Below are 57,768 nucleotides of genomic sequence, written 5' to 3'. Positions count from 1 at the left end.
ACATATTTTGTTGATTTGACAGATAAAAGTCATTGCTTTTAACGGAGAGATTGCTTTGGGTTAATTTTTCAAAGCCTTTGCAAAAAAAAAATTTTTTTTTTTTAAAATTTTAAAGTTTTTGGTTTTAACGACATCTCAGAGTAGAGTTTGGTAGGGAGGAGAGACCGTGGGATGAGGAGAGGAGGCGTGGGCTCATTTTCAATAAAATTTTCCTCCTTTACTTCAAAAGTGTTGCTTTCTTCCCCTCTCTTCCTCTTTTCCTCATTGTATCATCACTCTCTAGGATGATACAGGATGCTTCTATAGGCTTCCTTCCATAGCAAGGATGACTATATTAGTTGCCTAGAGAATGATAGAATTTTCCAGGTGAAAATACTGAAGCTAGCTAATAACAGATTTAGGGCTAGGACTGTCATGTGTGTGTGTGCGTGCGTGCAAAATTTTACTGTATTTTAAAAATTTATGTAGTCAATATAATATATGCCTATTACAAAAAATACAGATTACAGATGTTTGTTTTTTCCATACACTTTTACATCATCATACTGTGTGTATATGATTTTGAATACTGTTAAATTTCCAATTTCTCTGTAACCAAAATCTCAACAAGCATCCTGTTTAATGTCTGTATAGAATTGCATCATATAAACATACCATGATTCACTTAAGTATTTCCCTAATGTTACACATTTACCCATTTGCCTTGTTTTCATTTTTAAATTTTTTTTCAAGAGAGATGGAGGGTGGGGAATGGGAAGAGAAAGACTCAAGCAGATGCCACATTCAGCACACACAACTGGATGTAGGGCTTGATCTCATCACCATGAGATCATGATTTAAGCCAAAATCAAGAATCAGATACTTGGACTGAGCCATCCAGGTGCCCCTACCTCATTTCCATTTTTTAAATCATTTTAAGTAATGCTATGTTAGTATATCTCCACAATAATCTTTGACTATGTTTCTGATTATTTCTTTAGGATATGAACATTTTAAAAGCTTTGATAATCTGTTGACAGAGTCTTTTCAGGAAAGATTCTCCTAGCATATGCTTTAAACCAGTAATGTATGAAGAAATAATTAGGGTTCTTATCAATACACTAGCTTTATCAAAATTTTTCTTTTCTTTTTTCCATCATGCTATTCTGCCCTTAAGCTTACCTTAAAGAAAGGAAAGAGAGAGCTGGTGGATGGGGAGAAAAAACAGCTAAAATACAAACAGGATATACAATAATGATGGTTATACTTTCTAAAAGTGATAATTGGTTTTTAATTTTCCATTAGTCTCCATCTTTAAAGGGAAGCTCTTAGATTATATGAATGGAGTATCATGTTTTATTTTTTAAAGCCTTAGTATCATTCCAAAAGTCACACTCAAGTAGTTTATTTTCAACAAATGTCTCTATATTACTAGAATTGGGAAAATCTATTTAAGCATAAATAACAATTCAATGTAATTCCATAGCACAGAATTTTCAGAATATGATCTCATTTTAGCTATTTAGACACATTGAGAAGTAAACCAAATATTTTTTTCATTTGCTTACAGAATCTGTTGGAAAAAACTAAGCTTAACGGAAGTTAAAGTTCAGGTTCTCTCAGTATATTATTAAAGAAATCAATCAAGGAAGCCATTAGACTGAGATGGCTCTAAAACCTTGGTAGCCTATGGAAGCAAACCAAAACCTAAGCCAGAGTCAATTCCTGTAAATGTCTAAGAACAACCAATCACAAATAGCTAAGTAGATTTTCCCAAATAATGCAAATGTTTAAACTATAGTCAAATAATTTCTTGCTTTGCTTCTTCATTTTCTCTGTAAAAACCTTAGCTCCTCTCAGTGGAGGACTCAATCACTTTCGGTTTGGTGCTGCCCAATTTGAATAAATTTTTGCTCAAATAAACCAAAAATTGTTGATATCTCAATTTATCTTTGTAACAATATGAAAACACTATATTAACAGAATATTTTAAACATATCAGTAAAATGGATAGTTGATGTTTGTAGTGTCACACTAAACAGAAGTTTTTAAAATGTAAAGTGGAACATAAAGAAAATTAAGTCATTCATGAAGAAGCAGTATACTTTTATTCCTTTGAATGCCCAGAAAGAAAGTAGACAGGATTTGGAATTGTCAAGGTGATATTATTTTAGACTTTTAGTTTGATCTTCTATACCAAAAGCATTTGGAGTCAGAAACATTCTGAAATAGTAAACAGGGGAGTGTCAAGCCATTGGCTGTTCATCCTTTAAGACTCAGGTAACCTGAAGCTTTTAAACGTTCTGAGGTCAAAATAATCACGCTATTTTTTGGGCTTCTGAAGAATTTTGTAAGTTGGTATTTAATTTAATGATATTGCAGCATTATGCTATAGCTTATTTTTAGGTGTTTCCTCCATTGTGTTAGTACAGTGGATTCCCACTTTTATGCAGTATCTTTATATCCCGGGCTCCTTAGTCTTGGCAACAGGCTCTCAATACCTGTTTAACAAGTAATGAACAAACGTGTATATAGGTGTGAAGGATTCCAGAAGACCAATCTGTCAAGTATCAGCATCACATGAACAAGCTCCATTTATTTTCCACCCAACGGTTGGATTAAATTACCATTCATTTTTGTCCAAGTCGTATAAAGTATTATTACCCTGTGTAATAGGCTAGAGTCATTTTTCCCAGAAAGAAAATAGATTTGGGGGCCTAGAAAATGACGCCCACGAGAATAAAACACTTAGCCCGGGCTTCCAGGCTTTGTCTTTTCGCGCAGGGCTCTCCTCTCTGTCCCTCCACATTCTCAACAAGAGCGCTCAAGTCTGCGAAAGGGAAGCCGCGCGCAGGCTGGGCGTTTGCGCGTCGCTGCAACTAGAGGCGGCCGTGCGGGGCTGAGCTCCGCCCGCAGGGAACGCGCGTGGCAGGGAAGGTTGCAGGCGGGCTACGTATCCTGCGCACGCGCGTGCGGCCAATCCGCCCCAGCGGGCGTCTAGGGGCGGGGCATGCGCGGCCGGTTCCCGTTGCGGTCGGATGGGGAACTGGGCCTCAGGGTTCCCTGCTGTTGCCGCAGTGCCGCGTGCCGCCCCTTCTCACGCGCGGAATGTTGCTTCTGGCGCTGGGCAGCTCGTGGGAGGCCGGACTTCGGCTTGGCGGGAAGAGGACGGTGCTGTGGGCGGCCGCCGCTCTTCGAGGCTTTAGGGCGGCCGCCTCGCGGGTGGTCCCCTGTAGCGGCTCCTCGGGGCTGGTTGGCTGCAGAAGCGCGTGGCTGCGGGGAGCTTCTGCGGGGAGCCCGGTTCTCGGGCGGCGGGTGCGAACGCAGGTCGGCCTTCGGAAGGCGTGCGGACTCAGTGAGGGTGCGGGGTGGAGGGAGCGTCGGGCACGGGGACTCTGGTGCGGAAGGAGCCCTCTGCGGGGCGCGCAGAGGCTGCCTTCCTCGGCCTCCGCCGCCTCGGCCTCAGGCCTGGGGTCCCGGGGTTTATGGCACCCACGAGTCTAGGAGTGTCCGTTCGAAAGTGGTCATTTTCTGGGCGGTTCCAAGTCATTCACAGCTCGTTGCAAACCCAGCGGGTTTCCGATGACTCTAAACTATTTTGTCTTCTACCTCTGAGCGGAAGGAAGCTCGGAAGGGTTAATTTGCAACGAAATTAGATGCCCCACCTGGTGATCGAACTAAAAGAACTCAACCTGACTTTGAAGTCTGTTCTGTTTTCTATTAGATGAGGCTACTTTAAGGAATTCTTTTGCTCCCTGGAAAAGGGGATGGAGACGTTAATCTTCACATTTTAATCTAGTACATTGCCTCCTAGTCTTGCTCTATAAAATACCAGAATTAGCAAACATGGTTGAAACTTGGAAGAAATGCCCAACATGGGAATTGGAATCTAATTACATTTCAGCATAAAGGGATTAGGCATACCTTTTGCATTTTGAAGGGTGTGTACTGTGAAATTCATTTTTAGACGTTCAGGGACCTCTTGTTCCTGTGAAATTTGATGAAGATTTCAAGAAATATTTTCTTAAGAGGAAGGGATGCAATGAACAGGGAGCGTTACTCTTTCTTTTCAAATACTAGCTATAGTATAAACATTTTAGAGATCCTAAAAATGGTCTGGACTTGAAACAGTTTGCATTTGCGGTATTTTATTTATATTAATATCATTTTTTGGAAAAGCCAATGCGTTTAAAATTTTGACAATGGAGCAAGAGTGATATTTTCCTTAGCCACAGGATGAAGAAATTATTCTGCTAAAATTTTGTACTTGTTCAAGTCCACGCTTATCAAAAAAGCCTTGAGTTGGGATGCAGACCTAGGTTTTCAAACTTTAACTCATCAGGTGACTGTGACTGTAGTTAAGGACAGCTATTTTTCTAGTTTGATTTCTTCAGCTCTGTAGATTATTTGGGGGTATTCCTTAAATCACCTTATGTGACAAGTTCTCTTTTACTCTTCATTATAATTTAAAAAAAACATAAAAGTTGGTCTAAAATGCACTTTGTTATGTACTCACATTATAACGGTCTCTGTTTCAATAGGTACCACTTTGTTGGGAAGGATGCATTCGATGCTTACATACACAGCTTGAAAAATCCGAAGATGGAAGGCTGATTTATACTGGGAATCTGGCACGAACAGTATTTGGTGGGTAACCAAAAATGAGGGTAATTTCCTTTTTTACCCCTGTTTTAGTTGTAAAAAATGTTCTTGGGATATGTTATTTCTTATTTTAACATCTCTTAATTGCAAGATATGAGGAAAAATTAGGTTATATATTTTTTCTTGTGGCATGTTGAGACCTTTGCATTTTTAGGAGAGTTTAAACAGATTTTTAAGACTGTTATGACTTTGTGATCTTATGGCTGGGTACTAAAGCATCCATCCTTTGGTCACTTCCCAAGATGTGTAACAACAAAATAGAATAAGAAATGTATATTTGTGTAATGTTTGAATATGGAGAGAAAAAAAATATGGAAGTATACCCCCTAAGTAGTTATTTTGGGAGGGTACATATTTACTTTATATATTTTTAAATTTGGCAGTTAAAATAAGCATATAATACTTTTATAATTAAAAAATATATTTCTTTTATGTTTTTTGAGTCACCTTAGCATTTTCAAGAAACATCTTTATTTAGTGCCCTTTCTAGGTAGTGTAGAGTACTGGAGAATACAAAGACAGTCTGTTATTATTATTATTATTATTAAAGATTTTTATTTATTTGCTTGAGAGAGGAAGTACAGAGGGAGGGAGAGAAAGAGACCCCCTACTGAGCAGCAAACCCACTACCCGTGCCAGGCTCTATGCCAGGACCCTGGGATCATTACCCTAGCTGAAGGCAGACGCTTAACCAACTGAGCCACCCCAGCGCCCAAGACAATGTATTAAATAGTTACAAATTTAAAACTCTTTCCTTAGCTCTTAATTTGGTATTTAGTCTGGAATAATTTATTAGGGAGGTCAGAAGAACTTGGGAATGTGTTTTGTTCAAGTTCCTGAGGTTGTATTTCATTTCAGTAATCTTAAAGTATAGCCTGAATATCGGAAGGATTACTTTATAGCCAAGTCAGCCACAAGATTTCAGCACTGCAGTTGCATTCCTGTTTTTGATTATGCTGGTGTCACTCACAATCTAAAATGTACTCTGGAAATCTGTGTGTTCTAAAATGTGTGGTATCAAAGTAGACTGCTTGGAATACAGTTTTAGCTATTTATAACTTTGGCATTAAGAACTGATTATAATTGGGGTGCCTGGGTGGCTCGGTGGGTTAAAGCCTCTGCCTTCGGCTCAGGTCATGATCCCAGGGTCCTGTCGAGTCCCGCATCGGGCTCTCTGCTCAGCAGGGAGCCTGCTTACTCCTCTCTCTCTGCCTGCCTATCTGCCTACTTCTTTTTTCTTTTTTTTTTTTTAAAGATTTTATTTATTTATTTGAGAGAGAGACAGTGAGAGAGAACATGAGTGGTGAGAAGGTCAGAGGGAGAAGCAGACTCCCCATGGAGCTGGGAGCCCGATGCGGGACTCGATCCCAGGAGCCGAAGATAGTTGCTCAACCAACTGAGCCACCCAGGCGCCCAGTCTCTGCCTACTTTTGATCCCTATCTGTCAAATAAATAAATAAATAAAATCTTTAAAAAAAAAAAAAAAGAACTGATTATAATCACTGTTTTTAAAAAAGATTTTATTTATTTTATTTGACAGGGATCACAAGTAGGCAGAGAGGCAGGCAGAGAGAGAGAGAGAGAGGAGGAAGCAGGCTCCCTGCTGAGCAGAGAGCCCGATGTGGGGCTCGATCCCAGGACCCTGGGATCATAACCTGAGCCCAGGGTGGAGGCTTTAACCCACTGAGCCAGCCAGGCGCCCCTGATTATAATCACTATTGAGAGGAGTTCTGAAGTTACTGAAAAATCCATTTTGGGTGATTAGAAATTTCTTCTGGAATCAGTACATGAATAGGCCATTGAGCCTGTGTCATATCTCTGGCCTGGGATACCTGGATTTATACTACTGAGAGGTGTTAACAGTGATACCCATGATAGCCTTCCTTCTGAACAGACATGGTTCCTTCAAATTCAGGGAAGGCTTTTTAATTTATTTTCTATTTCCATTTAACTCCATTCTGTAAAGAAGAGAATATAAATAGGGATTAATTTTGGTGTGGGTAGGATGTTATATTTATAGAGGAGCATAGCTATCTATGGTATTTAAAGTTCTAGAATTATAACTTGTATAGGAATCTAATGTTTGAGTTCTTTCAATGTTATGGTAATAGAAACTCACTCTATCCTTTTCAGAGATTGCTATTTTTTCTATGTGGAAACTGAGGGAGAAACATTTTTTCTATATAAAACTGAGCAAGAGACTTTGGGATAGAGGTTCCATTCTTGAAGATTCTTTAAACTGCCAAATGGAGCCTCATTTAAAGACCTCTTTTTTTTTTTTTTTTTTTTAAAGATTTTATTTATTTATTTATTTATTTATTTTTTAAAGATTTATTTATTTATTTGACAGAGAGAGATTACAAGTAGGCAGAGAGGCAGGCAGAGAGAGAGAGGAGGAAGCAGGCTCCCTGCTGAGCAGAGAGCCCGATGCGGGACTCGATCCCAGGACCCTGAGATCATGACCTGAGCCGAAGGCAGAGGCTTAACCAACTGAGCCACCCAGGCGCCCAAAGATTTTATTTATTTGACGGAGTTTGAGAGAGAGAGAGAGAGAGAGAGAGAGTACAAGCAAGGGGAGAAGCAGGCTCCAGGACCTGAGATCAAGACCTGAGCTGAAGGCAGATGCTTAATGACTGAGCCACCCAGGCACCCCTCGTTTAAAGACATTTGAAGGGTCTTTTAGTTGGTAGTTCTTGCTAATTCATCAATAAATAATTACTGATGTCATAGTAGTCTTACTGTAGGAAGAGTAGAACTTGAACATCAAGAAGTGTGTAAAAAGGGCCTCTCAGGCATGGAAGTAGTATGAGCAAAGACATGAAGATGGGAGAGCCCAGAATATGTTTAGAAATTAGTAAGTACTTCAGTCCAGGCAAAATAAAGTGTACATGTGTATTGTTTCTTTGGGCTCTTATAATACATTACCACAAACTTGGTGACTTAAGTTTTGTCCCCACAGTTCTGAAAGCTAGAATTCTGAAATCAGGGTGTTGATAAAGGCCATGCTGTCTCTGAAGGCTCTAGGGAAGAATTCCTTGCCTCTTCCAGCTTCTGGTGGCTCCCAGCAGTCCTTTGTGTTCCTTGGCTTATGGATGCATAACTGCATAATTCCAGTTCTTGCTTCCAAATTCAGACAGCTCTCTCTGTGTCTGCCCTGTTCTGTCCTTACAAGGGTATTCTCATTGGATTTATGGCCCACCCTATTCCAGGATGATCTCATCTCATTTTTTACTGTCTGCATAGACCCTATTTCCAAATGAAGGAAGTCACATTTGGAGGTTCTGGGTGGACATGAATTTTGGGGTACCCTCTTCAACCCTGCATAGTGTGACAAAGTCATGGAGGAAAAAAGGTAGTTGGAAGGAGTAAGGAGGCTTTTATATAGGCATCTTGGTCCCCATTGTATTCCTGTTGTATTGTATGTGTACTGGTGTCATAGCAACTACCTGTGGGAGGAAGGAAGGAATTATTTTTAAATTACTAATAAGATTATTAAGCCTTCAACCAATAGCAATGAAGAAGAGTGTTGTTAGACTTCTGGTTTTTGGCAGTTTTGGTGAAAAATATCTCACTATGCTTTTAATTTCACGTACTTAGGATCGAAGTTTATTAACATTTCATCTGTTTAAGGGCCATGTGCATTTTTGATTCAGTGAGCTGTCTGCTTATATTTCTTGCATGTGTGTGTATAGGGTTTTAATCTTTTTCTTATATACTAGAAACCTTCTATATGTTGGGGATATTAATCCTCTACAATAGAGGTTGCAGATATTTTTCTCATTTGTCTCTACTTTGTTTATGTCCATGTACATTTATAATGTAATCAGATTTACCTGTCTTTCTCCTGGATTGCTTCTGTGTTTTGAGTCATAATTTTTTTTTTTTAAATATTTTTATTTATTTATTTGACAGAGAGAGACACAATGAGAGAGGGAACACAAGCAGGGGAGTGGGAGAGGGAGAAGCAGGCTTTCTGCTGAGCAAGGAGCCTGATGTAGGGCTTGATTCCAGGACTCGGATCATGACGTGAGCGGAAAGCAGATGGTAACAAGTGAGCCACCCAGGTGCCCCTTGAATCATAATTAGAGAAGTTTTCCCATTCTCAGATTATAAAGGACTTCATGGATGTTTTCTTATATATCTATGATTTTATTTTTTACATTTAAACCTCAGGATTATTTGGAATTTTCCTAGTAGATGCTATAAGGGATGGATTGAATTTTATTTTTTTCTATGTAGCTATCCAGTTGTCCAACACCACTTCGGCCCACATATTTGAGATTTTTTTTTTCAAGGTTTTATTTATTTATTAGAGAAAGTGCATGTGGAGGAGTGGAAGGAGAGGGACAGGCGGACTCCAAGCTGAGCACAGAGCCCTGTGCTGGGCTCAGTCTTACCACCCTGATACTGTGACCTGAGCCAAAATAAAGATTCAGACACTGAACTGACTGAACCATCCAGGTGCCCCGAGACTGTATCTTTATACTACATTTTCATATGCAGTTAGGTTTATTTCTAGATTTCCTATTTTGTTCTATTGATCTATTTATTTGTGCACCAGCACCACACCATTTTAATTATAGTCTTAGTTTCAGTATCTGATTCCTCCCCCACCTTTCTTTTCTTTTTTTGTTTTTCCAAATTAAGTTTATAATCAACTTGTCTAGGATCTCAACTTGTCTGTTTTCTAACCAGATGGTGTTTTTGTTGGGATCATGTTAAATTATACAATCAAACTAAGAAATTTACATTTTAAGTCTTTTATTTAGTGTGGTAAAATATACATAACATAAAATTGATCATTTTAACCATTTTTAAATATGCATTTCAGAAGTCATTGATTTTTAATCTTTTTAATATGACAGGTAAAAAATATCCCACTATTTGAATTTGAATGTCTTTCTTGGTAAAGAAGTTGAATATATTCATTTCCCACATATTTATTAACCACTGGTGGTGTGTTTTTTGGTAATTTGCTGTTTTAATCCTGGGCACTTAGTCTAATAATGTTAGTCTCATATTTATTTAAACATTTAATGTTAGGTATGTGGAAGTGCTTGTTAATAGAGAGTTTTATTTAATAATCTGCTAACTGAATTAACATTTATAGTATTCATAAGGATCTTTGAGTAGTATTAAATTTTTATTGGGGAACTGAGGTGGAGACCAGTTAACCCTAAAGCAGGTTTCCTACCTGGAGAGGCAGTGTGGTGTATTGGCGAAAGACCTGGACACTAGAGTCAAATTGCCTGGGTTTGAATCCCAATACTGCCTGCTTCTAGGTAGCTTTGTGACCTGGAGCAAGTGCTTTATTTTTCTCATGTTGTAAATGGGAGTGAGGATGATAATTACACATCTATTTCATAGTGCCTTTTTGAAGATGTCATGAATAAAGTACCTAAAATATGTAAAGTACTTAAAACAGCTTGGAAAATAATAATCTTTATATATGTGTTTTGATTTTGTTGTTTTGATGATATAAGAAGAAAGGTAGAAGAATTAAAGTGGATAGATTGATGCTTTTATAAAATCTATAAATATTAATGTTATCCCTTTTTTTTTCTCCTGTGTAGGTGTGAAATGTTTTTCTTATTCTACAAGTGTCATCAGCCTTGCATTACTACCATACATTTTTGCACAAAACAATATTATATTTGGAAGTCTACCTTTGCAGATATTATTTTATGGCATCATAGGTAGCTTTACAGTGATCACTCCAACACTGCTTCACTTTATTACAAAAGGCTATGTTGTTCGGTTGTACCATGAAGCTACAACAGACACTTACAAAGCCATTACTTACAACGTTGTGCTTTTAGAAACAAGTACCGTGTTTCACCAGAATGACGTGAAGATTCCAGACAGCACACATGTGTTTACCACATTTTATGCTAAAACGAAATCGCTGTTAGTTAATCCAAGGCTCTTTCCAAACCCTGAAGATTATAACCATCTAATGGGTTATGACAAACCATTTACTTTTGATATGGAAGAAGACAGTGAGAAGAAATAGGTTAAAGATGAGAAATGAGTCTATTGTTTTTTACATTTGTGCTTAAATGTGATTTATGTTCCAGTGTATATTAATAAAGTTGCCTTTACTTTTGTTTTCTGTTAGTGATTGAAAATAATTTGAAACTGTATCGAACAACTTTTAATTTTTACGGAATTATATTCCTATATAATTATGCTATGTTTGAAAAATGAATCATGTAATATTCTACCACTTGTGTTTTTAAAAAAGTAAAAATATATTTTCATGCTGGCTTATGCATAGATAATTTTTTTTAAAAGATTTTATTTATTTATTTAACAGAGATCACAAGTAGGCAGAGAGGCAGGCAGAGAGAGAGAGAGGGGAGGAAGCAGGCTCCCTGCTGAGCAGAGAGCCCGATGTGGGGCTCGATCCCAGGACCCTGAGATCATGACCTGAGCCGAAGGCAGAGGCTTAACCCATTGAGCCACCCAGGCACCCCTGCATGGATACTTTTATATAGTGTGGTTGTCTCTAGTCTGGGGATCAATGTCAGACACAAATGGGAGAGTTCTTTTTCCTTTACGTTTGGATTTTTCTAGGTGTATAGATACTAATTTCGCATGCATTAAAAACTTTTAAAAAATTTTAAAATTATGGGAAGCAGTGTTACTTTCACTTTGGTTCTAGCACAGGTTTTTGCTTATTTTTTCAGGCATAGTTGCCCATAATAGGAATCTCTGTCCAGTAGAGTGTGGTAGCTACAGGAGAAATGGTGACCCAAGTAGTGATGTCTTTGGTGGCACTCTTCTCCTTTGGTGTATCCTATCAGAGTTGGAAAATCATAGGTACTAAATAGATGTACAGTAGCTTTTATAAAGTCATAATCTCTATGCTAATTTTATAAAGTATTGGCATTTTCAGATTTTTAAAACTGTAAAATGAAAATTAGTTCTTGTGAAGGATTTTCAGCAAGGAGCAAAAGGCCCTAAGTCATGCTCTTAGATCAGTAGATAACTTTTTAAGTGCCCAGTGTGTGCCAGATACTGTGCTAGTTGTCAAAGTCATAGTTAAGAACAAAACACCCGGGGTGCTTGGTGGCTTAGTTGATTAGGCCTCTGCTTTCAGCTCAGGTCATGATCCCAGGCCCTAGGGATTGAGCCCCGTGTCAGGCTCCCTGCTCAGAGGGGAGCTTGCTTCTCCCTCTCCCTTTACCCTACCCCCTGCTCATTCTCTCTCTCTCTCTCTCTCTCATTCTTACTCCATTTCAAAATCTTGAAAGAAAAAAGAACAAAACACTCAATCTCTGTGGAGCTGCCTAATGTCTTCTATTGTCTGTCATGATGGTAATCCTAATCTTTATGGCTTACCTGTGTATGAGGAAGGTTGATGGGGAAGCACCAGAAACCTCATACGTTCATAGACAAAGATCAGGTCTGCAGCTGCTAGAAACTTATAGGAGAGTGTAACATAGAAAAGTACTCCCCTTTCTGAGGTCTAGAGCCTGCCCTCTGGTAAGATCAGCCAGCTTGTGATCTAGCAGAAGGCAGGCTCTAGGTCTCAGGAAGATGAACAAGTTGGTGCCTCCCTATCTTCTGTTTGGGCCTCTGCCTGCCTGTTCCTCTGTCCTGTCACCTAGATATATACCTGTTGCTATCTTGGCAGTTAATGTATCTTCCTATAAAATTCTCCACGATAAAATGTTGATCAAATATTAGTAGAGGCAAGGAAAAAAAAACACACTTAGTTCCATTCCTAGAAGAAAAAACAGCATTACTAATAACTTAATGTTTTCTCCAGTTTCTTCATAAATTGTTCTGAGTGTACCGTTACCTCTTTAAGTGTCCTGTATTCTTATAACCATTCTATCACCTGAGGAGTGGAGTGAAAAACCTGTTTGTATTAGTATCAGAATAATTCAGAAGACAACTTGGTTGTTCAGGGAAAAGAAAAAAAAGCTTAAAACACTAAGTGAGAAAGAGGACTTCTCAAGTGCATGGTCTGGAGCCACACCGGAAGAAGACAAGGAACAGTATGTGTAGAATATGATTCATCACTGAAATAATCAGAAACAATTCAGGCCAACGTGAGGAGGAAAAGTTTACACACACCTCTCTATGCCACTTTACTACATTCACCACAAGTGGAGTAAAATCTTGGAGAGGCTGGGGGAGGTGAGGAGTCCCACTATCTACAGGAAGGGCATTGAGTTGGTTTTGAGTCTCAAAAGGCAGGGTGATCCTGGTTTAACATTGGGGTTGTATCAAGTAATATGCCTGTTGATAATAAAATGTCTTGTAATCCCTTTTCTAAACATCAGTTTCATTATTCTGAAAGACTTAAGCTTTTAGAAGCAAAAGTAAAGTGGCCATTAGGTCTCAAAGATAGCCTTAGCTTGGACACAATTCTAGAGATGGTATTCTGATTTTTTCAGGTAATTTTGTTGTTGACTTCCCTTTCGTTGAGTATTTCAGTCATTCAAAGTTAGAAGAGTATAACGAATCAACATAACTGTCATTCAGATTCAACATTTACCAATTTGTTGTCAATGTTGTTTGACTTCCATCCCAACCACTTGCCCTCTACTTTTATTTGGAAGCAAAACCCAGTCATTGTAACATCTCTTTCTTGAATATTTTTTAACTCTACCAGATAAAGATGTAAAAACTATAATACCATTATAATACCCAAATTACTCCCCTCTTTCCAAGTCACTCCCGACTCCCCAAAGTTATCAAATATCCAGTTTGTTCAAATGCCAATTTCCTCCCCACATTTTGTTTGGATTAAGATCTTAGTAAAGTTCATGCCTTATTCACACCAATTTATTAAATGGCTTTCAAGACTCATCTAATCTATGGACCCCTCCATTTCTTTCACTTTGTTTTTTTCTCCCTTGTAAATTACCTGTTAAGAAACAGAGTCCTTTGTCCTTTACATCTTTTCGTGGTCTAGATTTTCTGATTGTATCCCTGAGGTGTACATTAACATGTTTCTCTGTCTTCTGTATCTCCTATAAATTGGTGGTATGACTTGAGATTTCATCAGATCGAGATTTGATTATTTTGGATAATTCATAGATGATGTTGCCTTTTTTTTTTAAGATTTTTTTAAAAATTTGACACAGATCACAAATAAGCAGAGAGGCAGGCAGAGGGAGAAGGGGAAGCAGGTTCCCTACTGAGCAGAGAGCCCTATGCAGGGCTCCATCCCAGGACCCTAAGATCATGACCTGAGCTGAAGGCAGAGGCTTAACCCACTAAACCACCCAGGCGCTGATGATGTTGCTTTTATTAACTATTGTTGCATTAACAAATTGCCCCCCCCCAAATTTAGAGTTTTGTTTTTTTTTTTTTTTTAATTTTTAAGACTTCTTATTTAAGAGAGTATGTGTGTGTGAGCGAACAGGGGAAAGGGCAGAGGGAGAGGCAAAGAGGCAAACTCCCCACTGAGCAGGGATCCTGATGCGGGGCTGGATCCTAGGATCCTGAGATCATGAGCCCAAATCCTAGAGTTGGATGCTCAACAGTCTGAGCCACTTAGGTGTTTGAAAAACTAGAGGCTTAAAATGTAATACTGCATGGTGCCTGTTGGTCCAGTATCTGGGAGTGGCTTAGGTGAATGCTTCTGGGTCAGGTTCTGTCGTGAGGTTGGAGTCAAGCTCTCAGCTGGTGCTGCTGTCATCTGAAGGCTGAACTGGGGCAGGAGGGATTGTTTCCAAGGTGGCTCACTCGCATGACTGACAAATTGGTGCTGGCTTTTGGTAGGAGGCCTCAGTTTCTCACCACGTGGTTCTCTCTTTAGGGCTACTTGCTGCCCCCAGAGCAACTGATCCGGAAGAGTAGAGTGGAAGCTGCAAGGATGTGTATGATCTACCTTGAAATTTGCAAACTTTTATTATGCAATATTTTATTAGTTACAGAATCAGCTTCATTCATTGGTGGAGGAGATTACACAGGGATTTGAATACTAAGAAGGATCATTGGGAGCCATCTTGGAAGTGGGCTACCCCAGTGTTCATTCATCAGGAAGTTCACAAATCCTTTCTGTCTCTCACTCTTTTGTGAAGTTAGCAACCATTGATGCTTGGTGTCCAAGCTCAGTAATTCATTAGGTGTTGCAAAATGGTTATATTCTATTTTTCCTTTTTTCATTTATTAGCTGAATACTACTAAAAACAGAGAAAAGAGTAAAAGGAAGCAAGGGAAAATTGTCCCAAATCTACTCTCTGGTTACCAGTATTTCAGTTTCATTAAATCAGGATAAATGTTTGATTCTTTCCCTTTGTTTATCAGTTTTCAAAAGAGTTGACTTCCTAGCATCATCTAATGATTAATTATACTTTTAAAAAATTATGAGCTCAGGGCACCTGGGTTGGTCAGTTGGTTGAGCATCTGACTCTGGGTTTTTGGCTCAGGTTCTGATCTCAGCATTGTGAGATCAAGCCCCACGTTGGGCTCTACATTCAGTGCAGAGTCTGCTGGAGATTCTCTCTCTTCTCCCTCTGTCCCTCCCCTCTGCTCATGCTTGCTCTCTCTCTTTCTCTCAAATAAGTAAAATCTTTTAAAAAATTATGAGCTCTTAGTTTTAAATACATTTGGTGTATTTCAGTTCATTGTAGTTACTATCTTAATGTTTGTATAGTCTATAGGTAGGTTGAATAATGGTCCCCCAAGATGTTCATGTCTGAAAACTGAATATTACATTATATGGCAAAAGGGATTTAATAGATAGATCTTGGGGAGATTACCCTGGATTATCCAAATGGTTCTAGTGTAATCACAGGGTTCTTATAAGAAGGAAGCAGGAGGTCAGAGGAGGTGATGTGAAGATGGAAGCAGGGATGGGAATGCTAAACTTTGAAGATGGAGGAATACATGGGTTCAGCTCTCCAAGATGAGAAAGTAAGGAAATAGGCTGTTCCGCCAGAGTCTCCAGAAGGAACCAACTCTGCTGACATCTTGATCTTGGTCCAGTGAAACTGATTTCAGACTTTTGACCCCCCAGAACTGTAAGAGAACACATTTGTGTCGTTTTAAGCCACCAAGTCAGTAGTTAGTCATTACAGCAGCAGTAGGAACCCCATCTTTGGTCAGTGGGGTCTGTCTTCATATTGGTTATCTAATATGCTAAGATGTTCCGAGCTCCATCTTGTGCATTTCCTGCCCTATATCTGGAATCAGCAATCTCTTCAGAGTCTTTGTTTCTTTTAGTGGGAAATGGTATTTTTGAGACCAGTAGTGGCATTCATAGTTTTTTTTCTTGTTTCCCCCCCCACTTTTTAATGTAGTAAAAAATAAAATAAAAAATTCACCATCTTAACCAATTTAAAGCACAAGTTTAGTAATGTTAACTATAGTTCCACTGATGTGCAACATACCTCTAGAACTTCTCATCTTCCAATCCTGAAGCTCAGTATCCATTAACAACTTCCATTTCCCATCTTCCCTCAGATTTTTGCCTTTCTAAAAATGAGAAAGTAGCATAGTTCTTTAGTGGAAACTTTTACTAGCATATGATTATTTTCCTCTGAACCTGTAGACTTTTAGGCCCTGACTCCATGCTATTTTTATTTTTGGCTACTAATCCCTAACTATGTCCTACAAAGGATTTTATGTAGCGAAGTATCTAAACAATGAGCTATTTTTATAGAACAGTGAGAATTTTGAAATACATGCTACATCAAAATAATGACCATTTCATCATCAGGGCCCACAATATTTCCTGGAGCTGTACTTTGCTTAAGTCAGTGCATTCTGAAGCCTGCTGTGGTCCCCACCCAAAGTACAGAACTATAGCTAATATCCCATGTCTGCAGTCTCATTTAGTCTGGCTCAGTCTTGTGGCAGTACCTGCTGTAGAACAGAATAATTTGCATCAGACTATTCAGTTCAGATCTATAGGTCCAGTTCTCTGGGCCATGAGAAATTGTAGTACCAAAAATTGTATAAAAAAAATTATGAAAAAAAAATAGCAACACAGATGGAAAAGGAGTAGCTGTCTCTTGGGATTCCAAAGGAGACCTACAGACTGGTTTTGTTACTATTGACCAGGAAGTACCTTGTTTTGTTTTGTAAGCTCTGTGTTCTCATTTGCATTACGTGTTCTCAAAGAGTATATTCTAAATCATTTTCCTTTCTCCCCTTGCCGGAAGTGCTCGAATATTAAACACATACACTCAAAAGAGGAAACTCAGGAACTCAGAAATCATGTGACCGGTGACTAAGTTAAACCTTTTCTGCTTACTGAAAGGAAAGAGTCTGATGATTAGTTGCTGATCCCCCTTGTATTTGTAGTTTTGGAGATACTGAATCATGTTCTCATTTATGCTTTTTTCCACTCTGTTTTCTTCCATATTCGCTGAACCTGGGGAGCAACGCTGGGTCTGCAACTCCTCTGATATCTCTGTTTGGTATACCTATTGTGGTAAGTAAAACAGCAGCAAGAGGTTCAGGGTAGGTTTTCCTAAGAGCTTTGCACTGCTGTAGGGGGGAACTCAGGAAATGACAGTGTGTTCCAGCTGCTGCTGCGGGCAGCAAAGGTGATGGCTGGTTGCTGTCCTGTGTGGATTTTCTCGATCCTTCACAGACCTCACAAGTCTCTAACCTGTGCTGTACTTGCCCTCCAAGGGCTTCTCGTGTTCTCTATTGTCTGCTCTCTCCACCTCGAGCTCAGTGTCAGATTCTTCCCAGTTTTGGCAGAACTCTTTGCTTCTGAGCTTTTGCCTCAGCCCCAAGACTTACTGGTTCTTCTTGAGAAGGTAGACCAGTCCTAGCTGCCTTTTGGAATTGATTATTGCTCTGGTATGTGTCTTTTTTTTTTTTTTTTTCCTTCAGCACAGCAGTGGGCATATAACAGGTGTTTCATAAGTGTTGGAGGCTATGACTTTTGAGGAGCCTGGGAAATACCTCTCTAATAGGATGTTAGCCTGGTTCTGTCAGTTTTTAGCTGTGTGACCTTGAGCAGAAAGTACTTAGCCTCTTTGTGTCCCAGTTTTTTTGTCTGTAAAATGAAAGTGATTTTATAAGTTTTACCTATTTATTTAAAGAAAGTGGGGGTGGAGGGGCAGCGGGAGAGAGTGAGAGAGAATCTCAAGCATGCTCCATGGCCAGCATGGAGCTGAGGCAGGCCTTGATCTCATGACCCTGAGATAATGAGCCAAAATTAAGGGTCGGACACTTGGACTGAGCCACCCAGGTGCCCCTGAAAGTGATTTTAAGGCTATTTTACAAGGGTTGTTGTAGGTTGTCCTTAGCATGTAGCCGCATAGAAACAACAGTATTGACGAGATCAGCCATACCCTAATACTATTAACTAGCTCTGTCACTGTTTTTCGGTTTTCCTCCCTATTTCTCTACAAATGTCTGCAATCTGAAAGCACAGCTTCAGGGCTAGACTGCAGTTTTGATTTGGTATTTTCCAGTGGTTTGCTCGGCATGGGTTGACTGGTCTTTTCGACCCATTAGTAATATCAGGAAGGTTTGATGCTTCCAAAAATGCTAGCTCCTTGAGATTCTGTTAGGAAAAAGGATTGATGGTGTAATACTCGGGGGAGATTTATAAATGTACTTTGAGTTCTGAGAAGTTCTGTAAGAAAGAAACCTATTTAATCCTCCGATTTTCAATTTTATTTTATTTTATTCTTTGAGTGTGTGTTGGCTATCTTGAGAAACACATTCTGGAAAATGCTAATAGAAAGTTACTTCCAAGGAATTAGCGTAATTTCCAGGTCTGAGAACAAGAGTTAGCTGCGTGACCTATCTTACCTTCATGGTTTTTTGCTGTGTGTGGATTGTACTGAATTCCCTTGCAACTAATCTCTGAAATTTTCCCATCCTAAAAGGTCAGTATACCTCTCCCCCACCAGAAAGCCCCCCTAGTCCACTCTGCTGCCTAGTCTCTCCTTTCCTTTGGCTTCTATGTACCACACATTGATTATATCACCTTCTATTTAAAAGAAACAAAAGCTGTTATTTTAAAGTAATCTTTACACCCAACATGGGGCTTGAATTTACAATCTCGAGATCAAGAGTCACATGCTAGGGCACCTGGGTGGCTCAGTCAGTTGAGTGTCGGACTTTTGATATTGGCTCAGGTCATGATCTCATTGGTGATAGCCTCAAGCCCCACATCTGGGTTCTGCACTCAGCGGAAGTCTGTTTGAAGGTTCTCTCCCTCTGCCCTACCCACGCATGCACTGTCTCTCTCAAATAAATAAATAAAGAGAGAGAGAGAGAGAGAGAGAGAGAGAAAGTCACGTGCTCAACTGACTGAGCCAGCCAGGTGCCTCAATTATGTTACCTTCTCTGTGCCATGTTTCACATGGCCTTTATTTGTATTACACTTCCTGTTATTATTCAAGCTTTTAATCTTTTAGTAATAATAATCGATTTGTCTTTTGATTTTTGATGGAGGACCTTAAGCTTTTCTGTCTAATGCTGAGAAGTCCTGTCGTCCTTTGCTGCTGCCCTACTGCTCTGGGGACTGAGGGGAGCAAGCAGAGTACACAGCTACAGCACAACCCTGCTTGGGGCCATGGCCACGGCCTTATCATTATCTTCCTTCCCTACCTTACAGAATCTATCTGGTGAGTCCAACATGCATGTGTGGGAAGCTCCGATTCCTGTAGGTATTCCTGTGAGGAGAGTGGTAACAACACTTGATTGAGTCTTTCTGTGAGGATGATTTCCATTCGATGATTCCATTTGATTTCCATTTGATCATTCCATTGGATGATTTCCATTTCCATTTCCATTTGTGAAGCTGTGGGGTATTAATAGTGGATTGGTTTGCTAGGACTCCCACAATAAAACACCAAAGACTGGGTGACTTGACAGAAATTTATTTCTCACAGTTCTGAGAGCTGGAAGTCCAAGACCAAGGGTAAGCAGATTTGTTTCCTTCTTGCTTGCAGATGGCTGCTTTCTTGCCATGCCATGTCATTATTTGGTCTTTTTTCTGTGTGCACTTATGCCTGGCACTCCCTGTGTGTCTAAATCTCCTCTTCTTATAGGGACACCAATCATGTTGGTGTGGGACTTTACCGTAGCAGGTTCTTTTGAACTTAATCTCTTGTTTAAAGACCTAATCTCCTCATATAGTCACACTGTAAGGGACTGGGAGGTTAGAATTTCAACATATGAATTTGGTGGGGGGGGGGACACACAATCCAGCTTATAATATATAGAAATGGCAAGAATAAGCTTTGTGTTCCTCAACTTTGGAAAAGGCAGAAAATGTGGGTGTGTGTGTCAGTCCATAAGACCCTGGACACATACCCTCTGGTCATCAGACTCAGGTTAGGTTCTAGACTTTTTTATTTTTATTTTTATTTTTTTTGCTATAGGTAGTCCAGAAACCCAAGAATTAATAGATCATTTAATTAAACCAATATTCACTGAGCATCCAGCATGTCTATTCTAAGCACTGAGGACATTATACAGCAGTGAACAATAAAGACAAAGTCCCTGCCCTAGTGAAGGCTTTTTTTTTTTTTTTTAAGATTTTATTTATTTATTTATTTGAAAGAAAGAGAAAGAGGATGAATGGAAGGAGGTATAGAAGGAGAAGAACAAGCAAATTCTGTCCTGAACACGGAGCAGGACATGGGGCTTGATCCTGTGACTACCGGAGGTCACTACCGGAGCCTAATCAAGAGTCTGATGCTTAACTGACTGAGCCACCAAGATGCCTCCTTTCCTTATCAGTAAAATAAAATATTCAGCATGTTAGATGGTGGTAATTTCTCTGAGAAAAAAGTAGAGCAGGAGAGGGGACAGAGAGCAGAAATGGGGAAAGGGGTTGCATTATAAAGTGGAGTGACCAATAAAAGCATCCCTGGGAAGATGACATTTAGTAAAGACCTGGATAGTTGAGGGAGTGGGCCGTGCAAAGGCTGATGTGGGACATGTCCGGTGTGTTGGAAGGATAGTAAGGAGGCCAGTGTGGCTGCAATGGAGTGGGGGGGGAGGGGGAAAGCAGTAGAAGATGAGGTCATAGAGGATATGGGGAGGAGATGAGGGCCATGTAGGTCAGGGGGATGGCTCATCTTTTACTGCGAACAAAGATTGGTCTGGCTCTTGTGCTGATGATAATCCATAGGGGGGCACATATGGGAGCAAGAGATGTGTTGGAAGGCTGTTGCATAATACTCTAGGTGAGAGAGATAATGGTGACTTGGACCAAAGGAGGTGTGGTGGAGGTGATGAGAAGGGGTCAAATTCTGGAAAGAATCTGAAGGTGGAGCTGACAGGACCAGCTAACTGGGTGTGAGCTTGCAGCACGGCCCTCCCAGCTAAGCAGGTATATCCCCATATCTTGTGTATCTCTACACCCCCCTCCCACCCCCGCCCCGAGTGGGCCAGCCCTTTCCCTGGCCTTGAGTTGTTCTTCTTCTGTTCTCTAACTCAAAATATCCTTGTCTGTTTCATGCCAACCTTTTGTGGTCCATCAAACGTCCTACAGAGCATGTCAAGTCAGCTGAATTTAATTCAGTTTAACAAGCTTTATTTAATAGGCACTGAGTTTAATTATTATGCTAAGGAATACTGAGAATGTCAAGTTGATGTGCGATATAGCTGGAACATCAAGGAGCTTCTGGGTTTTGTCTCATGTGTAGTAGGAGGAGTAACTGTAACATGAGGATTCATTCATTTATTCTATGAGCTCAGCATGCCCCCTGGGAAGCCCAGTAGCTATTTGGAGTTAGAACTCCTGACTTAGGGCAAGCTGAGCCTCCTTCTTCCTATCTATCCCATTGCATCCTCCATCTAATTCCTTAGGCCCCCAACCAGGGGTATCCTTTATTTCTTTTCCTTATTCCTCCCATTCAGCATGTTGCTGAGTCCCATTCTCACTATCTCCAGAGTATGTTCTCAAGCTAATTACTTTTCACTGTCCTCTGCTCACCACTCATACCCCCATCTCTCCTCTGGACTGATGATGACAAGGGCATTCCTGTCAAAAGGGACCACATATTTATGTATCAGAAATTCCATTAAAGAAGCAAAACGAAGGGCCGTGAAGGTTCAACTCCAGCTAATATTTCCTCCCTAGACCTCCAAGAATACTTAATGCCAGCACTCCGAGGGACACTGGTTCGTTTCCAGTGCCAACTGCAGTTGCAATTGCAGTTAAGAAAGATTCTGAGGCAGAGCTCAGTGGGAGAAAGTCCTATGATGGATTAACAACGCTGACCTTTATGGTTGCAGTGGAAATCGGAGCCTCTTGTACTGTGCACTTGTTAAAACAGGTCACCACTTTCTGTAACAACCCAAATAGAGGATTTTGTCACATACTTGGTGACTTTATTTTATTTTATATTTTTTTAAAAGATATAAAAAAATGTATTTGACAGGCAGAGAGAGAGGGGGAAGCAGGCTCCCTGCTGAGCAGAGAGCCTGATGCAGGGCTCAATCCAGGACCCTGGGATCATGACCTGAGCCAAGCGAAGGCGGAGGCTTATTTATTTATTTATTTATTTATTTGACAGACAGAGAGCACAAGTAGGCAGAGAGGCAGGCAGAGAGAGAGGAGGAAGCAGGCTCCCCGCTGAGCAGAGAGCCCGATGCGGGGCTTGATCCCAGGACCCTGGGATCATGACCTGAGCCGAAGGCAGAGGGTTTAACCCACTGAGCCACCCAGGCGCCCCTACATGGTGACTTTAAAGTAATGAAGCTACCCTCTAGTAGGTCCTTGTAAATAATAAAGTTATATTCCATACAATGCTATGTGATGTTTTGATTCTTACATCTAATTATTTTTTGTATGTTGGTCTTGTCTTCCCAGAAAAATCATAGACCTCCTGATGTAAAGACTAAACCTCAGATCTCTGTTCTCCACTCTCTAACACCCTGCCCCCTGCCCACCCTGCTCTGATGCCTGGCCCAACACTGAGCACCCACAGGAGCTCTCTAAACATTTGTCTGATTGAATTGAGTTGTTGATGTTGTCATCATAATCAGACAATTTCAGAAACTGGGAAACTTAATTGGAAGGAGAGAATTACCCTTAGTAACACAACTCTGGTGATTCACTACTTTAAACTTGTTCTCAGCTTCTGCTCCAGAGTCTTTGGTCGGCTTACTCAGGATTTTCTATAAGGATACGGCTGGGAAAGAAGGTGCACATTATACTATGCTTGGTAATGCATATGAAAGGGCCCACATTTCAATACCCTAACAACCTTTTTCTTCCTAAGAAAGGTAATAATGGGTATTATTTATGCAAATCTTTTAAAATATAGGTGAAAATGAAGACATAATGTACCCTAGGCTTGTCACAATTCAGTTGACCACTGTCAATATTCTAATTTTGGTGAATATCCTTTTGGATATATAAAGGCGTATATTAAAAACCATAAAATACCAGAATCATACTGTATATAAGACTAGCTTGTTTGCCTTAGAATAATGTTCATAGGATTCATCCATGTTGTAGCATATTGCAAAATTTCCTTCTTTCTCTTAATACTGAATAGTATTTCACTGTATGTATAGGCCAAATTTTATTCATTCATTAATTCATTTATTTAAATATTTAATTTATTTATTTGACAGAGCGCACGTGCACAAGGAGGGGGAGAGGCAGGCAGAGGGAGAGAGATAATCAGTCTCCCCGTGGAGCAGGAAGCCCAACGTGGGGCTCTATCTCAGGACCCTAGTGGTTTAACCAACTGAGCCACCCAGGTGCCCCCAAAATAAAATCTTAAAAAAAAAAAAAAAGAAATAGTGTTTGTATGCAAGGAAAATTTTACTTCTTCCTCTCCAATTTGGAAGCTTTTCATTTATTTTTGTGGCCTAATTGATCTGAAGGAGAGATGGAGTCTGTTATCTAAGGAACGAGACTGAGACAAAGTGAAAGTTATGCAAAGCCTTATTCTCTGCCAAGCATTAGAAGTCAGAGACCAGCCAGGGCCGCCTCTGAAGAGAGCAACCCCGTCCCAACCTCACAGGCTGGTTTTATAGAGCATAACCGCAGACCTCAAGGTATGTGGCTTCTATTGTTAGGGCATTTCCTCCCGGAACCGATACCCGGAACCAATACCAGGAACTACTGGGATGTTTGGAACTGCTGGGGAGTGCTGGGGCATTTAGAGCTGCTGGGGTGTTTAATTCCCGGGATGAAGTCTGTGGATGTAAACAACAATATGGCTACCTAGGCAATATGGAGTCATTCTAACTAAGCAGGCCCTAATAGTTAAACAGGTTTCAACATTAAATTGGCCCTAACACTGACTAGGTCTTTGGGTGCTATGTAAGGAGGTCTTGCTTTCTTTCTAATCTTAGAGAAAAAACTTTCAGTTTTTTACCATTGAGTGTAACATTAGCTATGGACATTCGTATATGGTTTTTATTATTTTGAGGCCATTTCTTCTAATCCTAGTTTGTCAAGAGTTTTTATCACAAAAATGTATAAATCTTGTCAAATGCATTTTCCGTATCTGTTGAGATAATCATGTGATTTTTATCCTTCATTCTATGGAATTTTGCATCTATATTTATTAGAGATATTGGCCTATAGATGTCTTTCCTTGTGGTGTCTTTTTCTGGTTTTTAGTGTCAGGGTAATGCTGGGCTCATAAAATAAGTTTGGAAATGGTCCCTTTCAAGTTTTTTGAAAGATTTTGAGGATTGGTATTAATTCTTAATTTAAATGTTTGGTTGTAGAATTTACCTGTTGAGGCCGTCTGGTCCTAGGCTTATTTATTTTTTGGGGGGGATTTTTAAATTACTTATTCAATCTCTTTATTAGTTATAGGTCTGTTCAGACTTTCTAAATTGTCATTCCTTTGGGTATTACTCTTGGGAAACTTGGGGCTCTGGATACTGAACCACCCTCTTGCTTCTTGAGTGAAGCTGGTGGCTAGGGGATCTTTTCCTGATTATGCTGTGCCAGATGCAGAGTTTCAGGTAAAAGGATATCCCCTGCTAACTTTGATGAGTCTGATTTCACATTCTCCTGGGATAGAGGAAGCTTTCAATTAGTTTCTGATTATTCCAAAGGGAATTTGTCCATGAGTTGTTGCTGAATTGGTATGTTTGTGAGGAGAATGGGGGTCTTGGACTCCTTGCTCTGCCGTTTTGTTAATGTCACTCCTCCAGTGAGGGAGATATTTTTAACTATCCTCAATTTTTCTCATTACATGATTTTAATGGCATCTTTCGGAGAATGATATTCAGAATACTCTATTTACTAGAAATGATTTATAATAATTCATTGACATTGTCTTTATTCTTCCATTTAGATGACATGAAAGCCCCTATTTCAATAGAGGTGAAACCTTGTATAACACTGAAGGGAAGCAAGGGATATTTGCATCTTTCCTACATTCCAAGTAAGTTCAATGTTTTGTTTTTGTAATTCAACAGAAAGGTTCAAGAAGTATGAATGATAAATGTGTTCCAAATGTAATGTATTAGTTTTCTCTTTTAATGTAACACATTACAATTTTAGTGGCTTAAAATGGTACACATCTGTTATCTTGCCATCTTTGTGTGTCAGTAGTCTAGGCATGGCTTAGTTGTGTCTGCTTCAGGAGGTTTCATTTAAGGTATCAGCCAAGACTGGAGTCTCTTCTGAATGTTCAAGTAGGGAAGAATCCACTCCTAACTCATGTGGTTGTTGACAGTATTCCGTTCCTGTCTGGCTGCTGGACAGCACTCAGTTCCTTGCCACGAGGGCCTTTTCAACATGGCTTCTTGTTTCATCAAAGCCAGCAGGAGGGACAAGCTAACAAGATAGAAGCCACCATCTTATGTAGGCTACCTTTGCTGTACACTATTTGTTAGAAGCAAGCCAGTAGGCTAGCTCACACTCATGGGGGAGGGAATTCCATATGGCATGGGGAAAAAAATGGAAATAACTCAAGACTTCCAATAATCTGATAGGTATATCCTTTGTCAATCATTAACTATTCAGCTCATAAGTAAAGTTGGGTTTCCGCTAACCAAAGATCTGCATATGAGCAAGCCATAACTTTTTAAATTTTTTTAAAATAAAGACTTTTCTAGAAAAAACTATGAAGATGATGGTATGAAAGAAGGTAATTTTTTGGTTTGTTTTGCATTGTATCTTGTTTTTCCTGTCTTTGATTTTACTTGTAATCATCAGCTTAGTAAAAATGAATTTGGGTAATGGTGATGGCATCAGGATGGATGAGTGTCTGTGAAAACGTACAAAATGTCCTTCCTCTCCTAGTCAGCTCTCTTGCCTGTAACTCCTAGGAAACTTCAGTTCTAGTCATCACCATTATCATTTTTGTTTTCATCATCACCAACATCATTCACATCCTAACTTATATTTGGAGCTTATACTTATAAAGTGCTTTCTCATAAATAAACTTGAACACCCCCCCCCCATTTTAGTTCTTCAGTTTACAAGACAAAAGACAGCTGAGAACCCAGAAATATAGACAATAAACTTATGTTTTAATTTTTCTGAATCTAATTGTTTAAACTGTATTTTGAAACTGTCTTCATTTAAAAATACTTAAAAAGGCATATTATATTTCAGGTATTGTGATAGATCTTGTGAATTTATTGATAAATAAGATGTTCCCTTGACCTTCAAAAATAAGTGCAATAGGAGAGAGATCTATAGATAATATGGTAAGATAAATGAAATGATATCATTAAGGCTTAGTGGTAGCTCAGAGGAAAGAATAATCAGCTATGTTCATTCCACTTTGTGGCCAAAGGTGAAAGAAATACTCTTTTTCTTGGCTAAAGTTCTGTAATTTTTTCCTCTTTTCTCAGGTTTTGTTTTCTATTTTATGTTTTGGACTTTATCTGCCCCCATGTTTGGCAGGAGTGATTATTTACATAACAACTGGCCTCATTTTCAAGTGAACCTCTTGCCCTTACACACAGGGAGTAGAATGTATCCTTCTAGGCTGAAGTAATAATACAATACAGTGTACTTGGGGTTCTCTGAAAAGCAGATACTAAAAAAGGAATTAGACATGCAAAAGATTCATTGGGGGAAGTGCTGGAAAGATTTAAGTAAAGAGGAAGCCAGAGTAGGCAAGGAGAGAATTCAGGGTAACCTGCAGGTCTGATACCTTTGAAATGAAAGAGGAAAGGAAGGAGTATTTGGTAAGATGGTCATCAGACCAAAATGAATCCCTGAGATACTCTGAGACAGTCAGTGGAGAGCCTTAGAGCAAAGATTGCCTGTCACATCACAAGTGTCCTATGGCAGGCAGGGGTAGTTTGGCTATCGTGTCCTTGTGGAGTTCAGTTATTATTGGAGCATCCTTGGTCATTATAGAAGCATTATAGGAGTTTGGCTTCTGGATGATTTTGGAGATAGATTTGAAGGTGCAGCAGCTAAAGGCTATCTGCCAACTGCCTTTCCTTCTCCCAGCATTTCTTTGAAGGGAGGTTTGAGTACCTCACTAATGTGACCACCACAAATACCTTAATCATTCACTAAATACTACATTTATATACCATTGTATTAATTCAGTAACAAAAGAATTTAGTCATATTTTATTTTTTAAATTTTTAAAAATTTTATCTATTTTATTTTAAGTAGAAATGAGATTAAGTTTTATTTTGGATAATTTTCAAACATTGTTCCTATAAGTTTCATAATAGTTCTTTTTTATTTTATTAACATATAATGCATTATTTGCTTCAGGGATATCATCAGTCTTACACATTTGGAGTCTATTTTTGTGTGTGGTGTAAGGAAATGGCCCAGTTTCATTTCTCTGCATGTGGCTGTCCAATTTTTCCAATTTGTTAAAAAGACTGTCTTTTTTCCATTGGACATTCTTTCCTGCTTTGTCGAAGATTAGTTAACTGTAGAGTTGAGGGTCCATTTCTGGGCTCTTTGTTCTGTTCCATTGATCTATGTGTCTGTTTTTGTGCCGTACTATACTGTCTTGATGATGACAGCTTTGTAATAGAGCTTCAAGTTTGGAATTGTGATACAACCAACTTTGGCTTTCTTTTTCAACATTGCTCTGGCTATTTGGTGTCTTTTCTGGTTCCACATAAATTTTAGGATTATTTGTTCCATTTCCTTGAAAAAAATTGATGGTATTTTGATAGGAATTGCATTAAATGCGTAGATTGCTTTAGGCAGCATAGTCATTTTCACAATATTTGTTCTTCCAATCCATGAGCATGGAACATTTTCCCATTTCTTTGTATCTTCTAAAATTTCTTTCATGAGTACTTTATAGTTTTTTGAGTACAGATTCTTTGCCTCTTTGGTTAGGCTTATTCCTAGGTATCTTGTGGTTTTGGGTGCAATTGTAAATGAGATTGATTCCTTAATTTCTCTTTCTTCTGTCTTGCTGTTGGTGTATAGAAATTCAATGGATTTCTGAGCATTGATTTTATATCCTGACACTTTACTGAATTCCTGTATGAGTCCTAGAAGTTTTGGAGTGGAGTCTTTGGGGTTTTCCACATAAAGTAACATATCATCTGCAAAGAGTGAGAGTTTGACTTCTTTGCTGATTTGGATGCATTCTGTTTCTTTTTGTTGTCTGATTGCTGAGGCTAGGACTTCTAGTACGTTGAATAGCAGTGGTGATAGTGGATAGCCCTGCTGTGTTCCTGACCTTAAGGGAAAGCTCTCAGTTTTCCCTTATTGAGAATGATATTTGCTGTGGGTTTTTCATAGATGTCTTTGATGATATTGAGGTATGTACCTTCTATGCCTACACTGTGAAGAGTTTTTTTTTTTTTTTAAAGATTTTATTTATTTATTTGACAGAGAGAGATCACAAGTAGGCAGAGAGGCAGGCAGAGAGGAGGAAGTAAGCTCCCTGCCAAGCAGAGAGCCTGATGCGGGACTCAATCCCAGGACCCTGAGATCATGACCTGAGCCGAAGGCATCGGCTTAACCCACTGAGCCACCCAGGCGCCCCCACTGTGAAGAGTTTTGATCAAGAAAGGATACTATACTTAGTCAAATGCTTTTCAGCATCTGTTGAGAGTATCATATGGTTTTGTTCTTTTATTAATGAGTTGTATCACATTGCTTTGTTTGCAGATGTTGAACCAACCTTGCATCCTAGGAACAAATCCCACTTGGTTGTCGTGAATAATCCTGTTAATGCACTGTTGGATCCTATTAGCTAGTATTTTGGTGAGAATTTTAGCATCCATGTTCATCAGGGATATTGGTCTGATGGGGTCTTTGTCTGATTTGGGGATCAAGGTAATGCTGTCCTCATAACATGAGTTTGTAAGTTTTCCTTCCATTTCTATTTTTTGGAGCAGTTTCAGAGAATAGGTATTAATTCTTCTTAAATGTTTGGGAGAATTCCCTTGGGAAGCCATCTGACCCTGGGGTCTTGTTTATTGGGAGATTTTTGATGACTGCTTTAGTCTCCTTAGTGGTTATGGGTCTTAGTGGTTATGGGTCTGTTCAGGTTTTCTGTTTCTTCCTGGTTCCATTTTGGTAGTTTATATGTCTCTAGGAATGCATCCATTTCTTCTGAATTGTCAAATTTGCTTGTTTATCGTTGCTCATAATATGTTCTTATAATTGTTTGTATTTCTTTGGTGCTGGTTGTGATCTCTCCTCTTTCTTTTATGATTTTGTTAGTTTGGGTTCTTTCTCTTTTCTCTTTTCTTTTTGATAAGTCTGGCCAGGGATTTATCAATCTTATTAATTCTTTTGAAAAACCAGCTTCTAGTTTCTTTGATTTGTTCTGCTGTTCTTTTGGTTTCTATTTCATTGATTTCTGCTCTAATCTTTATTATTTCTCTTCTCCTGCAGGATTTAGGCTTTCTTTGCTGTTCTTTTTCCAGCTCCTTTAGGTGTAGGGTTAGGTTGTGTACTTGAGACCTTTCTTGTTTCTTGAGAAAGGCTTGTTGCTCTATACTTTCCTCTCAGGACCCCTTTTGCTGTTTCCCAAATACTTTCAAAAGTTGTATTTTCATTTTAATTTGTTTCCATGAATTTTTAAAATTCTTCTTTAGTATCCTGGTTTACCCATTCATTCTTTCATAGGATGCTCTTTAGCGTCCATGTATGTGGGTTCTTTCCAACTTTCCTCTTGTGATTGAGTTCTAGCTTCAGAGCATTGTGGCCTGAAAATATGCAGGGAATGATCCCAATCTTTTGGTTCCAGTTGAGACTTGATTTGTGACCCAGAATGCGATCTGAATGGGATTTATTCTGGAGAATATTCCATGTGCTCTAGAGAAGAATGTATAATTTGTTGCATTGGGATGGAATGTTCAGATATATCTGTGATGTCCATCTGGTCCAGTGTGTCAATTAAAGCCTTTAATTCCTTGTTGATTTTTTGCTTAGATGATGTGTCCATTTCAGTAAGGGGGGTGTTAAAGTCCCCTACTATAATTGTATAACTGTATTACTATAATTGATGTGTTTCTTTGATTTTGTTATTAATTGGTTTATATAATTGGCTGCTCCCATGTTAGGGGCATAGATATTTAAAATTGTTAGATTTTCTTGTTGGACAGACCCTTTAAGTATGATATGGTGTCCTTCTTCATCTCTTATTATAGTCTTTGGCTTAAAATCTAATTTATCTGATATAAGTATTGCCACCTCAGGTTTCTTTTGATGTCCATTAGCATGGTAATTGTTTTCTACCCCCTCACTTTAAAAATGGAGGTGTCTTTGGGTCTAAAATGAGTTTCTTGCAGACAGCATATTGATAGGTCTTTTTTTTTTTTAATTTAAATCCATTCTGATACCCTATATCTTTTGATTAGGGTATTTGACCCATTTACATTCAGGGTAACTATTGAAAGATATGAATTTAGTGCCATTGTATTGCCTGTAAGGTGACTGTTACTGAATATTGTCTCTTTTCCTTTCTGGTCAGTTACTTTTAGGCTCTCTCTTTGCTTAGAGGACCGCTTTCAATATTTCCTTTAAGGCTGGTTTGGTGTTTGCAAATTCTTTTAGTTTTTGTTTGTCCTGGAAGCTTTTTATCTCTCTACTTTCAATGACAACCTAACTGGATATAGTATTCTTGGCTGCATATTTTTCTCATTTAGTGCTCTGAATATCCTTTCTGGCCTGCCAGGTCTCTGTGGATAGGTCTGCTGCCAATCTAATATTTCTACCATTGTATGTTACAGACCTCTTGTCCTGAGCTGCTTTCAGGTTTTTCTCTTCGTCACTGGGACTTGTAAGTTTTACTATTAGATGATAGAGTGTGGACCTATTTTTATTGATTTTGAGGGGGGTTCTCTCTGCCTCCTGGATTTTGATGCTTGTTCCCTTTGCCAAGTTAGGGAAATTCTCTGCTATAATTTGCTCCATATACCTTCTGTCCCTTTCTTTCTTCTTCTTCTGGGATCTCAATTATTCTAATATTGTTTCATCTTGTATCGCTTATCTCTCTAATTCTTCCCTTGTGGTCCAGTAGTTGTTTGTCTCTCTTTTTCTCAGTTTTATTCTCCATCATTTGGTCTTCTATATCATTAATTCTCTTTTCTGCCTCATTTATCCTAACAGTAAGAGCCTCCATTTTTGATTACACCCCATTAATAGCTTTTTTGATTTCAACTTGGTAAGATTTTCATTGTTTTATTTTTCCAGATTGGGATTCTCTAGTATCTTTCATGCTTTTTTCAAGCCCAGCTAGCACCTTAATAATCATCATTCTGAACTCTAGTTCTGACATATTATAATGTCCGTATGGATTATATCCCTAATCATTGGTAATGCCTCTTATTCTTTTTCTTGAGGTGAGTTTTTCCACCTTGTCATTTTATCCAGATAAGAATAGATGAATGAGAGAACAAAATACTAAAAGGGTAGTAATGACCCCAGAAAAATATACACTAACCAAATTGGAAGAGACCTGAAATGAGGGGGAGATAAAAGGAGGAAAAAAAAGAAAAAGATATATTAGACTGGTGAATAGAGCCATACACTTGATTTTGGGTGTATTTTGGTCTGTTAATAGAAACTGCCTCCCAAAATTTTAAAGAAAGAGAAATATATATACATACACACACACACACATAAGGGTAAACACAATGAAGGGATGCAATATGACTGTATAGATGAAAATTTAAAAAGATTCTAAGAAAGGCATTGATAATATAAGAAGTTGGTTGAACAAAGAAAAAAAAAGAGTAAAGAATGTGATCAGGCTGGAGACTAGAACAAAGCCATGCACTAGATTTAGGGTATATTTTAATTAGAAGAGACTGTATCCCAAATATAAAGAAAAGAAAAAAACCTATGTGTATACAAAAAATAAGGTTAAATACAATGAAGAGGGGCACCTGAGTGGCTTAATGTGTTAAAGCCTCTGCCTTCAGCTTAGGTCCTAATCCCAGGGTCCTGGGATTGAGCCCCACATCAGGCTCTCTGCTCGGCAGCAAGCCTGCTTCCCTTCCTCTCTCTCTGCCTGCCTCTCGGCCTACCTGTGATCTCTGTCTGTCAAATAAAAAAAATAAAATAAAATGAAGAGATAGAATATGACTATAACAATAAGAATTTAAAATGATTTTTTAAAAAGGTATTGATAAGATAAAATAGCAAAAAACCCCACATGTTAAAATAGGAAAGAAGAAAAGTTTTTAAAAAAGAATAAAAAAATTAAAAAAAATTTAAATTATGGGAAAAAAGCCATGAATTCTATGTGCTGTATTCCCATAGCTCTGACGTTTTGCAGCTCTCATTTATCAGTGAACTTGGTCTTGGATGGATGTTCTTGTTGATCTTCTGGGGGATGAGCCTATTGTATTGATTCTGGAATGTCTTTGCCTGAGGAGGAATTGCACTGCCTTTGCGAGGGCCAGGCTAAGTGGCCTTGTTCAGAGACTAAATCTGCTTGGGTTTGGTCTTGTTAGCTTTTGTTCCCTGAACACTTTCTGTACAGCTTTGGAGAATGAAGATGGTGGCCTCCCATCAGAGGAGAAAAGCAGTCAATCCCTCCTGTCTCCCTGATCTCTGGATGCTGTCTGTGCTCACCCAGCATGTGACTGAGCATTTCTATCTCTGGTGCATGGTTCAGTCTCTGTAGCTGGCTTCCCCAGCTCCAGTACCTGGGAGCTCTGCCACACTCACACACTCCTGGTCTTTCTGTGACCCTGAGGGACCTGAGCCTACACTGTCCCTGCGAGGGCTCCATGCCTGGCTTAGTCTCTGGAGCAACATCACTCAGTAGAGCAGACTTCCAGAAGTTCCAATTTTGTGCTCCACTGCTCTACCACTTGCTGGAAGCTGGCCTCTCCCACCATGGTCTCTCTTCCTATATATCACCTCTGATTCACTTCTCCACACATCCTACCCTCCAGAAAGTGGTTGCTTTTCTTTTCTTTTTTTTTAAAAATATTTTATTTATTTATTTGAGAGAGAGACAGTGAGAGAGAGCATGAGTGAGGAGAAGGTCAGAGAGAGAAGCAGACTCCCCATGGAGCTGGGAGCCCGATGCGGGACTCCATCCCGGGAATCCAGGATCATGACCTGAGCCGAAGGCAGTCGTCCAACCAACTGAGCCACCCAGGCGTCCCAGTGGTTGCTTTTCTGTTCCTAGAATTGCTGCTCTTTTTCTCTTTGATCTCCTGTTGAGTTCGTAAGTATTTAGAATGGCTCAGTCCAACCAACTGAGCCACCCAGGCGTCCCAGTGGTTGCTTTTCTGTTCCTAGAATTGCTGCTCTTTTTCTCTTTGATCTCCTGTTGAGTTCGTAAGTATTTAGAATGGCTCAGTCCAACCAACTGAGCCACCCAGGCGTCCCAGTGGTTGCTTTTCTGTTCCTAGAATTGCTGCTCTTTTTCTCTTTGATCTCCTGTTGAGTTCGTAAGTATTTAGAACTCCTGAGACCTGATGATATTTAGGTCTACTATTCCTCCACCATCTTGCTCCTCCCCTATTTTATTTATGTATTTGACAGAGAGGGGAGAGGGAACATGAGTAGGGGGAGGGGCAGATGGAGAGAGAGAAGCAGGCTTCCAAGAAAGCAGTGAGCCCCATGCAAGGCTCAGTCCCAGGACCCTGGGATCAATATCTGGGCCAAAGGCACATGCTTAATGACTAAACCATCCAGGTGCCCCAATAGTCATATTTTAAACATTGGATTATTTGTCGGTATTTTTTGGTGTTGTTGTGTAAGTTCTTTATATATTTTGGATATTAATCCCTTATTTAAACCTATCATTTGCAAATATCTTCTCCCATTCAGCAGGTTGTCTTTTTGTTTTGTTGATGGGTTCCTTTGTTGTGGAAAAGCTTTTTATTTTGGTACAGCCCCAGTAGTTTAATTTTGCTTCTGTTTGCCTTGTCAAAATAAACATATCTAGAAAAATATTCTATGGCTGATGTCAAAGAGATTACTGCCTATTTTCTTCCAAGAGTCTTATGGTTTCAGATCTTACATTTAGGTATTTTAATCCACTTTGTGTTTATTTTTGTGCTTTGTTATAAGACAGTGTTTCAGTTTCATTTTTTTTTTTTTTTTGCATGTGGCTATCTAGTTTTCTCAATCCTATTTGTTGAAGAGACTGTTCTTTTTCCATTGTATATTCTTGCTTCCTTTGTCATATTAATGGACCATATAACTGTGGCTTCATATCTGGGCTCTCTGTTTTGTTCTATTGATCTATGTGTCTATTTTTGTGCCAGTACCATACTTTTTTAATTACTGCAGCTTTGTGGTATATCTTGAAATCTACAATTATGGTATGCCCAGCTTTGTTCTTTTTCAAGATTGCTTTGGCTATTTGGGGTCTTTTGTGGTTGCACACAAATTTTAGGATTATTTGTTCTGTTTCTGTGAAAATGGCTTTAGTATTTTGATAGGGATTGCATTAAATCTGAAGGTTGCTTTGCATAGAATAGGTATTTTAGCAATTTTGTTCTCCTAATCCATGAGCATGGAATAAATTTCCATTTGTTTGTGTCACCTTCAATTTCTTTCATCAGTGTTTTCTAGTTTTCAGAGTAAAGGTCTTTCAACTCCTTGGTAAAATTTAGTCCTAGGTATTTTATTGTTTTTGGTACAGCTGTAAATGGGATTGTTTTCTTAATTTCTCTTTTTGCTACTTTATTATTAGTGTATAGAAATGCAATAGATTTCTTAATATTATTATTTTTTTTTTCTGTGACTCTGCTGAACTCATTTACCAATTCCAGTAGTTTTTTGGTGGAGTCTTTAGGATTTTCTTTATATAGTATCATGTCATCTGCAAATAATGAAAGTTTTACTTCTTCCTTACCAGTTTGGATGCCTTTTATTTCTTTTTGTTGTCTGACTGCTGTGGCTAGGACTTCTAATACTAGGTTGAATAAAAGTGGTAAACATTCTTGTCTTGTTCCTGGTCTTAGAGGAATAGCTCTCAGTTTCCCCCCCTGGAGTTTGATATTAGCTGTGAGTTTTTTCATATATAGCCTTTATTGTGTTGAGGTATGTTCCCTCTAAACTTTGTTAAGAGTTTTTACCAAGAATGGATGTTGTACTTTGTCAAATGCTTTTTATGCATCTATTGAAATGATCGTATAGTTTTTATTCTTTCTCTTTTAATGTGATGTATGATGTTGATCGATTTATGAATATTGAACCACTCTTGTATCCTGGACTTGTATCTAAGAACTCTTTCATCAAAACTCCTAAGAAAGTGGGCATGAGTTGATTATCCTCATTTCCTTTCCTTTCCATTTCTCGTTTCTTGAACTTCCTAGCAGAACTATAATTAGAACTGGCAATTTTACATTTGATAGTTTTCTCAAAAACATAGGCTTCTCTCTTTCCAGGCACATGTAATTCTTACTGTGGAATATCCTGTTTGGTTACATTCTACTAATTATCCTCTTAGAACTTCAGTTTTCTCATCTGTTACACAGGGACAGCAATGCCCACATGGTAAGTTGTTATGATGATTAAATGAAATAATATAGGAAAAGTGGTGGGCATGTTTTAAGTATACAGTACATGTTAATTATTATTTATGAAAGAACCTATTATTTGGAAGACTAATGGGATTTTTTTTTCTTTTTAAGGAAGAGATATTAAAAAACTGTATTTCAATATCTATTTATCTTTCAACTCCATGGATTTTCCAATGCGCAAAGAAGTTGTTTGCAGAGGATCTGATGATCTTTATTCTTTCTGCAGAGCTCTGAAGGGAGGTAAGCATTAAATTCATATTATTTTCATAATAGAACAGAATAGTTTATGTGAAAATTCTGAATATTAAATGCACTGAAAATGTGCAATTCCTTTTCTAATAATTTTTTCATCCAAAGTTTTGCTTTTAGCAGCTTTAACAACATTTAACAATTATGTCATTGAATTATTATGAAAATGGTACTTATTTAAAGTGTGTTTGATGGTATATTAAAATTTTTACCTTGTTCAGATTAATATTGTACATTTACCATTGGTTACGGATCCCTTTTTCTAAACATTACAGTTATTATTTTTTATAGAAACTCACTGAACCACAGCCCAGGGAACAGGATAGGTGGAATCAGAGGGGAAAAAAAAAAAGGAATTAAAAAAATTTACTGAAAAAGAACACCTCAGGGGCACCTTGGTGGCTCAGTGGGTTAAAGCCTCTGCCTTCAGCTCAGGTCATGATCTCGGGGTCCTGGGATCGAGCCCTGCATTGGGCTCTCTGCTCCACTGGAAGCCTGCTTCCCTCTCTCTGCCTGCCTCTCTGCCTTCTTGTGATCTCTGTCTGTCAAATGAAAAAATGAAATCTTTAAAAAAAAAAGAAAAATAAAGAACACCTCATTAGATTTTTCTTTGTTTTCTCCAATGTCTTCCCCCAATTTTTTCCACCCTGATGTTATTCACAGAATCACAAAATTTCAGAGCTTAGGACCTTAAAGGCTACTTATTGCAAACCCATGAATTTTTCCTTAATAATTTTTAAACTATTATTTTAAGTAGTTTAAATGTTTATAAATATTATACCATCACATTACCAAAAATTGCAAAGTCTAAACAATGAAAATATCACAGAATCATATTTCTAAAAACATTTTGGAATATTTCCTTTCAATTTTTCAATTTTGTGCATAGCATTGCTTATATACTTAAAAGTATACTACACTATAATAGTTTTTTCTTTTTTTTTTAAAGATTATATTTTTCAAGTAATCTCTACACCTAACATGGGGCTTGAACTTAAAACCCCAAATCAAGAGTCACATGCTCTACCAACTAAGGCAGCCAGGTGTCCCAATAACTTTCTTTTAAAAATTATTGTATAAATTTTTTGACTAGATGATCCATGTGGTTCAAAAACCAAGATATAAACATTACATAATGAAACATTTTACTTAGTGGGTGTGCTCTGGTTTATTTAACCATTCTCCTGTTGGATATCACTTTACTTATGATAGTTTTACTATTATAAATAATACTGTAATAAATATATTTCTATACATAATTTTTCTCATATTTCATATTTGAATATGTTTACAAGGAGTTACATATAACTCCCAGGGAAATATTTGAGCTTAATTGAATTGACTATGTTTGTGGTTTTGTCTACATAGGCCAAATTGCTTTTCTAAAGGAATGTATCAATTTATACATTATATCATCACCAATGTGTAAGTACAGTATTTTAATCTCTGTCTTCTTAACAGTGGACATTATCATCTTAAAAAAAGAAGTTTTTTAAAAAAACTATTAGGTTAAAAAACACAATTGTTTTATTAACATTTAATAATTACTATTGTAGTCAAATATTTTCCTATACAATTGTTACCATTAACCTGTGCCCTCTTTTTTTTTTTTTAAAGATTTTATTTATTTATTTGACAGAGATCACAAGTAGGCAGAGAAGCAGGCAGAGAGAGAGAGAGCAAGAGAGAGAGAGAGAGAGAGGAGGAAGCAGGCTCCCTGCTGAGCAGAGAGCCCAATGTGGGGCTCGATCCCAGGACCCTGGGATCATGACCTGAACCAAAGGCAGAGCCTTTAACGCACTGGGCCACCCAGGCACCCTGTGCCTCTTTTAAAAAAAAAAAAAAAAAAAAGTTTTTAGGTAGGGGCGCCTGGCTGGCTCAGTTGGTTAAGTATCTGACTCTTGATTTTGGCTCAAATTATGATCTCATGGTTGTGAGATTGGGTCCTGCATTAGGCTCCTTGCTCACTGGGGAGTCTGCTTGGGATTTTCTCTCTCTCTCTCCCCTTCTAAATCCCCCTGCCCAGTTCTCTCTCTCTCTCTTAAAAAAAAAAAAAATTTAGGTAGTTAACGTGTATACATTAAATATAGCAACATAGCATAAATTAGATATAGATGGGATAAAAAATGGAAAGTAAGGCCTGAGAACTAATAGAAGGAGAGCAGTATAAAAATTCATATCAGGCTTATACTGGCTTTGACATTTGTTATCAATTTGATTATATATTTTCTAGCAGTCATTAAGCAAATTGTTTCTAAGTACATCAGGTTTTTTTTTTTTTTTAAGATTTTATTTATTTATCAGAGAGAGAGAGAGCGAGCACAGGCAGACAGAATGGCAGGCAGAGGCAGAGGGAGAAGCAGGCTCCCTGACAAGCAAGGAGCCCGATGTGGGACTCGATCCCAGGACCCTGGGATCATGACCCGAGCGGAAGGCAGCTGCTTAACCAACTGAGCCACCCAGGCATCCCATCATCAGGTTTTTTTTGCTATGCAAGTGAAACTTTGAGATATGTCTCCTAGCCAACCATCTCTCCACAGCTCTGACTTGCCTGCCACCCCCAAACCATATGCAAATAATGGAGCTGGCATTGCTGCTAAGTCTGGGCTCAGAGTTGGAAAGACCTGAGTCTGTCCCAGCTTTTCCTCCTACCAACAATGTGGCCTTGGGTATATTACTTAACCTCTATCCGCCTCATTTTCCTCATCTGTAAAATGGGGACAGTGAAATCTATTGTACGCGATCTTAAGCATATAATTAGAAAATGCATATAAAAAAGATTAGTACAGTGTTCAGAATAAGAATCCAAGAAGTACGGTTCTGGAATAATACTCATGTGGGTAATGGGAGTCCTTTTGTTCCTGGTTTTACAGTCCTGTCACTTTTACAAGTGGGGAGACTGATTCCTGGGGTGACTCAGTAATGTGTCTTTGGCCATTTGGAGAACTAGTGACAGAGTAGCATCATGACTCTTAAAGCCCACTCTTTCACTGTACCATGCTTTCTCTTTGAAAAAACAAAACAAAACAACCCTCTTGGAAGATCACTGTTTCTTTAAAAACTTTCACAATCCCGCCTAATCTCTGAGATTATGTTGACATTTTATCTGAATTTTTAAAGTTTCACTTTCTTGATATCTAAGACATGTCAGACTAAATCCAGTCTGCTGGCTTTTCCTTCCTTCCCTCAGTTCCTTCCACAAACATCTGTTGAACCTAATTTGAGCAAGTCATGATTTAGGCTCTGGTGATCCAAAGTTCAATAATAGGGTCTTCCTCATCAGAGGGTCCCTCTGTTCTGGGAAAGACAGTCATGGAAACAAAAATTGTAATGAAATGTCATAAATGCCAATAGAATTATATGGTCCTAGTTTTAACTATATAGTTATCAATTTGCTGTGGCAGAAATTAGATAAGGTTTCAGAGACGATTATTGAAGTCTTGAATCTGGGAACATCAGAGAAGAGGAGGAAGGACATTCCTTGGAGAGGAAACAGCATATGCAAACACATCTAGCCATAAAAGAATATGGTTTATTTGGAGAGTAGGTTTTTTGTTTTGGGTTTTTTTTTTTTTTTTTTTTTTTTTTTTTTTTTTTTTTTGTAGCTAGAGCAGAATTTGCTGGAGAAGAGCCTAGGAAAGGGGGCAGGAGTAAGCATGTAAGTCATGCACAAAATATTGGCCTGCATCTTGTCATCCCTGGGTACTGATGACCCACCGAGATGATCAGTTTTGCAGATAACTGGTGTCCATATGGAAGGAGGCGGGGGTTGGCTGAGGCACGGAACTGGGATAGAAGGAAGAGCAGCCTGGAGGCTGTGTAAGAGACCATGAGGGATGAACAAAGATGGCAGCCTGAGAGCAGAGGGGAAAAGAGAGAGGCCATATTTGGAGACAGAATTGGCAGGATATGCTGATTGATTTGATGTGGCAGGCAAAGATTAGGTAAAATCAAGGACTGGCAGAGGACCAGTGACTGGGATTAGCAGAAGTACCATTATCTGAAATGATAGGTGCAGAAGAAGGGACAGATTTTTAAAGAGAAAGCAATGGGTTCTGGTTTGGGCATATTGAGCTCAAGGTAATTTTGGAACACTCAAATAAACATGTCCATCTGGTAGCTGAGTATATGGGCTCAGAGCTCAGGGCATTCTGATTTAAGAAGCACTGATGTCATCAAGAGACCCTTGAAAATTTAGGAATCAAATTAGTAAGTGCCATACGTATCTAGTTTTAAAATAATTTTCTTTTTTGTATTTGTTATAAAAGTCATATATTTTTAGGGTATGATATTTAGAAAATATAGGCAAGCAAAAATAAAATAAAAATTACCCATAATATTACCACTTCTTACACACACATACATAAACACACACATCTTTGTTTCTTTTAAAAGCACATTTGAAGGACACCTGGGTGCCTCAGTGGGTAAAGTGTCTGCCTTCGGCTCAGGTCATGATCTCAGGGTCCTAGGATCCAGCCCCATGTCAGGCTTCTTGCTCAGCAGGGAGTCTCCTTGTCTCTCTCCTCTGACTCTAACCCCAGCTCGTAATCTCTTTCTCTCTCATAAATAAATAAATAAATAAATATCTTTTTAAAAAACCACATTTGAAAATAAATAAATGGATATTCTAAAGGCATCTTTTTAAAAAAAAAAGATTTTATTTATTTGTCAGAGAGAGCGAGCGAGAGAGAGCACAAGCAGGGGGAGCAGCAGGCAGAGGGAAAAGCAGGCTCCCCACTGAGCAAGGAGCCTGATATGGGACTTGATCCTAGGACCCTGAGATCATGACCTGAGCTGAAGGTGGATGCTTAACCTACTGAGCCACCCACGTATCCCATAAAGGCATCTTAAACTTAATTTATCTGTTAGCCCTGTTTCCAGAATCTTGGTAGCATTTCTGTAACAAAGTACCACAAACTGGCTAGCTTAGAACAGCAGGTATTTATTGTCTGACAGTCCGGAAGCTAGAAGTCCAACATCCAAGTATTGACAAGGCTGTGCTCCCTCTGATGGGGCGAGGGAAGGATCTATTCTGGACCTCTTTTCTAGCTTCTAAAGGTCCCAGGTGATTCTTGCCTTGTAGAGGGCCATCTTCTTCCTGTGTCTCTTCACAGTCTTCTCTCTATGCATGTCTATATGTGTGTCTAAATTTCCCCTTTTTATAAGGACACAATTATATGAGATTAGGGCCCACCTTAATGACCTCATCCTTGCAAAGGTGCTATTTCCAAATAAGGCCATGTTCACAGGTACCAGGGGTTAGGACTTCAACATCTTTTTGTAAGACACAATTCAACCTATAACACCATCTGAGATTTGGGTCCTCCCATTCTGCATGGTTGCTAGGAACATTGTGCTGGACCATAGGTGAGCTGCATGAGAAGTAGAGAGGCGCCTAAGCAGGAAGGGCTCTATCTTCTTTTCCTCAGGCCCAGCTTTGGTTCTCTCCTGGCTTCTTGAATGTGGGCAAAAGTGTGGAGCTAATTTCCCATAGAATAGAATGGGATATGTGAGCAACATATGAGCTTTCTTAGCGAGACAAAACAATGGAAATAGAAGATTGCCCTACAGAAAAGGCTAGCAGTACCCCTTCTTCCCACCTGACCTGGTAAACATTTGGGCAGTCTCCCCAGATAGAAATCTTGGAGTTACTCTTCATTTCTTTCTCAAATCCTCAAGTCTCATCCATCTCCTTTCTTTTCTCTCTCATACAAAGTTTTCAGGATTATCTTCACAACCAGGGCCTTGTGTTTAGAAAAGGCTTCACATTTAGAGTTTAATATTCTGTGATCATAGTCTTGAGATTCTTAATGATTTTATCTTTGAGTATGTATAGTATGTATTCTGTAAGTGAAGTCTGATGGGACATTAGGGTATGCATGCAGTTTCCCTAGATTGGTTCTTGGCTTCCTGCTGCCCAATCTTCTGCCGGTACCCTGGACCCTGCTTGGTACCCCGTTCCTCAGCTACAGCCATTGATCCCTTTCACCTGGTAGGAATCTGGATGCAGGGGGGGTCAGATGCCCTGCAGTGTCTGAAGTGGGGTATGGCCATGGTCACCCCACTTGGGCAGCCCCATGGCACCTTTCACTCTGTGCCAAGAGAACATTCCCTTGGATCATTCCAGGACTGGGGGTACCTTCTCTTCTTTCAAATTTCCTGAGCCAAGCTGGTGTTGGTTTTCTCTGGTCAGCTTGAGATACATTCTGGGGGTGAGCCACCAAATACAAATTGTGTTATTTCAGTGGTTCTGCCTCAGAGTTAAAAGCTCTGATATTTGGGGCGCCTGGGTGGCTCAGTGGGTTAAGCCTCTGCCTTCGGCTCAGGTCATGATCTCAGAGTCCTGGGATCGAGCCCCACATCGGGCTCTCTGCTCAGTGGGGAGCCTGCTTCCTCCTCTCTCTCTGCCTGCCTCTCTGCTTACTTGTGATCTCTGTCAAATAAATAAATAAAATCTTAAAAAAAAATATGATGGCAAGTCTAGGGAGAGACTGTGGAAGAAAGGAAAAAGCTTTCGTTTCCCTACCTTTAATAAGATGTCTCTCCTGCTTTTTGATCAAGGGGCCCCCATTTTCATTTTGCACTGGGCTTTGTAAATTATGTAGCTGAGCCAGGGACTCAGGGACCACGTACTGGGAGCCAGAGATTCAGAAGTGACCAAAGCAAAGAGCCTGTCCTCGTGGAGCTTATAAACTAGCAAACAAGGTCATAGCTATGTCCTGAAATATCATAAAAATAAAACAAGATTCACTTTAGGAGAAATCCTCCTAAGGAAAGCAGCAGGCTAATGAGATGGACCGGATCTGTCTATGCGGGAGGGCACCTGAGTTGGTGGGCACGGAAGGCATTTACCTCTCTTCTCACCACTGTCACGGCCTCCTGGCCTCTAAGTGGTCTGCCCGACTTAGTGCCCCCTTAAGTCCATCTGTAATATGGCCATGACATCCATCTTTCTAAACACAATCTGACCATTTCACACCCTCGGATGTTCATTCATTGCCTTCCGTCTCTCAAATGTGGAACTTGAGCACGTTATGTTTACTTCTTCTTTGCATTAATGATGCTGACCCACTAGCAGGTGTATGCATTAGTCATACTGATCTTCGTATTCCTGCCTTTGCTCCCTGCCACCTGGAGTGTCCTTCTTTTCCTTCCTCCCCATCCTTCATGACAACTCAACTCACTTCCCTCTCTTTTCTAGGTTCCCTTCCCATGGCATCTTGTGAATAACAATAATTATGATATTGATGATAATATTAAGGATGTCATTATTATTTATAAGATGCCGTGGGAAGTAGGACTAGAAAGGAGAAGGAATAATATTTAATGTTCTAATAAATAACATTTTAATGTAAAGGTTTTATTTACTTATTTGAGAGAGCGAGAGCGTGCACAAGCCTGGGGGAGGGGCAGAGGGAGAAGTAGACTCCCCACTGAGCAGGGACCGATTGCAGAACCCCGAGATCATGACCTGAGCTGAAGGCAGCCGGCTAACCAACTGAGCCACCAGGCACCTGAAACATTAATTATGTTTAATGAGTGCTACGTTCCAGGCATTATTCTGAGCACATGCATGTCTTAGCTCACATAGCCTTGATGTTACTCCTATCAGATAGGTATTATTATCCATTGTCATTTTACCGAAGCACAGAGAAGTTAAGTGCCTTGTCCAAGCCCACACTCCAAGTAAGTAGAGGAGCTGAGGTTCAGATCCAGAACTGTCACTCTTACCAAAAATGCTATATACTGCTTTTATCCTTGCTACATCTTTCCATTGCATTGTATTTAGAATGGTTTCTTTGCATGCCTATATCTCCAATAGATGTTAACTATTTGAAGGAAGGAACAGTGTGTACTAGCCCATTGTCTCCTCAGTCCCTGGTAATATAGCTCTCAGTAAATACTTGTTGAACTATTAAATTTGCATTTGATTGGCCTTGAATGAAAAATCGTAACATCATGAAGACATGATGACTTTACTAAGCTCAAGAACTAAGATCTCAGTGTATGAATACACCTAATAAGGATATACCCAGAAACGAATAGGTGCTTTTTTATGAAAATAGAAGTATATATATGCAGACTTAATCCATTCCTTTGCTATCAAGGATTGTCTTTAACTAATTAGGAGAATAATAACTATTATAGTTTGCATTGGACTCTTCATATTATTTTAAAAGAGATTTTTGGCCACTATTGCTTTTGTTTGAGATTCAAAACATTTTTACTTTTCTGTCTTTATCCCGCAAGTTCATTCCTTTGGTGTATCTGATTAGGTTGATGGTCCTTCCTGCACTTCTGACTGTCTTCCACAGCTTTTGCAGGCCCAGGCCCATGGCCGTGCATTTCAACAGTACTACTTAGGCTTCCCAGTGGTGGGATTAGAAGGAAATTTGGTATCCTGGCTGCCTCCCAACTCTCTCCTCCACTTTTAGGAAGGTCTGTTATACTCTGCTGAAGGAGCAACAGTATTAAATATGCACATATGAAATTTGGGATGAAGCCTATGAGCACCAGCTTGTTCACTCATTCCCTATTGAGACTAGTAGGCCTAAAAATTTTGCATCCCCTGAGGGATGAAATAAGGGCTGATATGGAGAGATGCTTGGAGTGGCAGAGGATCAGAGCCATCAGAGAATCAGCCAGGATATAAAATTCATTACTTCTACAATTAGCTTGGGACTGCCTCTGCCAGCAGCAGTGTAAAAAGGTAAACTCCATACTACATTAAAAAAAAAAAAAAAATTGGGGCACCTGGGTGGCTCAGTGGGTTAAGCCTCTGCCTTCGGCTCAGGTCATGATCTCAGGGTCCTGGGATCAAGCTCCGCATCGGGCTCTCTGCTCAGCGGGGAGCCTGCTTCCTCCTCTCTCTCTGCCTGCCTCTCTGCCTACTTGTGGTCTCTATCTGTCAAATAAATAAATAAAATCTTTAAAAAAAAAAATCACCTAATGATGACCAGTGTAACTTTTTGTATTTTGTGTTTTGTTTATAGAGACTGTGAATACAGCGGTATCCTTCTCCTTCAGGGGACTACGATTTTCTAAGGTATTTTTGCTCAAGAGTCATTTGTACTTACCTAAGAATCTTTTGCAGTAACAAATGTGTTAGAAATTTGAAACAAGCCATTCGCAACTTCAAAAATAGCTATTCAACATTAAGTGTTTTAAGACTATGTTTTTCATTTTAGTTTTGGATATTTTGCTGGTTCTTCTTTCTGTAGAATATGGAAATGTGGAAAAGTAAAACAAAAGGAAGCTCTTTTTCACTTCGTTTTTCCTCTAACATATATGGCTAAAAGTAATACGAATGCTCATTATTAATATGGCAAATGATCTTTGGGTGAGAGCACTGCAATGACCCCTTGTCTGACTCAATAACTGCCTCCGTGAATAGTAATAATGTAATTTTAGATATTTGTATTAGATACCTGGCAATGAAATTTTGCACATGTTTCACTTTGGGTGACTATTTTATTTTATTAAAAATTTTTTAAAAAGATTTTATTTATGTATTTGAAAGAGAAAGAGAAAGAGGCTGAGGGAGAGGGAGAACCTCCCTCTGAGCAAAGAGCCCAATGTGGGGCTTGATTCCAGGACCCTGGGATCATGACCTGAGTCAAAGGCAGACACTTAACCAACTGAGCCACCCAGGTGCTGCTGGATGACTATTTTAAAGTAAATTTCAAGAGTGTGTATTACTTTCCTATTATGTTCTAAAGGATATTGAATGTTTGAAAATCTCACAGGGTAGTTTCAAAAAAATCGTTTAAAAAAATCCTCTTGTAGTTGGGAACTAAATAGGTTTATGCTCGCCAAATTCAAAGGCATACAAAATTTCATCTCATTGGAAAACCAAGATAATGATAACCAATTTCATTTCAATGGCTTCCTCCTACTAAGATAAAGTTCTTATAAAAATCTTACAAAATAGAAGCATCTAACATTTTATTTGCTTGTATTTCTTATTCCTTGTTTTAGGGACGATATAGATGTGTTGCAGAAGCCATCTCTGGAGATCCTGAAGAAATGCTCTTTTGTTTGAATTTTACCATCATACACCACCCTGATTTCAATTAGAATAAATAAAGTGTATTTTTATTTTTCAGAGGTCTTAGTCTTCACTTAAATCTTTTTTCATAGTGTATTAGTGTCTGCCATAACAAATTTAGGGTGGCCTAAATAATTAGAAATTTGTTTCCTCACAGTTCTGAAAGATAGAAATGAGAGATAAAAGTGTGGACAGCGTTGGTTCCTCCTAGGGCCTCTCCCTTTGGCTTGTAGATGGCCACCTTCCCAGTGTCTTCACATGGTTTCCTCTGCGTGCGTGTGTCCTAATCTCTTGTTATAAGGACACCGGTCACAATGGCTTAGAGCCCACCCTAAGGACCTCATTTTACCCAGCTACCTCTTTAAAGGTACTACCTAAAAAAATCCGTCCATCTTCTGAGGGGTTAAGGGTGAGGGCTTAAGCATATGAATTTTGGAGGGACAAGATTCAACCCATAAAAAACAGGCAGTGAAATCTTTTGAACTGGTTGATTTCTTCCCATTTCCTGCTTCTCTACTCTGGGGCAAGTTACCCGATTGCTCTCCTGGACTACTCTGCTACCTCCTGACTGATCTTCCTGCGCCTGGCCAGCTGCCTCTGGTCAAGTATTCCCCGCAAGGGCAGTTCCCCAAATACTTTCAAAACACATGTCCAGTTACATCACAACAATGCCAATGGAACAAAATGAAGTGAGACCAAACAAGGTCCTTCCTGTGGCTTCTGATTCCTTTTAGGATAAAGTTAGAATCTTTTGGAGAGCCTGCCAGGCCTTGGCTATGCTTTCCCTCTCCAACCTCTTCTCTCACCACCCTCCCCTTGCTTTCCGTGTTTCAGAATGTGCTAAAGTCCTTCCCCTCTAGAATCTTCTGCCAGTTTCCTCTGCCTCTATTCCACTCCTCCACTCTGCTCTGCCCAACCCCTTCACCTCTGTAATGGGTGTGGATCTTTCTTGGCTCAGGGGCTACTTCCTCAGGGAATCATCAGTAGGTAGTACGGAGTGCAACTCTTAAAAATTTTGATGCTCAACAGAGGTAGTCCTGAGCAAAATCTTAGAGAAATCGTAGAACGTGGAGCTTAGTTACATGTCCTTTTTTGCTCTACCCCCCTTTATCTGGTCTAGGCAGGGCTATCTTTCTTTTTGATATGCTTTTGTAGACTTGTGTCCCCGTCTTCTAGTCCTTAACACTCATTTTGTCCTTATTTTGATCATCTATCACTAGACTAAGCTCCATGAGCCCAGGTAATGTAGTCAGCCCAGTTATGCTCACCACTCTTTTTTTTTTTTTTAAGATTTTATTTATTTATTTGACACACAGAGATGACAGGTAGGCAGAGAGAGAGGGAGGAAGCAGGCTCCCCGCTGAGCAGAGAGCCCGATGCAGGGATCGATCCCAGGACCCTGAGATCATGACCTGAGCTTCTGAAGGCAGAGGCTTTAACCCACTGAGCCAGCCAGGTGCTCCTATGCTCACCACTCTTGACTCAGCACCTAGCATAGTGCCTGGGTTTGGGTTTGCTCTGAGTCCATCTTTGTTCAATGGATAAATGAATATTTTATTCTTGTAAAATATTCATAATCTATAACTACAGAAAGCAAAATATTCATGCAATCATTTGACTGATAATTATTGAACACCTGTCATATGCCAGGCCCAGTTCTAGATGCTGGGGATACAGAATTTCACCACCCAGACCAAAAAAAAAAAAAAAAATCCCTGCCCTCATGGAGCTTATATTTTTATGGGCTGAGACTGACAAATAAGTAAATGATAGCGTACCGTAGAAGCAAACAGGCTGTGTACTGTGAAGAACAATAAAACGGGGAAGGGGGCAGGGCCATGGGGAGGTGGTGAGTGTTGGGTCCGTTATCAAAGGAACGAGACTGAGAAAAGTTACGCAAAACCTTATTCTATGCCAAGCATTAGAAGTCAGACTGACCAGCCAGGGCCGCCTCCGAAGAGAGCGACGCCCCTTGGTCTTACAAGCTAGTTTTTCTAGGGCACAAACGCAGACATCTGCATATGTGGCTTTGGCTGATTGGATGTCTCCTACCTGTGTGTTTTAGTAATGGTTACCAATGGCCTTGTTTTAGGTATATGTTTTAGTAATAGTTACCTGGAATTGGCCTTGTTTTAGGTGTGTGTTTTAGTAACAGTTACCTTGTTTTAGGTGTTGTGTTTTAGTAACAGTTCCCTGGAACCGAGAGCAGTAACTTTTCTAGACAACAAAATGTCTACCTAGGCAACATGGAGTCACTATGGCTAAGTAGGCCCAGGCAGGCCCTAGGGGGTTAACATGTTTTAACATGGAATCGACCCCAACATCTGGTTCCCTAGAAACGAGTAACAAAACAGACAACAAAAAGACAAGACCCAGCGGCCCTCACTTGCTGATGGGGGTTTTCCCGGCCTTCTACGGACCCAGATGACCGCCTAGGGGAGTTCTGGTTTGGAGGTGAACATTTGGAAGTTGTTAGCATATAGGGAGAATACGTGTAGGCAGAAAAAAATGAGAGGTTCAAGGTTGGAGCCTTGGAGTGCTCTCTCAGTGAGTGGTTGGGGGTGAGGAGGAGCTAGGGAAAAAGGAGGGACCATGAAGGTAGGCAGAAAACCTGGAATGCTGGCCTATGAGAAGCCAGATGAAGAAAATGTTTCAACTGTTGTGTTCTGCTGATATGTTAAATAAGATGAAGACTGAGTCTTGAAGTTTCATGAGCGGAGGTCATTTGTGATTTGATATTGTTACCAATAAAGAGCCTTCTAAATTTTGTAAGCATCATTTCCAACTGTGGGCCACCCAAATGTATAGGTCATATATTAAGCTCCTTTAGGCCTGTGGAATGCCCCCTCACTAAGCTTTGAAGGAGGAGGGCAGCTCCATTTCACCCTTTAAGGAGAGGGGTGTGGGGAGGCAGCTTACAGCACAGCTTTCTTCAAAAACATCTTCTACAACCCTCTTTTAAAAAAAAAGATTTTATTTATTTATTTGAGAGAGAGACAGTGAGAGAGAGCACAAGAGGGGAGAAGGTCAGAGGGAGAAGCAGACTCCCCGTGGAGCTGGGAGCCCGATGCGGGACTTGATCCTGAGATTCCAGGATCATGACCCAAGCTGAAGGCAACTGAGCCACCCAGGTGCTCCACAATTCTCCTTTAAGATCTTCCCTTAGATTAAATGGTCTCTTGACCTTTTTATTTACTTGATGCAGATACTTTTTACTACTTGCTGTAAACACTTTATATGCCTAATGTAAATGGTTTTTATGTACTTGATATCTGATAACCCATTGCACATCTTTTGAAATCTTGAGGGGCTTCCTATTTCCTACTTCCTGATTTTGTTCTGGTGTATGCCACATCCCTAGCTCTAGGAAAGGATCCTGACTTGCTCTATCAGTCAGTGTGAGGTATTCCTCAGGGGACTATTACTGGTCCAGATTGGATGCATGACTAGTGTTGGCTTAATTAGACTATAGCGAAGACTGAAACTTCTTGTCTGTCTCACTGGATGTAAACAAAGAGGGATGTTGCCTCCATTTCTGCTGATAGTCTTTTGATGACCATAAGGGGAACTGGATTAGAAAGAACCTAAAACTTTGCAGACACTATTGAGTCACTGAGTACTAAGCCCTGACCTTGCCATACATCAGCGCTTTCCTGTTATTGGTTTAGTGAATTGGAATCAGGACTCTGTTACTTGCAGATAAAAGCACTGTAGTTGATTCGCAGTTACACTGTCTACCACATCTTAGAAGTCAGGCTAATCTCTGATTCTGGCCCTCCCTCTATTCCCCTCTGACTTTTTCCATTGTTTTTAACTCCTCTGTTGCTGATGCTTGTGGGCCCAACTTATCTATTAGGCACAGTAGGCACAGTGCTTATATTTATAAATATCTAATTTTATGCAGATGGGGCCCATGAAAGTCATAATGTGGTCCCGAGTGTTTGGTTACTACATTCTCTGATTTTTGTTAATATTATAAGTTTGCCCCATGAATTGATTTCTTCAGTATCTATTTAATGCCTACTGTTTTCCAGGCACTGTGCTAGGCCTTGAGGATACAGGGGTGAACAAAACAAACAACAATAGTTCTTTCCTTTATAGAGTTTTTGATCTAGTAGGAAAATAAAACAAAACAAGTAGTTATTGGAAAATATGATGGGGGTAACTATTGGAGGGTAAGTATGGAGTGGTGAGGCAAGAGACAAAAAGAGAATTGAATCTCATCTATGGGATCAGAAAAGGCCTCCTAGAAGCAGTGATATTAAGGTTGGGAGTTGGCAGATGAGTCTGGAATTAATTAAACCACCCTTTTTTCCTGGACCACCATAGGTGCTCTCTAATTGACGTCCACTCATCTACTTTTACTTCTCATTCCCCAAACCCTCTCGCCTAAGAAATCACCCTTACGATGAAATCCCTCAATCTGGACCATCTAGTCCCAAAAGAACCTTTCAACTCCATGAGCTCTTTCTCTTGGCATCTTTCACTTGGTTCCAACCACACGACCTCCTATCTCTTTCAATATGTTTAGCACATTCTTTTTTTTTTTTTTTTTAAGATTTTATCTATTTATTTGACAGAGAGCATGAATTGAGGGCAGAGGCAGAGGGAGAAGGAGAAGCAGACTCCCCGCTGATACAGGGCTCAATCCCAGGACCCTGAGATCATGACTGGAGCCAAAGGCAGAAGCTTAATTGACTGAGCCACCTGTTTAATACATTCTTATCTCAGATTCTTGAGTCATCCTTTCTTGAGCATAGAAGGTATATCTTCCAGATATTTACATTATTTATTCCTTTTTTCATTAAAGTTTCTGCTCAAATATAACCTCTTCAGAAAGTCCTTCCTTGACAGTCTATGTAAAATAGTATTATTACTTTATGTCACTTTCTCTAATATATACATATATGTGTCACTTTCTCTAATATATATATGTCCCTTTCTCAGATATATATATCTATCTATATATATTTGTTTATTTTCTAATTTCCTCATTAAAATGTATTCTCTGAGAGCAGGGGCTTTGCTTTGTTTACTGTTCTATGTCCTGGGATTATAGCACTCAATAAAGCATTAGCACTTCTACCTTGCTTCAGGCTCTATATAACTAATAAGTAATATACATATTATACATATAATATACTATTGCACATTATCATATATATGCATATAAATGAGCTATTTCTCATTAGTTGTATTTAAGTTTAATTTTTTTTCTTAGTAAGAAATGAGATTTTAATTCTACTTTCAAGACGTTTATCAGGGGAAAGCATGATTTTTGAGTGCTGGGATCTATCCTGATTTCATCCGACAGCACACTTACAAGCATTTCTTGCAGAGTGGGAGAAGACTTTGGAGAGAAACATCCAAGCAGAAGACCACCTGATTGGATTGTAATGTCTTGATGAGATCACCACATTCTGGGGGTATTATCTTTCCTTTAGTAGATACAAAACAAAACAAAACACAAAATAAACCAAACCGACCCACCAACCAAACAAAAACCTCAATTTTTTTTTTATTTCAATCAGACGTCATCAATGTTTGTCGATACAAATTTGGCTCACGGGACAAAGACCCTATATAGCAGGGAATTAAATAAAGTAGAAGCTTATTTCTCTCTCATCTGGGACTGATATGATACCTTGAAGTATCATATCTTCCTTGAAGACCCAGGAACCTTTAATCTGACCTGGGTCTGAATGGTCCAAAATGGATCTTCACTCTATCTGTGACCCAGATAGCACCTTTCCATTAATAACACCACTTAAGAGAGAATTTTATGAAATTATAAGATTCAACTCTTTTTGTTTTTATTTATTACTGATCTTTCCATGTTCATAAAGAGTTAATGACTTGTAAAACTATTGCTTAGGTGTTATTTATATTCTTTCTCTTGGAGTCATTTTAGGATTTTTCAGCATAATTGCACATTGAATTTCTTTACTGTATATTATAATATTCTAACTGGCTTAGTTCATCCTGGTATCAACTCATCCCATAATGTCCCAATATTAAGGAAAAAAAAGTTTATGGAGCTGGACTTTTCCTTGTGCCTGAGCTTTTTTATGATCTTGTATTTCTCCCATCAATCTCTTTCCCTGCCCCCACCCCTCAAACAACTGGTTTTGCGGTTCAATGAATTCCTCAACTGACTTTTATGAGAACTGTTCCTAAGGATTTCCACATTGCGCAGGAAGAGTAAATTTCATTTGTGGAGGCGTGAAGTAAATGGCTATCACATTATGCTAGTTTTCTGAAGCTATTTGAAGATTACATCCTTTGTTCTTGGTTCTCATCTCTTGCCACATATGTTTATAGAAATTAATAGAGTAAATATGTTTTTAGAAAGTTCTCCTTGATCTACAAATATAATTCAAGGATATCCTGAAAATTGCAAATCTATATTTTGATTAGTTTATGGTACCATCATAAGCATATAATGGAAACCACCACAGTTTATGGAAAGAGCCTTTTCCTTCACTGTTGATTTCCTTTAGGAATTAAGAAAAGACCATGGTTATAATGGTTTAGCTGTATGACCCTGGGTAGCTGAGGCTAAAACATTTATATGGATTGCTGTTTGGTATAAAGAAAGCTGGTGTGGAAAATTTTTGAATGAACAAGAGGCCTAGATTAATAAAAGCCAGGGGAGATCTAGATGTTTATTTTATCCCAGAACAATCCTTTGAGGCCAGAAGTTTCAGATTGATCTCGCAAGTCCTCCTGCAGAACTGCACTGATGGAAACCCTTCCTGATATGATTTCAAGAGAAACATAGAAGGAAAGTTTTAGGTGACCTATTTGCTTTTGTTATTTTTATTTATTTTAAATTAATTAATTAATTAATTTATTTGAGAGAGACAGAGATGGTGAGAGAGAACATGAGTAGGGGCGAGAGAGAGAGAAGCAGGCTCCTCGCTGAGCAAGGAACCTGATGCAGGGCGCGATCCCAGGACCCTGGAATCATGACCTGTGCTGAAGGCAGCTGCTTAACTGACTGAGCCACACAGGTGCCCCACTTTTGCTATTTTTAATTAGAAATTGTTCTTCATAAGGTGTTAAGGTTGAAAAATAGAACAACAGTTGGAAGGTTCTGTAATGTAGTTCTGTAATTTAGTTATTTTTCCTTTCAAAAATAGAATTTCTCTTTAGACTGGGGCGCCTGGGTGGCTCAGCGAGTTGAGCGTCTGCCTTCGGCTTGGGCCATAGTCTCGGGGTCCTGGGATCGAGCCCTGCATCCGGCTCTCTGCTCAGCAGGAAGCCTGCTTCCCCCCCCCCCCCGCCTGCTCTCTACCTACTTATGATCTCTGTCTGTCAAATAAGTAAATAAAATCTTAAAAAAAAAACAACGAATTTCTCTTTAGACTAAAAAAAATCTTTGCTAGCCTCTTAATTACAAAACAATGCATTTCATTTTAATGATCTCACAGAATGATTATGTGCAAAAAGCAAATGAAATCTTTTTCATTTCTTTTTCTGCCCTGCTTCCTTTTAAGACTTTGGTATGTGACTGTTCAGACCTTTGTTTCATATGTATGTCATGTTATACATGTTATTTTTATGCACATGTATAGGCAGATGCACATGAACATTTTATTTTGTTTAAAGATTTTATTTATTTATTTGACAGACAAGAGATCACAAGTAGGCAGAGAAGCAGGCAGAGAGAGAGAGGAGGAAGCAGGCTCCCTGCTGAGCAGAGAGCCCCACTTGGGGCTCAATCCCAGGACCCTGGGATCACGACCCAAGCCAAAGGCAGAGGCTTTAACCCACTGAGCCACACAGGCGCCCCAGCACATGCACATTTTAAAATATGAAGTTACTTTTTTTACTTTTTAATTTAAATCTGAAAAATATTTCCAAGTGAGTACATATAGATCTACCTCATGATTTTTAATAGCTATATACATTTTTTATTGTTTGGCTATACTATAATTTAGTTACCCATTTCCCTGTAGAATCTGTAGCATAGATATAGAATATAGTGCTATGCATGATCCTAAGTATTTTTAAAAGCTTTCATTTATTAGCGAATGAGAGAGAACGTGAGTAGGGGCAGGGGTAGGGAGAGAGTGAGGCAGACTCTGCACTGAGCAAGGAGCCTGATGTGGGGCATCCTAGAACCCTGGGATCATGACATAAGCTGAAGGCAGAGGTTTAACTGACTGAGCCACCCAGATGTCCCACATCTTCCTAAGTATTACTTCATTTAATTCTCACAAAACCTCCTAAAGGTAGACATGATTGTCTTCATTTTATATGTGAGAAAACTGGGGTTAGTGAAATTAAGTCACTTTCCCAGGGTCACATAGTTGGTGGAGGATCTAGGATTTAATTTCTGTACTATAAATCCCCCGAATCCGTATATGTTGCCTATCACTTTTGTAGGATTATAAGTGTTTTAGATTTAGTCCTTATATTTTTCTGCATTGACTTTTTTACAGTGTGTATGTATTGATTTTTATATTCAGCTAAAATAATGTTAAAAAGACTGCTTTCATTATTAATCGCTTAAGCCAATGACTTAAAGTTAATGGAACATTTAAGCAATCCCAGGCAAGATTAGTGAAAATTGGAAACAATGTAAGTGATAATCATTTTGGATAAAGGTCACAGGAAATTGTCGTACTGTTAATACACATTATACAGTGGTTTAAAAGAATGAGGTAAATATAGATGTATTTGTATTAATACGGATAAATTAAGCAATATTTCTGAGTTAAAAAGTTAAGCTGCAAGTTGCAAAATTCATCCTAAAATTAAAATGGCATCTCAAGGGACCTTGAATTACCAAAACAATTTTGAGAAAGAATAAAATTGGAAAATTCAAAGTTCCTGATTTCAAAATATAATACAAAGCTACAGTAATCAAAGCTGTGAAGTATTGGCATAAAGAGAAACAAATAAACCAATGGAATAAGATAGAGAACCTAGGAATAAATCTTTGTGTATATGGTCAATGATCTGCAACAAGGGTGCAAGACCACTCAAAGGGGAAAGAACAGTATTTTTAACAAATAGTGCTGTGAAAATTGGATGTCCCCATGCAAAAGAATTAAATCAGATACTTACTTTATACTATTCAAAATATATTAACTCAAAATATATTAAAGACTTAAATGTAAGATCTAAAACTATAAAGCTATAAAGCTTCTAGAAGCTTCTAAAACTATAAAGCTCCTAAAAGAAAACATATAGGAAAAGCTTCATGACAATGAACTTGGGAATGATTTATTTGGAATGACGTCAAAAAATGCAGGCAACAAAAGCAAAAATAGACAAATGAAACTGTATCAAACTTAAAAACTTTCTTCCATTAAAGGATACAATGCACAGAGTGAAAAAGCAACCTAAGGAATGGCAGAAATTATTTATAAATCACTTATCGGGTAAAAGGTCAACATCTAGAATATACAAAGAATCCTACATCTCAATAACAAAAACAACCAATAATCCAATTAAAAAATGGGCAAAGGAGGGGTACCTGGGGGGCTCAGTCAGTTAGGTGTCTGCCTTAGGCTCAGGTCCAGATCTCAAGGTCCTGGGATGGAGCCAGGCATTGCTTGGGGCTCCCTGCTCAGCGGGGAGCCTGCTCCTCCCTCTCCCTCTGCTGCTCCCCCTGCTTGTGTTCTCTTGCATTCTCTCTCTAGCCAATAAAAAATAAAACCTTAAAAAATGGGTGAAGTATTTGAATAGACATTTCTCCAATGATGATATATAAATGGTCAATAAGCATATGAAAAGATTCTCAACATCACTAATCATTAGGGAAATGCAAATCAAAAGCATCCTGAGATATCTTTTTCCCATTAGAATGGCTGCTATCAAAAAAACAAGTGCTATTTGTGGATGAGGAGCAATTGGAACCCTTGTGCACTGTTTGGGGGATTGTAAAATGGTGCAACTGTTATGGAAAACAGGAGTTTCCTTAAAAAGTTTTTAGTAAAACTACCATATAATCTAGTAATCCTACTTCTGGATATTTATCCAAAAGAATTGAAAGCAAGGTTTCAAAGAGACATTTGCATACCATATTTATAGTGGCATTATTCAGAATAGTCAATAGGTGGAAGCAATCCGAATGTCCATCAACAGAGGAATGGATAAACAAAATGTGATGTATACATACAGCAGCTTATTATTCAGCCTCAAAAATGAAAGGAATTCTGGGGCACCAGGGTGGCTCAGTGGTTTGGGCTGCTGCCTTCGGCTCAGGTCATGATCTCAGGGTCCTGGGATCGAGCCCTGCCTCGGGCTCTCTGCTCTGCAGGAAGCATGCTTCTCTCTCTCTCTCTCTGCCTGCCTCTCTGCCTACTTGTGATCTCTGTCTGTCAAATAAATAAATAAAATCTTTAAAAAAAAAATGAAAGGAATTCTTCCAAATACTACATTGATCAAACTTGAGGCCATGTCATGTGAAATAAGCTGGTTACAAAAAGACAAATACTGTATGATTCTACTATATGAGGTATCTAAAGTAGTCAAGAAACAGAAAGTAGAATGGTGGTTACCAGGAGCTTGATGGGGGAAACGAGAATTGCTTAATGCATAGTTTCAGAGTTGTAAAATGGAAGTTCTGGAGATCTGTTTCACAACAATGTAAATATACTTAACTTTACTCCTTTTTTTTTTTTTTTTTTAAAGATTTTTATTTGTTTATTTGACAGAGAGAGACACAGGGAGAGAGGGAACACAAACAGGGGGAATGGGAGAGGGAGCAGCAGGCCTCCCGATGAGCAGGGAGCCTGATGCAGGACTCGATCCCTGGACACTGTGATCATGACCCAAGCTGAAGGTAGATGCTTAATGACTGAGCATCCCAAGGTGCCCCAAGTTTACTCTTAAAAATGGTTAGAATGATAAATTTTATGTGAGTTTTGCCACAATAAAATTTTTATTTTAAGGGCGCCTGGGTGGCTAGGTGGGTTAAGCCGCTGTCTTCGGCTCAGGTCATGATCTCAGGGTTCAGGGATCGAGTCCCGCATCGGGCTCTTTGCTCAGCAGGGAGCCTGCTTCCTTCAATCTCTCTCTCTGCCTGCCTTTCCATCTACTTGTGATCTCTCTCTGTCAAATAAATAAATAAAATCTTAAAAAAAATTTTATTTTAAAAACTCTATTGATAGTAAGTGTACAGTGAAATGGAAAAATATGAAAACTAATATTTATTTAGTACACTGTAATTTAAAACATTGAGGCATTAAAGTGTCTTATTTTTACAAAAATAAAAGAAAAATACAAATGTTAAGCCATAGATAGACATGTATAGTACGATACATTGAAAAAAATAAAAGTCAAAAGTCAAAACACATCAAAGTATACAAAGCTGGTTATAAAAATCCTGTATACAAAGTATACAGTATACTTTCTACAGGGATGTATTTTCATATATAAAGACCTTAGAGAAAAAAAAAAAAAAGACCTTAGAGAAGAACTGGAAGGATACACACCAAATTGATCACAGTAGTTATCTCTGGGTATGGGGAAAGGGGACCAGATGGTGGGTGATGGTTAAAAAGAACTTACCCATAGTGCTTCAAGTTTTTATGAGGGGAATCAATTTATATATTATTTATATAAAATAGCCTCTAAACAAATAAAAAGATGTTCAACCTCACTCATAAAAAGAAATTCAATTTAAAACTACAATGAAATTCCATTTCTCTTCTTTCAGACTAGCAAAGAGTTGTAAGCTTGATGATACATTCTTTTGGCGAGGCTATGAGGAAATATTGCTGCTAGAAAGGAAAATGATACCACGCCTGCAAAGGGGAATTTGACAATATCTAACAAGCCCAGCACTCTACTTCTAGAAATTCAGCAGGAACATATGCCTCTAACAATACAAAAATAAACACCCAAGGTGATTCACTGCACCATTACTTACAATTGCAAAATATTGGTAAGTACCTTAATGACCAAACATAGAAGACTGACTTTCATCACATATATACAATCAGGTTCTAGGTAGGATGATGTCTATGAACTGGTAGGGAGTGATTTCCAGA

At 39.0% G+C, this 57,768-nt stretch overlaps 2 protein-coding genes across 4 annotated transcripts; both read left to right on the top strand.

Moving 5' to 3' along the window:
• The first annotated feature begins 2,967 nt into the window (after positions 1-2,967).
• TMEM70 (transmembrane protein 70) lies at positions 2,968-10,747 on the top strand. Its single transcript, XM_004762339.3, has 3 exons — positions 2,968-3,306; positions 4,521-4,626; positions 10,215-10,747. Exons 1-3 carry the CDS (start codon positions 3,088-3,090, stop codon positions 10,652-10,654), a joined length of 765 nt encoding a protein of 254 aa, XP_004762396.2. The 5' UTR covers positions 2,968-3,087; the 3' UTR covers positions 10,655-10,747.
• Positions 10,748-15,176: 4,429 nt separating this feature from the next.
• LY96 (lymphocyte antigen 96) lies at positions 15,177-45,817 on the top strand. 3 transcript variants are annotated; one of them, XR_006601516.1, is made up of 6 exons: positions 15,177-17,041; positions 24,861-24,950; positions 35,572-35,700; positions 37,078-37,134; positions 44,706-44,758; positions 45,691-45,817. XR_006601516.1 is itself a non-coding variant. In XM_004762340.3 (5 exons), the coding sequence occupies exons 1-5, from the start codon at positions 16,930-16,932 to the stop codon at positions 45,787-45,789; spliced, it is 483 nt and encodes a 160-aa protein (XP_004762397.1). In that variant the 5' UTR covers positions 15,188-16,929; the 3' UTR covers positions 45,790-45,817. The 3 variants fall into 3 exon arrangements, 2 of the variants coding, with proteins under 2 accessions (XP_004762397.1, XP_012916843.1); XM_004762340.3 differs by lacking the exon at positions 37,078-37,134 and having other exon boundaries at positions 15,188-17,041; XM_013061389.2 differs by lacking the exons at positions 15,177-17,041; positions 37,078-37,134 and adding an exon at positions 19,079-19,202.
• Positions 45,818-57,768: the final 11,951 nt, after the last annotated feature.

The sequence above is a fragment of the Mustela putorius genome, unplaced genomic scaffold, assembly GCF_011764305.1.
Source record: "Mustela putorius furo isolate JIRA1106 unplaced genomic scaffold, ASM1176430v1.1 tig00003846_pilon_pilon_pilon, whole genome shotgun sequence".
NCBI lineage: Eukaryota > Metazoa > Chordata > Mammalia > Carnivora > Mustelidae > Mustela > Mustela putorius.
This window is presented reverse-complemented; position numbering and strand designations above follow the sequence as displayed.

Bases quoted from the DNA above. Each gene is read 5' to 3' on its own strand.
- LY96 (XM_004762340.3), top strand. From the start codon at position 16,930: ATGTTCTCATTTATGCTTTTTTCCACTCTGTTTTCTTCCATATTCGCT. The intron at 24,951-35,571 runs GTAAGTTCAATG...TTTCTTTTTAAG, and splicing joins GCATCTTTCCTACATTCCAA to GAAGAGATATTAAAAAACTG. The intron at 44,759-45,690 runs GTATTTTTGCTC...TCCTTGTTTTAG, and splicing joins GGGGACTACGATTTTCTAAG to GGACGATATAGATGTGTTGC.
- TMEM70 (XM_004762339.3), top strand. From the start codon at position 3,088: ATGTTGCTTCTGGCGCTGGGCAGCTCGTGGGAGGCCGGACTTCGGCTT. The intron at 3,307-4,520 runs GTCGGCCTTCGG...CTGTTTCAATAG, and splicing joins GGCGGCGGGTGCGAACGCAG to GTACCACTTTGTTGGGAAGG. The intron at 4,627-10,214 runs GTGGGTAACCAA...TCTCCTGTGTAG, and splicing joins TCTGGCACGAACAGTATTTG to GTGTGAAATGTTTTTCTTAT.